General features: G+C 41.9%; 1 protein-coding gene across 2 annotated transcripts; it reads right to left on the bottom strand.

Moving 5' to 3' along the window:
- Window positions 1-23,816: 23,816 nt before the first annotated feature.
- On the bottom strand, window positions 23,817-71,487 carry LOC149281361 (dnaJ homolog subfamily B member 12-like). 2 transcript variants are annotated; one of them, XM_089499373.1, is made up of 8 exons: window positions 71,355-71,487; window positions 37,812-37,986; window positions 36,975-37,120; window positions 26,572-26,823; window positions 26,352-26,425; window positions 25,802-25,911; window positions 24,581-24,753; window positions 23,817-23,938 (listed from the first exon to the last, which is right to left on the bottom strand). In XM_089499373.1, exons 1-8 carry the CDS (start codon window positions 71,485-71,487, stop codon window positions 23,817-23,819), a joined length of 1,185 nt encoding a protein of 394 aa, XP_089355499.1. The 2 variants fall into 2 exon arrangements, with proteins under 2 accessions (XP_089355499.1, XP_089355500.1); XM_089499374.1 differs by having other exon boundaries at window positions 26,644-26,823.
- Between the last annotated feature and the right edge of the window lie 602 nt (window positions 71,488-72,089).

Genomic DNA, 72,089 nt, shown 5'->3' with positions numbered 1-72,089 from the left:
AAGCAGAGAAGTGTGAATTTGAAAAATCTTGCACCACCTTCTTGGGTTATGTCATTTCTGAAGGTCATCTGGAGATGGACCCCAATAAGCTGGCCGCAGTTACTCAATGGCCTTTTCCTGCTGATCTTAAAGGGATCCAGAGATTCATTGGGTTCGCCAACTACTACCGGCGATTTATCAGAAACTTCTCCCAAATCGTTGCGCCCATCACCGCCCTTACTAAGAAAGGCTCTAATCCCCGGAAATGGTCTCCAGAAGCCCTCGCAGCTTTCCATCGTCTCAAAGCCGCATTTGCGTCTGCTCCTATCCTGAAACGTCCGGATCCTACTAAACCATTTATCTTAGAAGTGGATGCTTCTGAACTAGGTGTTGGGGCTGTCAGAGACACCCATCTTCCAATAAGATCCACCCCTGCGCCTTTTTCTCCAGACGTTTCACTCCTGCAGAACGCAATTACGACATCGGCAACAGGGAACTGTTAGCCATCAAATTGGCATTCGAAGAATGGCGTCACCTCTTGGAAGGCTCCGAAACTCCGATCCTGGTCTACACCGATCATAAGAACCTCACTTATCTCGAGAACGCAAAACGCCTTAATCCTAGACAAGCTCAGTGGGCATTATTCTTCACTCGATTTAACTTCCGAATCACGTACCGTCCTGGGTCAAAAAATATAAAGGCCGATGCCCTTTCTCGACAATTTGAGGACTCAGGTGCAGAGACCACCTATGATCCCATCATCCCCGGGAATCTCGTTATTGGCACCATCAGCACCGATCTTACCCAACGGATTGCCAGCTCTCAATATCCAAGACCCATTTCTCTCCAAGTTCCTAGCCAACGTCTGTTTGTCCAGCCTCGATTTATTAAACCATTGCTCGCCCGGTTCCATGCTTCTCCCGTGACAGGTCATCGTGGAATTCGCAACACCCTGTTCCTTCTTCGACGGACTTATTGGTGGCCCAACATGCGCCAAGACATCAAAGACTTCATCCGGGCATGCTCCGTATGTGCTCTCTACAAAGTTCCACGTTCCAAGAAGTCTGGGTTGTTGTGCCCCCTGCCTATTCCTGACAGACCGTGGAGCCACATAGCTATGGACTTTATTACAGACTTACCTAAATCCCAGGGCAATACCGCAATTTTAGTGGTAGTCGATTTATTTTCCAAAATGGCTCACTTTACCGTGTTGCCCAAGTTACCCTCCGCCAGAGAACTCTCCAACGTTTTTCTACGGGATATTGTTCGACTCCACGGCGTGCCGCAAAGAATTATCTCTGACCGTGGTCCTCAATTTATATCTCGTTTCTGGAGGAGCTTATGCACTCATCTCGGCATAGCTACGCACCTCTCCTCTGCGTATCATCCTCAATCCAATGGTCAAACCGAAAGAACCAACCAGGTGCTCAAACACTACCTTCGTTCCTATGTCTCCGAAGATCACTCCAATTGGTCCCAGTTGCTTCATTTGGCCGAATTCTCATATAACAATTCATTTCATGAATCCCTACAGAATTCTCCGTTCTTTGTCTCATATGGATTTAACCCTTCCATGTGGCCCTCTGCTCAGACACGTGCTTTGGCACGAGACATTGTCACTAGATGGCAGACTACTCGACGACTTCTCGCGGCTGCCAAACGGAGACAACAGAAGGCAGCTAATCTGCATCGCTCTCCTGCTCCATGTCTCCAGCCTGGTGATAAAGTATGGCTTTCTACCAAGAATTTACATTTACGCCAGAATTCCAGAACTCTAGGTCCCAAATACGTAGGCCCCTACACGGTTCGCTCTAGGATCAATGCAGTATCGTACAAGCTGGACCTACCTGTGTCCATGAAGATATCTGATTCTTTTCATGTCTCCCAGCTTAAGCCGGCGGTTACTAATAGATTCTCGGATCTGTTTTGTATTCCCAAGGCCGTGGCGATTCAGAGCCAGGAGGAGTATGCGGTTCGTCGGATCCTTGATTCTCGCATTCGGAGGGGTCAGTTACAACATCTTATTGATTGTAAAGGTTATGGTCCAGAGGAGAGATCCTGGGAACCTGTCTCCAATATCCATGCCCCGGCCAGTATTCGTGACTTTCATTTACGCTGGCCTTCCAAACCGGGTCCTGGGCGCTCGGAGCGCGCCCTTGTGGCGGGGGATGGTGTAACAGCTAACAACTTACCTGCAGCTGCTACAGCCGTAGCAGCCTCCTGCAGACACTGCCGGACGAGATCCTCACGCATGCGCACACCACTCCTAAGATAGCCGGACATTTCCTCTGTTTATTTATGCTATAGTTTGAGGCGGGGTTATCTGCCTGGGGCTATTTGAGGGCTCCTTAGCTGTCCACTCACTGCCTGTCAAAGAGTTTCATGCTTTGTTTCTCTGGGCTCAGTTGTGGTTTTGTGTTTGCTCCAAGTTCTGACTTCGGCTTCGTCTCTCGGCTATCCTGACTTCTCCAATCCTTGACCTCGGCTTCGTCTCACGTTTATCCGAACTTCTCCAGTACCATTTCGCCTGCCTCTGATCCTCGGCTACTGATCCTGACTATCCCCGGCTGTTACACACCCTTTTGTTTAATCGGCCTTTGATCAGATATGCTATTTTCTCAGATCCTCACCAAGTGTTTCTTCAGATTTCATGATAGCTTTTAGCACCTTTGGCAGAAGCCAATGTACCTTGGAAGCTTGAGAAGAAATATGTTTTGATATTGTTTGATGTAATTTAGGCATAACAGTGCTATATATACTGTATATGTACTGTGTATATATATATATATATATATATATATATATATATATATATATATATATATATGCTATATATTAGCAAAAACAATATTATATTGGAAACTAAGTTTATTTAACGTATTTTTAGACAGTATTCTCATTCTAATACATGTGACAGAGACCCATACTCCGACTGTGTAGCTCCCCTGTAGAGTTCTTCCTTGGGGCTGAAAGCTCAATTGCTCAAGGGACTATCCCCTTTATGATCACCCAAGCACTAGTCGAGACTTAGTGTAGAGTGCTAGAACTAGGTTTAATGAAAACTACACGGATATTTATACACAGATGTAATCAGATAAGGATTATAATCCCATCAATTTCCTCCATACAGTTCTATGGCCAGCAATGCCCACCCGACAAAGAGTCACTATTTCAGGGTGATCCCGAAGAAGAGGCTCCTCTAAACCACTAAATACAAATATCTACGTACGCTAAGCTAAATACTAGTGCCGCGAATTAGAGGACTGCATCGGGATGCGGGTCCCGTGGGATTAAGAAAACAGTCCCACACAAGGCTCTACTGTGAACCCCACATCAAAGTATCACAACATATATTACTTATATTATTATATTGATTTTTAATGAGACATCTGGGGATTGAACCTAAAAGATGCATGCATGCGCTTGTTGCTGTTAAAGTCATGAATGGATGTAGATGGCCGAAGTGTGTCTAACTTGTGGCAAGAAGGGCGCTGGCATCACCCATTTTCACATTCCCTGATCCTCTAGTTATAGAGGATGAGCTAAGCTGACTCATCAACATCACCTCCACCATCTTCCTATTTGAATTGAAATGATTTTTATGATTTACCTTTTCATCTTGCATGTTCCATAGGCTACCATGCTGATCTATTTTGTGCACCAGCACCCTTTTCCTTCTGTCCCATGAACAGAGCTCTCTCTTACTTGAGAGTATATTCAACAATGGCTAACTTTGCAATATATGAAAATACGATGGAGAACTTACCAGTGTTGTCCTTTATAATAAATAGTAAAGTCATTTAGCCGAGACCATAACTCTCCTGTAAACCCTCCTTTAAGTTTATGAACTTCAAAGGAGTAATTGCTCTACAAGGAAGACCCTGTGGGACAGGTTAATCAATGCAATTGAAATGCTTGTTCATTTTTCACACTGCATACCCAGTACACACCCCATGTATACACCACAGGTTCACACACTCTGATTATGGCCAGCTGACAATGACCCAAAGTTGTGCTCTCATGGCTAAACCCTTGATACCAACCGAGTCAGCAAAAGCCTGGAATCTGTTCAGTATATCGAGTCAGGCTGACTGGTAGCAAATGTGTTTTTTTAATACGATTCTTTTGTATATTCTTTTTTATAGCTGCAGCTAGAATAACTTTTACAAGCAACACTAGATGAGTATTCTCGTCTCTGCTGATGATATAAAATGAAATGTAATTTGTTTTTTTAAAGACACTTTTTTTTAGATTCACACCTCATATGGATTTTTGGCTAACTTCAATTTGAATTGTGTGTCTTGTATATTTCCATATACCCAGAATCCCATATACTGTAACTAAGTTTGAATCCCATGCTGTCTATTTTCCAAAAAATCAAGGCTGACCCATGAAAGCCAGGACTGTTGCTAGATATGGGGAAGACTGGATCATATGTTTATGATTGTGTATTGATGTGTAAACATGGTTTTCTGGCTAAATTTATTCCCTGAACCTGTGATGTCAGTGAAGGGGCAGGAGCAAAATGTTTCAGCAATGTATGCCATTGGAAGTGTAAAATTAGTTGGTTTTCTTGAGTCAGTTGAGTTGTGAAGCAACTGTGAAGCACTTAGATTTACTACCACTTTTTGTAAATCATAGTTTGCAATGTATTATTTGTGGCTTTCAGTGTGTAGAAATAATGAGGGGAAAAGGACACAATGAAAAAAAAGTTAACAATTGTGTGCTCTTTCTGATCTTGAAATTTCACTTAATCTGGTCAGGCACACAAAGTAGATAACATCAACACTCAACAAGTGTATGAAAGGATTAGTTTGGACTCAAGAGTGGCTGAGTGTGAAGATGTAGGTATAAATTTGGAAGGAGAAAAGCAGCAGATGAACTAAATACGTAAGATTGAGGTCAGTTGGTAACGCAGTATCCTCCTACTCCAGCAGTCACTAGTCTCATTCCCTGTGTCTCATAGCTGCAAAGTAATGCAAATAAAAATACTGTATTTATTTTTTACTTCAGCGATCCATGTGTTTTTTTCTGCTGGCCCTCTTTAATAATAATAATAATAATTCAAACCTAATTTTCTTTAATGCTTAACTATATTACTGTATGTAGCAGTATATTTAATGCTTAGAGATGTTTTTTTTTTTTTTTTTTCCATCAGACTACACCTTTAACAGAGATACTAGGGGACAAAAACAACACCTACATATTATACAAACAATAATAATAGTAATATAAACAAATTATGTTGCGTTTAATACATGACAGAAAATATATTTGAAACTGGTTGAGCAGTTTCTAACCAAGACCCTGTCAAAGATTAGGTCATTCTAGAATGCCTCCTTCGTAGACTAATCCGTTGAATGAGAACCTCACAAAAAAGTTTAAACCACATAAAACAGAAAACATTACAATATTTTTTAAGACAGCAGTGTAATTTTTATGTGTATGTGTTCTAGAGCTAGCACACAAACTAACTCGTTATCACAGTGCCTTGTAAACAACATACTACCTCACTCAGAGGCACCCCCTGACTCACAAAAGTCTTCAGGGGCAAGGACACATTAGATAAAGAGGACTTTATTAGCATTACCATAAAGAATCAGCTCAATGTGGTGTTTTAGCAGAGAAAATCACCCAACACATCACATGTCTATCTCCAGTCGCAATCTACAGGTCTGCAGACGAAAGACATTGTCTTTAATGCTAAACTACATTACTATATACCAGGGGCGGCCCGCTTGAGATCGGCAGCCAGGATCACAAGCCCTGCCGCTTACTTGTGGGAGGGTCCATTCTCTGCTCCAGTCCTGCCTCCTCTGTGGGGAGAACGAGGGAGGCCGCACCCCCTGCTGAAGTCTGTGAGCGGCATCGAGAGCTGTAGTAGGTAAGGAGGGTGTTTGAATGAGTATGCCTGTGAGGGAATGAATGTGTGATGGATAGCATGGATGTGTAAGTGCTGGAACCTAGGCATGATGGGACTGTGATTGCTATTAGCAATCACACTCCTATCATGCTAAGTCAGCCAGTACATGCTGAAACCTGGCTAGCTGTCCCCCTTGTGTATTGATGCTGCCAGCAGTATGGGGTCTGCACTTACAGCCACCCTGTACCAGCATGTACTGGCTGACTTGGCATGATAGGAATGTGATTGCTAACAGCAATCACAGTCCCATCATCATGTTCCAGCATTTACTGGTTGCCTGGGTATAAAAAGAGTGTGTTTGCTGTTAGCAATCACACTCCTATCATGCCAAGTCAGCCAGTACATGCTGAAACCTGGCTAGCTGCCCCCCTTGTGTATTGATGCTGCCAGCAGTATGGGGTCTGCACTTACAGCCACCCTGTACCAGCATGTACTGGCTGACTTGGCATGATAGGAGTGTGATTGCTAACAGCAATCACAGTCCCATCATGCCTAGGTTCCAGCATTTACTGGTTGCCTGGGTATAAAGAGAGTGTGTTTGCTGTTAGCAATCCCACTCCTGTCATGCCAAGTCATATTGTTGATTTTTTTTTGTCCAATTGTGGTGTGTTACTTTTAATAAAAGTGTGGTTACACACTAAAATTGGACAAAAATTACTGGTACAATGCCCAGCCAACCAGTACATGCTGGAATCTGGGTATGCCTGAGATTGCTGTTAACAATCATAATATATAATTTTTTTTGTACAATTTTGGTGTGTAACTTACTTTTAATAAAAGAATGGGGGGGGACATTTTCAGTTTTGGCTAAGTGAACCCTGAATTTCCGGTTTTGGTCCAAAATTTTCATTTCGGTGTATCCCTAAAATAAATAGAACTATTTTATTTTTACTTATCCAGAATCCTGAATTTGTAGACAGAAAACTTTCTAGGCCCAGAAATCAGTGAGAGGAAACGTAAACGTTTTGTGTCATTTACTTTATTTTAATCTGCATATTTTATTAAAGGCCATATTTTCACGCAGTGAAAAATGAGTGCGTCCCTCGCACGTATACAATTCTGATGAAGTGGCCCACTGCAGAAAAAACCTGGACTCCCCTGCTATATACAGTAGTATATAGTATTTGTCATTACGTTAAATGGTTAATGTTTGTTAATGCCTCTTATACCCACTAATAAAGCTACGGCCATTTGTATCCAATTTAAAAACTGTGTCTGTGGTTTCTTTAATTTCAATAGATTTTTAAATTGGATACAAATGGCCGTAGCTTTATTAGTGGGTATAAGAGGGTTAAGGGTTAATATGTACATGCAATGGACAATGGATATTTTAAAAAAAATGAATTTTTATAGATGTTATTGTATTTGTTCATATAAATACTTATACAAGTATGAAATCTGGCTTTTAACATATTGTTGACCACATTATAGTAATTACATTTATTTTTAGACTTGCCTTCATTGGTTTTCGCAACCAACATTTATCTGCTAATAGTTGACTATTATCTAGTTTTAGGCTTGTTTTAATACAATAAGATTCTTCCATTTTCACCTTTCCATGGCCCCTTGTACTTGTGTTTTCATGTGTTTCTCCTCTTGGTGGTGTGTACCCTCCCCCTCGGTGTTTGCTTAGTGGAACTGGTTTTGGCTGCCTCTGCCGCACAAAGGCTGCTGCCAAAGCTGGGGTCTGTATGGTGATTGTTGGAAGAAAACATAGCCATTGCAGGGCTGTTATCAATCACCTGGAAACTTGCAGAGTGTGCAGTTATATGATCTCTAAGCTATTCCAAGTAGTGGGAAACTTCATATCGGGAGTGAAAAAAGATGTCTGTCACGTGCTTATGGACTATTCCGTACTTTTGTATCTCAACTATAAACCACTTTTTCTAGCGATGGAGGTGTGTTTCTGGTAGTTTCAATAAAGTTTAAACGACATGTATAATTTGTTAACATTAAAGAAATTAGAATTTCTTGGGCAGAATTGCCTAAGCTATTCCATGCATATCTCCCAACAGTCCCGAATTTCCCTGGACAGTCCATTTTTTCCAATTCAAATTTGGGTCTGTCCCGACATAAAAATACCCCCCATGGCAGTGTTGCATTTTTAACTGTGTATGTCTAAAACACACACAGCCTTAACACTTGTAAATGAGCTCCAAACTACCCCGGTACTATCTGTACTGCGTAGCCTAAAGCTCAATGCTGCAGGTTCACAAACAGTAAGTGGCCTCTGACCCTTTGTCCTGGGATCCAGAAGAGAAATGTTGAGTATGTCCATGTAATCAGTATACAACATTATATGGGAAGTATTGTGTTGTTTGTTTAAAACCGTTCCAGTTTTTGTATAATATAATATACCGTATTTGCTCGATTATAAGACAAGGTTTTTTTAGAGCAAATGCTCTGAAAAATACCCCTCGTCTTCTAATCGGGGTCGTCTTATAATCAGACCTCAAATAGAGGTCTGACTATGAGACTAAGATCCAGATCCCCCGCACCGCTGCAGGGGACCTGGATCCTCCTGTCTCCCCCCCCCACACACACACACTTACCGGTGCTTCCTGCTGTATACCGGGGCAGCAGTCTTCCTTCTGTCTCCCCCCCATCCTACCCCACACATTGCGCCCATTGCGCAGACTTTCCCCGAGTGTCAGAGATCAGAGTTCCCCGCACCGGTGCGGCACCGGCACCGGTGCGGGGAACTCTGATCTCTGACAGCTGGGGAAAGTCTGCGCAATGGACGCAGACAACCCCCGCTGCTAGCCACACCTCCTTCCGGCTGCAGCGTAAGTTGTCTACGCGGATCGCGTGGACGTCAACCCGCTGCCCCGGTATACAGCAGGAAATTGGAAGCACCGGTAAGTGTGTGGGGTGGGATGGGGGGAGACAGAAGGAAGACTGCTGCCCCGGTATACAGCAGGAAATTGGAAGCCCCGGTAAATGTGTGGGGGAGAGTGTTAAATGGGGGCATAGGGCATTTCTGGAGGCAGAGTGCTCTATGAAATGCCTTTTAACCCCCTGAACGCCACTCTGCCTCCTGAAATGCCTTATACCTCCCTATATGCCACTCTGCCCCATAATATGCCTTTTAACCCCTAAATGCCAGAGTGGCATATAGGGGTATAAGGCATTTCTGGAGGCAGAGTGGCACATAGGAGGTTAAAAGGCATATCATGGGGCACAGTGGCATATAGAGGGTTAAAAGGCATATCATGGGCCACAGTGCCATATTGGAGTGGCAAGCCTTGAGGCAGATGTGCGTAACTGGGGGGCAGGTTGGAAAATACAAGGAAATAAAAACAAAAAAATATTTTTCTCAATCATAGCTTTTATTAAAAAATGTAATAGTTTACATGAATTAACATTTACTGGTAAAACTTTTTTCCTATAGGGTCGTCTTATATTCAGGCTTTTTCTTTTTTTTCCTAAATTAATATTCAGATTTTGGGGGGTCGTCTTATAATCGAGCAAATACGGTATTCAGAAAACTGCATTTAACTATTTGTATGTGTTGTGGCTCTTGTTTCTTGTTCCATCAAGTTCAACCTATATACACTCAGTGAAGGACAGTATCAATTTCTTTAATTTAGAATAATACTAAGTAGCTCTCCTAGAGCAGTGTGTTAGTTACAGTATTTTTAGAATGAATCATCCTATTCGAATCCCATATTCCCTTTACAGAGCAAAACCAGAAACAGTAATTGATAGACCCTCAAGATACACACATATGCATTTGCCCTTGTTCAAGCTTGTCTTACACACATCCTAACAGGTACACACTTACTTGTCCTTTCACAGACATACTTGCTTCAACACACAAACTTTCTTTTAGATCAACACTTTCAAAACACTCTCTTCCTCCCTCTCGCTTGCTTTCTTTGTTCTTTTTCTCTCTCTCGCTCTCTCTCTCTCTGTTCCTTTTTCGTTTCACTCCCTTCTTTTCCCTGTTTTCTTTCTCTCACTCCATTCCTTTTTACTGTCTTACTCTCTTCCTTTTATTTCTTTATCTCTTCCTTCTCTCTCACTCTGTTTCTTTTCACTCTATCTCTCCTCCTTATTTATCTCTTCTCTTTGTCACCATACTTGCTTTAACCCCTTGTGTTCCTATGGTCGGAGCATGAGGCCTGTTCCAATAGCTGTCTGTTCCCGCAGTCCCATGAGATTCAAAGCTGAGCGGATCAATGAATTAGATGGTTGTAAGAACACAGTTTTGGGCTACTTGCAAGGAGATCTGGCACTGCACCTTCAACAAGAGATGGTTCAGTCTCCCTCACTCCATGTATGGACACCTTGTGGTCCCCTGGCCATAAACATCCAAAATACATCTCTTGGTCTGCAGAGTTTAATGTAACAAAATAAAAAACAAGTTTTCTTCAGTGCTAAACTTCAGTACTTTATGCAGCACTCTCTTTGATAATCAAATAAAAATATTTCTTCAGTGTTATTTCTAATTTAACAAATAAAAATGGTTTAAAATAGGGTATGAAAAAAGGCATGGATTGGTTTGGGTTCAAAAAAGCAGGGACACTGTAGATGTGGTCTGCATAATCTTAATCTTTTGAGTTTCACTAGTGTGTACAACACCTGCAGAACTAATTGGCATCCCACTGGGAGTCTCATTTGAGAGTTAACAGTCATTGTTCATTGATATTTACTTTGCGAAACTGAATAATACAAAAAAAAAGAGGTATCTTCTACATTTCTGTATAAAATGCTAGAAATCTCATGAGTTCATTTGGTGAGGTGTAAATATCAGCGTCCAGTTCTTTTAATCCCTTAGTCTCACTTAAATATGTTTTGCAATACCAGAGATCCGAACAAAAACAGATCTGCATTTAATGCTTCCTGTATAATCCCACCCAAGCTCTATTCAATTTACATTGTTTGTGTTTCTATCAGGAATGAATGACACAACTGAAAACAACAGAGCCCCACGCTCCACCGCTCTGCTTGGCTTGTTTAATGGGGATGCTTGGTTTTGCGGGCCTATTTCAGCATAAAATTAATTATATGGCCGTCAGCATCAGGTGACAATGACAGTGTTGTAACTGCAGTTGCAAGAAAAAGTATGTGAACCCTTTGGAATTACCCGGATTTCTGCATATGTCGGTTATTATATTTGATCTGTTCTTCTAACACAACATTAGACAGACACAGTCAGGTTCACACAAACAATTATACATGTTCATGTCTTAATTAAACATATTGTGTAAACATTCACAGTGGAAGGGAGAATAGGCATGTAGACGTTTTGGATTTAATAACTGGTTGGACCTGGTAGCAATAACTGGTAGCAATAACCTTAATCAAATGTTTCCTGTAGTTGTGGCTATGACCTGAACAACAGTCAGGAGAAACTTTGGACCATTCTCCCTTACAAAACTTCTCAGCAATATTCTTGGGACGTCTGATCAGAATCAATTTCTTTAAAAAAAACCCAAAACTTTTAATTAATTTAACTAAGGTACAGTTCACTCCAAATTATTCTATTTTTGCTTATTTTTCACTTTTTAATGTTTCAGATCATCAAATGAACCTCTATCATAAGAAAAACTTAGGTAACTAACTGAGTAGTGCAGTATGCCAACGGAAGAGCTCAGTAACGTCTGTACCTTCAAAGTAAAATACACTGTTGAAAAACTGAGCACTGAAGGTATAAATCAAATAAATAATGTATGGAAATCCTAAATTGCAGGTTTAGATCACAGGTTGCGCAACCAAGAGGCCAGTCCTGGCACCCAAATTGCACTCAAAGGATTTGTAGACTGTCACAGATATAGGGCTTCAGAGACAATTTTGTGGTTTCCTTTATTATTTCATATATTCATAGTGTTTTCTTTATGTAAATTTAGATAAGAGACTTATAAAAGATAAGAGCATGATATTATGTCCAATACATTCCCTGTTGTTTTATTGCCCTGTTTCCCAATTCTTCCTGCTTTTTCACCTGACCAGGTCCTAGCTGCAATTTCCTGGATCTGTTTGGCGACTGGGCTCTGTTGAACTTTGAGCAAGGTCTCTATGGCTACCTGTTGCCCAACCCGAGCACCCTTTTGGGGATATGTTGGACTCACAATGGGGTACAGGTTGGGCTGGTTCCACAGAGGGAGCTCATTCGGGAGCTCATTCGGGAGCTCATTCGGGAGCTCTGGTTTTCCCTCATATCTGAAGACCAAGGTTTCGTAGCCGCAGCCATCGCCATGGAACTCTGGAATGGCTACATTTTGGACCGCACCTGGGTAACTTCTGTTGCTGTCCCTTGGAGACGGGCCGTTGGATCAGGGTGCTCAGACACCCTGGGACTTAGAGCTATCCATCTGTACCTGGGATTGTACCTCCGGGAACATCCCAAAATCAGTGACTTTGTGTTGTTTGAGTATTGCTGGCTATAGTGGCCAGAATCATCAAGATTATGATGTATGTATATAAGTTGGTATATAAAACTCCCTGTTTTACCTCAACACTAGTACAGTCTGGTGCATGGGGTAGAATGCAAAGACATCTATTCTTTAACCCTTCGTATGCTGGATCTTTGGTTCCTGTCCTGGGCTTAAGGAGCAACTTCTGACAGTGTTTGCATCAGTGACCACATCAGCCATGTTTTCCAGAACATACATACATACATACATGCTCACAAACCTCTTTACCCCCTACCTCCTTCTTTACTCACCCCTTTGCTCGACAGCATTCTGCAGATCATCTTGGCTGGTTGCATGCTTTCTGAACAGCCTCACGTTTAACTGCAAGGTCACTTTACCCCATAGATACACTTGAAGCTGCTCCTGCCTCCCCAACCAGCACATAGCCCCTGATGAATAGTCTTGGACTAAAGTATGCCCCGCACTCATACTTTAGTTTAGTCATAGCCAGGCCTTGCGTTAAATAGTTCTCTTGTTACCGTTTGTAATATTAAGTGCCGGGAGGCCTCCGCAGTGACTTCTGGACAGGGCCGGCCCAATACATTGCGCTGCCAGGGTTCAAGCATGAAAAGTTGCCCCCACAAAAACCAAAACCCACGCTCATACTCTCTCACACTCTCACTCACGTAACGTCTTCCTGCCGACTGCTGTCTACTTTCTCACAGCTCCGGCTCTTCTCTTGCCTCTACTTGTTCTTCTGTCTTCTTCTTTCCTCCTCATGCACTCTCATATATACCTAGACATACAAACACATACTTACATACCCAGATGTACACTCTAGCATACCCAAACAAAGACATAATCACACGCTAACATACCCAGACACACACTAGCATACCCAAAGACACATGTTTAGACTCTAACATACCCAGACACACACATTATCTAACATACCCAATGACAAATGTTTTGCACTCTAATATAGCTAGGCATACACCCTCCTTCTGACCCTACCATGACATTGAGAGGTCCTCTCCCCCGTGACTTGGGGGGCACCTGGAGGCTGTATTTCCCATTATAAACGGTAGACCCCCTAACATTACATACTTCCAGCAGGCAACAGTGGACACTTAATTGCTGTGCAATATCTGGTTCCTTTGCTTGGATTTATGTTTAAGTCACCCTGTACCTGATTAGGGGTACAGGGTGGCAAAAAGTGAGAGAGCCAGAACTCTCTAGATCCCAGTTTCCCCTTTCCTCCTGCCTGTCTGACCAATATTATTGTTTGGAGGCTCTTCTATGGGAACAGGACTACCAGGGTAAGTGCCTCCCAACCAGCAAGGACTTGTACTGGTTCCAGCTGGACGCACGAATGCCATTCCTGGGAGAGCAATGGGTGTCCAAGTTGAACGGGCTGGTCCAAACAGAGATGATGTGGGATGACTGATACAGAGCGTTACGATGGTATGCAGCCCAGGTGTGGTCGTGGCTGGAGGGTACAGAGCCCACGCAGTCTCCATAAAAATCCAAACTTTGGCAGTACAGCAAAGAAGTGGATTGAGCACATCCGGGATCTCAGAGAGTTGGGCCTCCCCGCTGCACTTGGACTGAGAGGTGATCTAGACTTTTTATTGGCGCAGGAATGGGAACTGGAGAAGGCATATAAAAAAAAACTGCTCGACCAGGTTCAACAGTATGCCCCCAAGTGACGGGCCCGGGTTAATCAGTGCTGTCTGTAGCAGTTGTCATGACCATCCAGGGTTAAAATGTACTGATATATTGGTTATTGGTGATTTATGTTTTTTCCCTATACGTGGTGTTTATTTGTGTGTACTTTGTTCTCCCTTATGTCCTACCCTATCCATGTGCCACATGCCATGCCCCCGGACTTTTGACCCTTGTAACAAGGTGCAGGGTGTTGTTGCAGATGGCGTACACATTCCCCCTCAATTTTGCAGGGTTTTGTATGATATATAGCCCCAGAAGGAGTATGAGTTGCGCCAGATTATAATACGTTTCTATATGGGCCCCTGGGGTGGAGCATACTGAGAGTAGGGCAGGCTCCACCCCGCAGTTTACATACACCTGGACTGACACAGGATCCAGGCCAGGAGTTTAAGATGACTCCAATGCATTGGTCAGCTGCAAGTAATTAGCTGCACTTACTGCAATAAAGCCTTACCTGTTGGACAGAGGGGGAGAGAGAGTTTTGTTTGGAAGCAGCAGGGCTTGCTATGTACAAAAGAGACCATCAAAAAGGTTGGTGAGATTACATTCTGTTTAGTTTAGACCCTGATAAGTGAGGGACTTCTATGTTAGTAAGTGCTCAGACGAGCTAGGCTTTTGTTTGTTTATAGGGAATTTGTGTTCTGTATAATCCTGTTAATATCTGCATATGTGAATTACAAATAAATTGTGGTTTATTACCTCACCGAGACTGTGGCTTTAATACCCTAGAGGACTGTGCTGTTTGCAAAGACTTGGTGCCCTGTGTGGGTGCAGGGTCACACCCTGTATAGCCTAGACATCATCCGCCCAACCACAGCACGGTTGCATGGAGATACCCCAGGGGTGGTTCGGGGAAGAAGCCTCCTACAGATCCCCGGCCGCTGGGGCTGCCAGGAGAGCGGAGATCAGCCGGCATGCACGCGATAACCATGCCGGCTGATCTCCGCTCTCCTGGCAGCCCCAGCGGCCGGGGATCTGTAGGAGGCTTCTTCCCCGAACCACCCCTCTCTCGCGGTCCGTCACTGGGAAACTTTGAACTGCTGCCGCTCTGGGAAGAAGTGGACGTAATTTATGGTCTTCCTCACACCTAACCTGTATATAAGCCTGTGTGTCTCGTCTAATGCTTCAGGGACCCGCTATATCACCTATTTTCCTTTTCAGGACAATCTCTACGAGCTGAAGTGCTATATTTGGGAGGACACCGGGCCAGTTCCTGAACGTTGCGTCGTTGGTATTGTCTAGCGCTGGTAGCGGTTAACCCTTTCGGTCCCGGCAGGAAGCATCGCAGAACCGACGTCCGTGCCCGTCACACCCAGTGAACATGGATTTTATTGATTATTCATCCGAGGATGTTGACCTGCGAGGGGTGGATGGGACTGCGGTCTCCACCATTGAATCACAGGGCTACTGGGAAGCTGGGAGCAATCGGGAGATGTGGCAGCCGGCCCCTCTTTCCAGCAGCAGCAGGAGCACCAGGAAGGGAATACAGCTGGCCCATCTCCCCTGCGGCAGCTCACCAGAACGGGAGTGGAGGAACCTGTCCTCCCTCCGCAGTGGCAGGCCGACCCAGAAGATTCCCTAGCCCTAGCTAAAGCGCTGGCAACAGGGCAGAGCATCGCTGGCCTCTGCCCAGCACCTGCCAAAGCTGCAGGGATTCAGGGAGATACAGCATCCGGTCCATCTCCCCAGTGGCAGAACCCAATTCCGGGACCAGAGGAACCTGACCTCCCTCCCCAGCGGCAGTTACAACCAGGGAGAGGATGACAAGTCCAGGACCTGTGGGGACATCTGCTCAACTAAAGCAGGCACACATCAGCTTGAGGACTTGTGCCTGGTTAGTCTCTTCTTTAGAGGGTAGAAATGTCACAGAAGCCTCCGTGACTTGTATTTCCCATTATAGACGGTGGACCCCTGGATTGCATTACATACTTCCAGCAGGCAACAGTGGACCCCAATTGCAATATCTGGTTGTTTTGCTTGGATTTATGTTTAAGTCACCCTGTACCTGATTAGGGTTTACAGGATGGCAACACTGAGAGAGCCAGAGCTCCCTAGGTCCCAGTTTCCCCCTTTCTCCTGCCTGCCTGACCAATATTATTGGTTCTGATGGCAGGGTTGTGTAAATTGGTGTGGTTTTCTGTTATAACTAATTTGCATATGAACTGCATATTGCGTTTTACATATGGTGTGATGCATGCTGGTCGTAACCTATTGAAAGGCTCTTGGAGGCTGGTAGTGATTATTGAAGAAACAAAGTTAGTTCCTGTGTTACCTCAATACGAGTTCCGTCTTGTTGTTGGGATAAGCCTCGGTGCTGCCCTTGTCAGGGCGGTAAAGCATTGTATTGCTATACTTCTGTATACTACAGTGCTACCGAGGTTCCCGAAGAGCTATGTTTCTTGCTGTCTTCAACGCTATTCCTGCCTGTCGGGGTACAGGTCATTCCCATCACAATCCACACATTAATTCATACTTTCACTCATTTAGACAATTCACCCACACATTAATCCGTTAACTTTCTCACTCTTTATTTATTTCAATATTCTTACTACCCTCTTCCTCACTAGCTACACCCTCTACTCCCCTCTTACTATCTACCCTCCCCCTTCTCATTATCTACCATCTTCCCCCTTTGTAGCTCACTTGCCTTATAGAGGTTCTGCGGTGGGAGCGTGAGGCCTCGTGGAGGCGAGTGAGGGGCACTGAGCAGTTGCTGAAAACATATTCATGAGTGACCGCTTGGCGCCCCTTGGCTTGGACGCCGTTTTAATTGGGACCCAGATGGAGGCTGCCTGGGACTTAAATTTAAAGACCTGGAGTGCTGACTATCTTTTGAAAGTGCTTTATATGGAAACTGCTGGTTACTAGCACCAGGCTTGGGGAAATTTGGAATGGTGTGCAATGGACTTTGTGAGTAAATATATATTTTTATATACACCGTCACTTATGCATAGATAGATAGATATCTATTATTATATAATATCTCACATACACACTGATTCACATATACTATAATATATTAGTTATTAAGAAGCCTTGGAAACCATGTTGATTTCAGATTTAATAGTATACATACAATCATTACAGACATGAGTAGATATAGAATGTTAACCCCTCTAATACCAGGCATGAGTAGATTCAGAGAATTGACTCCTCTATTACCAGACATTACACACACAGTCACACAAACAAACACTGTGACACACACACATCTGTTGCTGGTTGCAGCTTACTGTGATTAGTGTGAAGGAGGGACTCAGCCTATCAGGAGAGGCCTCTGAACTCTCAGGCAATCAGAAGAGTTGAGAAGTCTTTCCTGATTGGCTGAGACCTCCTTCACTCAGGCTCCTCATTCCGGGGTAATGCAAGACACTAAAATACCCACTAGCTTACCCAGACACACACTAACGTACCCAAAGACACATGTTAACACACTAACATACCCAGATGGACACACTAACTAACATAGCTGTGACGGCCCAAGGTTAATAAGCTATTGTTTGATTTCTGTATGTCTCAATATATGTGTGATTATTGCTGTGCTTTTTATTCCCCTCATGTGCTGCCCTGTCCATATTCCACATGCCCTGCCCACGGACTTAAACCCTGTATAGCCTGGACACCATCAACCCCACCGGTGCGCCCCTTTCATGGAGCTAACCCACGGGGGATGAGGTACGGACCAGGGGTGATTTGGAGAGGGAGGCTCCTACAGATCCCCAGTCGCTGGGGCCGCCAGGAGAGCGGTGATCTTGCCGTCCGTCCTGGGGAAACTTTGAACTATTGCCACTTGGGGTCCCTTTGGCCGATCGCGTCGCTTTTTGCCCAAGACCCCCAAGCTATCCATCGGTACCCCGGGATCAACGCCACTCCTTCAGGATCACCTCGAGAACGACGGCTAAATTTATCCGAACATTGCAGGGGTTGGTGGCCTAAGTGGGGCGCCGGAATGTCTGGGCTGAGCGGGAACATGTGGACATGATTTATGGTTTGTTTCTCACCTAACCTATTCCGTTTTGTGTGTGTGTGTGTGTATATATATATATACATACATACACAATGTATATGTTTTATGGCACAGGGGGCTGTACCTTTTTAGTGTTTGCAGCGCTTTTTTTCACAATATATTTTGTTTGCACCAATTATATATATTATATATATTTTAGCGCCTGATCATCACTTTGATAATAACCTATATAAAATGTGTTTTCCAAATAAAGAATTCCTGTTTCATCTCAATACGAGTCACTCATTACAATACCTGGGGACACACACTAACATATCTAGATCTTCCTCACCTTTTGTGGGTTTTCTGGGCCTAGGTAAGAGTGAAGCATCCTCAACTGGGACCTATCACTGGCGAATTAGGCGGATGCCCTTTTCTACCATAGATATCACTGTCATCTATCCATTTTTTGAGCCTCACAGGGAAACCTCATCTATATTGTATGGACTTTTACAATGTCAGAGGAGACAGGTCTGAGTATATCTAAAGATTTTTTCATACTGCTTTGTCGTTGACCCACCTTTTAGTGTTTTTGCCCCCTTTTGTGTAATGGTCCCAGTTGCTACTCTTCTGTATTAACCCCTTAAGGACAATGGGCGGTCCCTAAACCCATTGAAAACAATGCATCACACACATATTAATTCATTATTCAAACATTCATTCACTTATTCATATATTCATTTCCTCATTGACATATACTCATTCATTTCCTCAATCACGCATACTCGTTTATACCACCTTCCCCACCCCCTTACTTGAACTGCAGATCACTCGCATCCCTCTGCGTTCTTCTCTTGTACTCCACGGAAAGCAGGAACGGAGTGGAGTCATGGGACATCACGTAAAGTCACTTGACTCTGCTGGTTTCCTGCTTGTCCTGGGTGGAACAAGAGACGCGGCTCGCACAGTGAGCAATGCACAGGTAAGTGGCAGGTCACCTGTGGAAGTGATCGCGGGGGTTGCAACACCTGCGATCACGCTTAATGTGGGCTTTTGTCCCGCATTAAAGACTACCATGGCGGTCGTGCGGCCACATGGGCCAGCCGTTTTATTAACGTTTAGGGCAATTGCCCCCAGGGCCAGCCCGCCCCATGAAGCCTAGGATCTTCCTATGCTGCTGAAACACAATTCGTGTTCACTGTTTTACGTATGGCAGGCTTGTCAACAGAGATATTAGCATGTTCCACAGAATTCTGTAAATCTGTAGCTTTTCTTAACATTTTTGTCTTGCCTGCTCTTAGGGAGAGTAGTAACCGTGCTGAACTGTCTCTAATTATAGATAATTTCTCTTAGCATGGACTAATGAACATTAAGATACTTTTGTAAACTTTTCCAGCTTTATGAAGGTTAACAATTCTTAGTCTTAAGTTTTCATAGATCTCTGAGCAATGCAAGATGGCACTTCCTCTACAGTAGGCAGGTGGTAGAAAAAGGGCTTTCCTTGGGCACCTACACATCATTTCTAACTCCAACCATACCATGCCCTGGGGCATTCCATTTGGCTTGAGCACAACCTTGCACTTCACTTCTATGAGCACAATGCTTCTAGGTAAATCGGGACACTAGTAATTATAGCTCAGCAGTGTGGCAGTTATGCAGTCACCACTTTCGTGTAAAAAGATTTGTTGTTTTGTCTCTGTATCATAGGTGGGCGCCTATTTTGCCTATAGGTGGCGCCGGCCCTGTCTACACAGCAATTAATTACGGGGAAACGTGTCACAAAGCAAAAACTTTTTTTTTAGGTCATATACTAAGCATCAGCTGATTCCACTCATTTGAAAACCTTGACAACTTTTTAGCAAAAAACATAAGCAATCTACAAAACCGCTGAGATAATAGCCTATAACTTAACGTAACATAGCTTGGTAAACGGGGACTAGCACTTAGGAAAATTGTGTACTTGCAAATGTATTTGCATCGTGGTTTCGTTTTTCTTCTTAAGACACCCTGCACAATACATTGTTATGTCACCCCCAAAAAGATAAAATTGCACACTATGAACAGAGAGCAGAGTATAGCACAGGTGCACAGATGTGCAAGATCAGTTTTATCCTAGAAACATAAAAACATAGAATTTGACGGTAGAGTAGAACCATTCGGCCAATCTAGTCTGTCCTGTTTTGCTGATTTACAGATGCTTAATTTTAAATTCCCTCGCTGTATTAACTCTACCACATTGTTCTTTAAAATAAAATTGCTTACATTGTATCTAAACCTGTGACTTTGTTTTATATTATGACCTATTGTTCTAAAAAATTTTTTCCTTTAAAATACACTTCCTTGCTTTTGTTAAATTCCTTTAAGTATTTAAATGTTTCTATCACATCTATCTTTCGCCTCTCCTCTAAGCTATAAATATCACTGATAATTGTAATCCTACAAACTTATTTTAGTAGCCCGGAGCTCTCTCCAACATGACAATGTACTTCTGAAAATGAGGTATACAGAACTGTACACAAGACTCTAGGTGAGGTCTTGACCAGAGATCTGTAAAGTGGCGCAACCATCTCCTTCTGCTACTAATGCCTACCTATACAACCCAGCACGCAACATGCTTTTTCTGATGCTTTATTGCATTGCCTGCTAACTTTTATATCTTTAGAACTAATTAGCCCCAATACCTCTATTCTATTATCACTGACAGAACAACGCCCTCAATGCTATAAACCGCAGCTGCCACATTCTCAACCATTCTTCTAAATTACCGTATATTCCGGCGTATGACGACTTTTTAACCCGATAAAATCTTCTCAAAAGTCGGGTGTCGTCTTATACGCCGGGTACTAAAACTTACCGAGCCGGAGATTCCCCACTAATCTCTAGGGGAGGGGCGAACAGAGAAGCCGCCTCCCCTGGGCCGGTCTTCAGGGCCGCGCCGAGGTGGGTGCAAGATCGTGATCTCCCCAACTAGCCCTGATCAGCAGGCCTGGTTGGGGAGATCACGACTTCCCTCTACCTAGCCCAACATTAGGGAGCTTGAGGTCTGGCACTTCAGAGCTCTGCTATACTGCTCCCTAACCACTACGCGCCGGCAATTGATGCCGAGCACGGGGATGATGTCTTGTCCCGGCGCTCTGCATCAATTGCCGACGCGTAGTGATGATGGAGCAGTAAAGCAGAGGTCTGAAATGACAGACCTCGCGCTCCCACAACTGGATGGAAGAAAGAAGATGAGATGGGGAGAACGGGGTGTGTGTGCAGTGTATGTGTATATATGTTGGTGTGAGATGGTCAGTGTATGTGTATGGTCAGGTGTGTGTGTAAGAGCAGTGTAGGTATTTGTTTGTTTGTAATCTGGTGTGTGTGTCTGTATATATATAATGTGTATGTATGTGTGTAAAGGCAGGGGTGTGTGGTGAGGGCAGTGTATAAATGTGTATATATGTGTATGTGTGTAAGGGCAGTGTATATATGTATGTGTGTGCGTGTGTAAGGGCAGTGTATGTATGTATGTATGTATGTATATGTCTGTGTAACAACCAGCCAATCACCGGTAAGGTACATCGCTTGCCGTGATTGGCTGGTTGTGGTATACTGAGTAGAGGGGTAGTCTTATACGGCGAGCATAGCCCAAACTCTATATTTTAACTGGAAAAGTTGGGGGCCGTCTTATACGCCGGAATATACGGTACTTAAATCACTTGCAATATAAATTGTTCCACTGCTAATGTCTACCCTGTTGCAAACCTTTATCTACAAAAAAAGAAAACTTTTTGTGACAGGGTGACCTGTAACCTGACTGGTACTCCTACAAAACTGTGCTTCCTTCTGAGGAGACACCAGTGGTTAACCCCTTCAGTGCCAGAGAGAACCAGCATCGTAGAGAAGAACCCTTCTATGCAACACTGGTCCTCTCCGGCGCCAAAGTGGTTAACCTCTCGTGTCTCCGCAGAAGGAAGCACAGTTTCAAAACTTTTTTCTATGCTCATGAACTTTAACTTGCTAACTAAAGTCTGTAGAATCTGAGATGTTTTTTGCAGTTTCTCTGTCTGACCTTGAGGTGAATTTGCAGGGACATCCGCTCCTTGGAAGATTGGCAATTGTCTTGAATGTTTTAAACTTTTTAATAGTCTCACTGTAGAACGATGGACTTTAAGATGTTTGAAAATCGCCTTATGACCCTTCCCAGATTGATGGGCAACAACAATTGCTTCTCTAAGATCACTGCTGATGCCTTGCCTTTCCTCCTTGGCATTGTGTTAACACATACTACAGAAGGACCAACGCCAGTGCAGGAAGAGCTTAGCTGCATGTTAAACAGTTTAATGCATAGTTAAACCAATGAGATTTCTTCAGTCTCATTACACATTGAATTATTAATTACAGAGGGGCAACTCAGGCCTTCTTGCTGAGCCTTCATAAAGAATAGTGACGTCAACTCCTCACCATTGTCCCTTTTGCATGAACCCCAGTTAGTAGTATATATTACCTGGAAATGCTGCCTGTTTTTCACATATATGACCCTAGACAAGCCCTGAGATAAGGTGTGCCTTAGTGCACACAATCCTTGCTGAGTTGGCAAGTGAGTCCCCCATTCTATATACTTTTTTTTTTTTTTTTTTTTTTAGACAACCCCCCCCCCACAAAAAAAACCAACTATATATTAGTCAACCATAACAGGGACACAAAAATACCGATTTAAAACCAGTAAAATGTTTTAAAATGAAACTTTTTTAATGTTGGTCCATTTCACAAAGGATGGCACTTATTTAATTTTCCATGTCTTGCCTTTCTACAGTAAAACAAATTAGTTCAAACTTTAGTTTTTTTTTTTTATTATCTAGCACGTAAGATTTAAGTTGTGCCAGTACTTTTTCGTATTGCCTTCTACGTAGCTTTTTCTCCCCCATTTTCAAACCACTCATTAACACCAACTAAGAATCGAGCCCCTAATATCCACTGCCACCTCAGAATATCCTTCCGACATGGCCAGTTACTCTTAACAGTAATGAGTCCTTTTAGAATGCCAATAAGAACACCATACCATTTTTGTTGGCTTCAGTGGAAAGAACACACATTTAAAATGTCTCTAGATTTATTAAATATATTCCATCAGATGCAATTATTTTAAATATGAAAGACCCAGGTCTTGGTCACTTGCCAATACACAGAAGATTTCACACAACCGTTTTAATTATCAGGGCAGAACACTGGCTAAGAGATGTAATCCAATGCCTGCATAATTATTTTGCTTTAAAAGTACAATATATATACAGCTATAAATTAATTCTAAATAGATTTCTTTTTTTCTTACTATAATGTTTTCCTTTGTTCTAAAAGTCTTCTGATTTCAGTACAGTTTAAAGTAGTAAATCAGGCCTCTGTCCCGTGGCAAATCCAGACTTGTGATAAAGAGTATTTTTCCTGGCAAACTTTCATGACAATTGTGTTACATCCTATATACAGAAGGGTTATAATGAAGGTACCAGTGCATGGGCAGCAGAAGAAATTCTGTAAAGGAAAAAAAAATCAGCTTTTCAATCCGGTCCTAACATTGAACTAAGCCAAATAACGTCAGAGGTGTTGTGCGTTGACATTTCTAAACGTTTTTTTTTTTAATGTATATATATCCATTGTTTTAGCGGTCAATGAGCTGAAAGTCCATCCGGTGAAGAAGTAAAGGTGGTTTCCTTTAGCTCGTCCTCCTGGTTTGTTACGAACTGCCAAAAGATTTCAGCTACTTCAAAAATCTGCAAAACAGATTTTAACAGAAGATAGGTTTAGATTAATACAGTTTAATAGTTATCATCCAAAAGTTACATGTGGAAGCTCATAAACCATATGCAAATCTGTGTTTTTACCTGTGCTTTCTAAGCAAGGACTAGCCATGCATTGAGGCTTGAACTTCACTCAGTCGATTACAGCTTGGAGTGCCCATCCTCTGTGCTCTCTGGTACAGGTCAGAGTCCCCAAAGTAACGAGCTCGGTACAGCAATCCTTCTTCTGTTAAAAGAAAAAGCAAAATACTTTATAAAGTAAATTAGAACTGTATATAATGCAAACGGAGTACATGACTTAACAACCAAACAAGAACACAGTATAGGGGCAGGGAAGAAACGCAGAAGTACAGCTCTATATTTAAATAAACCGATCCGGTTGTGGATCAAATTTAGCCTTCATAAACATCACATGTCCTACATTTCACGACACAAGATGTGAAAATATTCCAAAATGATCAATGACTTCATTTGAGCGCCCCCCCCCCATCTCCAGTCCTTCAATAAAATCCCTCAAGGCTCAATTCTTCAGGGAAGACTATTGCCAAGTTAACTTCCATCATCCCACAAACCTCACATATGCCCTGGTCCAATGTTTGAATCTCCCACCATACCCTCTTCGGTCTTTACATATGTTTAGCTACGTTATTCATTTAATCAGTCTATACATTGAAATACAGTTGTGTGCCTGATTTCCACCCTCTTCTGTGTTGTAAGCTCATATGAGCAGGGCACTGCATTCCTCACTTTTTATTTCTGTAAGTCCCAATTGTTGTGTGGTACACAAAATTATGCCCCTTTGACAGATTGAAAGTACTGCATAACATAATGGTGCAATACAAGTCAATAAATAAAATAATGTACTCACTCTGTTGCTTTTCTTTCCAGCAGTTATTCCTAAGGTTTGCTATGAAGTCTTCTTCTACACTCCTCTCTACGCTTCTCAAATTTGACCCAGTGTACTCCTCATCAAAACTATCTGATACAAAGTAAGGGACCTTCAACTGCTCAGTTGCCCTCCTGTTTATGTGACCAACAGACCTGTAGATAAAAATACACAGATAATTTTAGAGGACTTTTTTATGTTACATGTGAGCATAAAAAATGCCCTTGTGTGAGGTTGTGTGTTTCAAGTGACTTAACCTGTAACTACAAACCTCAGTGTCACTATAATCACTGCTGAAACGAGACAGATATCATACAGGAATCAATTTGTTTTCGGGTAATTGGCTATGGAGTGTGTAGCAACCTTGACTTCCTTTGGTCCAATCTTGTGACAGACTGCACCCCAATATGTAAATTAATGACAGAAAGACATCTGTTGTGCATAATTGGCTGCATAACAACGAAACAAGTGGGGAGAAACATCCCTAGATATATATACCAGGGATAATCAAGGTGTATCCCTTATACTGGCACATGGCATACCATATAATCATGTAGCTAACTTGAAAATCAAATTATTAAGATTACTTAAGTGCAAGTTGCATTCATTTTAATACACATCCTACTCCTGTGTCCGACATAGATGACAAGTGTATTGTAGTGAAGAGTCACATTTCCAAATGCACAATTGTCCCTTTGTTTGGTGTTTACAGTGTGCTAGTAATGGCTGTAAAATAAAAGTAATCCCTATATGGCGTATATGTGGTATTGCATTTTAACAAACATTAAAATCACTGCTCCAAAATAAACAAAAAGTTAAATTAGGCATTCTGTATAAAGACAGAACTTACCCAGCAAAGTATTAAAGAGTAACAAACATCTGAAAAGGCTAAAACGTTGTTCTATTAAAAATGTAATCTAACCGGTTTTTTTTGTTTTTTAATACTTTTTGTGTCTGTTAAGGCACTGTAGATGAGGCAATATATCACTGAATGTTCAGATTTCACATTTTGTTTAAAGCAGTGCAACATAGTATAATTTTATCTAGCTCTTGCAACTTGTGTGACATCTGTACAAGAATAAGCAGCTAAAGATTTTGTAGAATTGTTTTGCAAAATGTATACAGTTCTCCAAGCTGACGGAAATTAATTCTAGTTCCATACTGTATATCAACAAAAATTTTATTTACAATAAGAGTACTTACGGTCGATGGCTCAGGCTGTAAGGTGGATTGGACACCATCATTTGACTGAGGGCAGAGACTATGATGAGGATTAGAATGGGCATCAGCTGAACAAACATTCCAAAGCTACCCTAAAGAGACAAGCAAAATACACATGGTTGACACAAAAAGAAAGTAATGATTTACTTCAAGGGTCTGACATGCTCACATCTCCAGAGATTGTGTGCCCACATATTCTTTTTTTGTTTCTAATGCCAATTTAATTTTTGATGCAGGGCGGCCGTTGAGTTAGCTAACCACTAAACTAAGCTAGTTCAAACTTGTCCATTCAAGTTGAGTTGGTGCAGTTCAATTGCACTGAACAGCTATTGGGTCAATCATTGAGTTGGTCAGCCAAATTGTCAAGTTGGCAGCCACAATGGATTTCTGGCCTAACTTGCTTTTAAGCCTGGCTTTGAAGACAGACTGACTTTTTAATGAGATGTTTCTTTCATAAGTTTGTTCATTGCCAGACCTACTTAAAATTGTAAACTAAATCTCAACAACAAAAAAAATTAAATATTTTACTGACCTCTGCTTGATGATCTCGCCTGTCTTGCCTCTGTGCAAAACGCATCCGTCCGTTACTGTATACATGAACATTACCTGCAAGTATTAAGGATCAAAATGAGTTAACTGGAAGCTGCCTTCCATATCACATAAATGGTCAGAATATCCAGCACCATAGTGTGTCACGGTAATGGTGATAAAAACTACATAAATATGCATAACATAATATAAAGGAATTTTACTTGAAAGGCTGGCGGAATACACAAGTGCCCTATAGTTTTGCATTTTGATTACATGTTTACATAGGTACTTACTAGAAGGGAATCCACCACCAAAGAACATGTTGAAGAGGTCTTCAGGAGAAATGTCTGCTTCAAACCCTCGGTGGAAATCGGAGTGCCCATGTCTTGAGGCACTAACCTTTTCTTCTCCGAACTGGTCATACTGCCTCCTTTTCTCTGCGTTGCTTAACACTGCATAGGCGTTCCCAATGGCTATATAGGAATTACAGACAAAGTTAGAAACTAAAAAACAAAAACAAAAAAGTCTACAATTATATAGCAACTAAACACACTATCATGCTTTAAGCAATAGAGGAAGAGAGCACCATTCTAGTGGCCGACTGACTGTACTGGCGTGAACAGACTCCTGTCCGCAGCATGCAACAAGCCAATGCCGGAGCGGACTGGGGGAAAGTATATAGCGTGCTTGGGGATGTATTCTGTGGGGTAACAGGGCAAAAGCATTCAGGAGCATTTTCTATACTTTGTAATTGTAAGGGGTGCACCTCAAAGTTTTAAAGGGACCATGTGACACCACATCTGTTTGTCCCATATGTTATTTTGGCCCCATTCTAGTTTTCATGTATTGCACCTCCATCCCTGTGTTGTACCACCTGTTTTACCAAAGGGCTATATTCACCAACATTCCCAAAAATGAAGGGCTCACAAGACCCTGTGTGTCTCTTGTGCTGGTCGGATTCCAACCCCCCCATGCTTGGCGCCTAACCAGGACCTAGCCACCAATTCATGAAACGGAGCGGCGGCTAGGAACTGTATGACTGTTGACAATGGGAACTACGACGCTACGCGCACCCATTGTCCCACCACGTCGCTTTTTTAGGTTAAACTACATTTGGGAACCCTGGTTTTATTACCAATCTTTAATACTGATGTTTACCCAGCCATGGCTATGGAACCTTGGCCTGGCTACTCCTCAAACTATACTTGGGGATGTTTCCGACGTTGGATGACGTCGCTTTTTCGAACACAATATGCTCTGACCCTGAGCTCTGCATTGGTGCCCCTGGATTGATGCCCCTCCCTCGGGGTCACCCCCAAATAATGACTCTTAGTTGGGTGGGCATTTCTGGCCACAGAACTGTATGGAGGCCCCCGGCTGTATGGTGGTTGACCAGATTATGTCTGTGCTGTTCACAATAAATCCAGTTCTGTTTGCATTCTACACTAAGTCTCAGGTAGTGCTTGGGTGAATATGAAGGGTAACTCCTTGAGCAACTGAGCTTTCAGGGGAAAGGAAGATCTCTGCGACGGAGCTACTCAGTCCGAGTACTGCTCTCTGTCACAGACCACACAGCTAGCATATGCCTTAAAGTGCATATGATGGGTAGACTATCCCTTTTAGCGCAATCCTACTGAATAGCGATTCTAAATAAATAAATGCAACTTTCTAGCACATGAGGTCTATTACAGGACACAGATTCATTCATAGATAGGTACTACTATTTTACATTTAACAGAACATATTATTGTTCCTAGCTTTAAAATCACTTAGAAAAGGTTTTAGCGATGCCAAATTCACCACCTATGAATGCATTTATCAGCTGCAGTAGACTTAGGTCTGGAATGTATTTTACGACTACATGATAAAACACAAATAAAAATGAGTTAGTGAGCACAAAGCAAGAAACAGTTAATCCTTTAAGCTCTCACTTGCAGCATTTTGGTCAACCTTGGACCCTCTGAACCTTTAGCCACAACACAGATTATAGTAAATCATACGTGGAACGAACAAAAGGAGCTTCAGTGCGCTGGACTGTAACCTGGTTTTGTAGTGTATGCTATCTGTAATGCATGTGCTAATACTGCATACATTACTGTACATCTCTACAGTGTCTTGTGATATGCAGTCTGTAATATATTCCAGGAGTCTCAAACTATGCAGACTATTATTCTCAGGAATCCCGAGACTTGGCAACCAACGAGAAGGCAGCACAATTTGCCATTTTCTACACTGTACAGTAAGCACTAAACATCATTTGTTTATAACCATATTAAAGATTAAAGTGGTCTGTGTTTTTAAATTATGCATCTGCTGCTATACAAATAAGATGCTATCGAGAAAAAGAAAAAGCTAAACCCTTCCCCACCCCAAGCCACCAATAATAAGTGGCTCTGTTTATTTAATCAAACATACTGTGTAGCAGTATACTGTGTAGCAGCCTGACCATACTGTATTAATCTGTTCTCTTAAAGGGAGTGCTCCTAATCTCAGTTTGTTACCTGTATAAAAGATACCTGTGAACAGAAGCAATCAATCAGATTCCAAACTCTCCACCATGGCCAAGACCAGAGCTGTCCAAGGATGTCAGTGACAAGATTGTAGACCTACACAAGGCTGGAATGGACTACAAGACCATCGCCAAGCAGCTCGGTGAGAAGGTGACAACAGTTGGTGCGATTATTCACAAATGGAAGAAACACAAAATAACTGTCAATTTCCCTCGGTCTGGGGCTCTATGCAAGATCTCACCTTGTGGCGTTTCAATGATAATGAGAACTGTGAGGAATCAGCCCAGAACAACACGTGAAGATCTTGTTAATGATCTCAAGGCAGCTGGGGCATAGTCACCAAGAAAACAATTGGCAGCAACCTATGCCGTGAAGGGCTGAAATCCTGCAGCGCCCGCAAGGACCCCCTGCTCAAGAAAGCACATGTACAGGCCTGTCTGAAGTTAGGCAATGAACATCTGAATGATTCAGAAGAGAACTGGGTGAAAGTGCTGTGGCCAGATGAGACCAAAATCGAGCTATTTGGCATCAACTCAACTCGCTGTGTTTGGAGGAGGAGGAATGCTGCCTATTACCCCAAGAACACCATCCCCACTGTCAAACATGGAGGTGGAAACATTATGCTTTGGAGGTGTTTTTCTGCTAAGGGGACAGGACAACTTCACCGCATCAAAGGGACGATGGATGGGGCCACTGTCAAATCTTAGGTGAAAACCTCCTTCCCTCAGCCAGGGCATCGAAAATGGGTATTCCAGCATGACAATAACCCAAAACACACGGCCAAGGAAACAAATGAGTGGCTCAAGAAGAAGCAAATTAGGGTCCTGGAGTGGCCTAGCCGGTCTCCAGACCTTAATACCATAGAAAATCGGTGGAGGGAGCTGAAGGTTCGAGTTTCCAAACATCAGCCGCAAATCCTTAATGCCTTAGAGAGGATCTGCAAAGATGAGTGGGACAAAATCCCTCCCGACATGTGTGCAAACATGGTGGCCAACTACAAGAAACGTCTGACAGGGTTTTGCCACTAAGTACTATGTCAGATTTTGCAAAGGGGTTAAATACTTATTTTACGGAGTAAAATGCAAATCAATTTGTAACTTACTTGAAATGCGTTATTCTGGATTTTTTTGTTATTCTCTCACTGTTACAATAAACCTACCATTAAAATTATACACTTATGTCTTTGTCAGTGGGCAAAGGTACAATGTCAGCAGGGGATCAAATAACATTTCCTTCACTGTATGCTTTGTTTTGTCGTTGATGAAATAAACAATTTTTGTTCTTTAAGAGTGTGTTTTGGTATTAAGTTATTTCAGGATCTGAGCTAGTTTATGGATTTAAAATATTCCCATAACCTACCAAGTACACCTAAAAGCCATCAGTCAAAACTGCAGGTTTGGCCCAGGAGGCACCAGGGCTGTCTATTTGCTAAAGAGGGAGTTTGCAGGAGATTTATTTATTTTTAATTTTCCTTATTGATTAACCGATGTATTATAAAAGGCCCTTCTTGCAAGTAAAATTTGTCCCCTCATAATGTACCTAATTTGTGAACAGACTCATTCATATAACTTGGGGAAAAACAAATTAATTAATTTGCATTTCCTAGATGCTGCATGGCTTTAAATGGATTTAAATCTAATGTAACTTGTAAGAGCGCAGTCCTCTGCTACTGCATCAGTATGTATTTTGCTCATATTTTTGTCGATTTTGTATTTCCCCTCCATTACAGTGGATAATATGCGGACACTTTAAATACAACGTATTCATGTTTTAGGCCAACAGGTATTAGTGGTTTAATTTATCACACATTAAATAATGTTTAATTATTAACATGGCTACAAAGACAATAAAAAAGTGGGGTTTAGCCTGTTAAAAAAGTACTTGAGCTTGAGTACTTAAGCATGCTTGGCAGATATGTACCTGGTACACTGCATTGTATTATAGGGTCTCTTATTACGTCAATACAAGCAAAAAATTAACTCAAACTTCCTGAGCCGTGTACACACTTTCTTAAAATCCGTATTAATTAGGTCAATGGGACATAGAAAAAAGTGCTTAGGGCAAAGATAATCAGTGTTATACAGCGCAGAATTGCTTCACCTTGTTTCCAGTCCTTATTATCTTTAAAATCCCTCAGTAAACAGACCTAATTCAGGCAAGGAGAACATTATGTACTTGCTACTGGTCACTAAAGTGTGTGTTTGCGGTAAAGACCTGGTATGTTCTGGATGTTTGTAGAATGGTTTAAATAGTGCATGACAGAAATAATGAGATTCAGAACACGAGTTGGGTATAAATAAGAATGTATACATACTATGCAAACAAATACATGAAAAGAAGAAACCTATTCAACGCAAGAAAAGAATATTCTTTTGTTTAGGGCTGAAACAACTAATCGAGAATGAAAATCGTTGTCAACGATTTTCATTATCGATTCATCGAATCGATTTTTATCGATTATAAAAAGAGGTTTTTTTCAGAGCAAATGCTCTGAAAAACTCCTCTCCTTATATAATCCGACCTCAAACAGAGATCAGATTATAATACTAGAATCCAGATCCCCCGCAACGCTGCAGGGGACCTGGATTCCCCTCACTGTCGGCCGGTTTCTCACTTCCGTCTCTCTCCCCCCTCCCACACACCCCTCTGACTCCTCCCCCCTTCCATACATCACTCTGCCTCTCTCCCGACTCCGTTACTGACAGGCACTTTCACTGCAGCTTCATAGAAGCCTCATGCTGAGGCTTCTATGAAGCTGCAGTAAAAGTTCCTGTCAGTAACGGAGCCGGGTAGAGAGGCAGAGCAGTGTATGGGAGGGGGGAGGAGTCAGAGGGGTGTATGGGAGCCACCTGCCACTCTGCCTGTCTACCCGGCTCCCTGGTGTCTTGTGAACCTCCGTTGCTGACAGGAGGCAGAGTGGAGTATGGGAGGGGGGAGGAGGCAGAGTGGAGTATGGGAGGGGGGAGGAGGCAGAGTGGTGTATGGGAGAGGGGAGGAGCCAGAGTGGTGTATGGGAGGGGGGAGGAGGCAGAGTGGAGCATGGGAGAGGGGAGGAACCAGAGTGGTGTATAGGAGGGGAGGAGCCAGAGTGGTGTATGGGAGGGGAGGAGCCAGAGTGGAGTATGGGAGGGGGAGGAGCCAGAGTTGAGTATGGGAGGGGGAGGACCAGAGTGGTGTATGGGTGAGTTATAGTGGTGTATGGGGGGTATTATGAATTTCAGGGCATATAGGGGGTATCAGGCATATCGATATTAGGCATATCAGGGGGGCATAAAACATATCTGGGGGTAAAAGGCATATCAGGGGGCTCAGTGGCATATAGGGGTATAAGGCATATCGATATTAGGCATATCAGGGGGACATAAAACATATCTGGGGGTAAAAGTTATATCAGGGGGCACAGTGGAATCTGGCATAAGGCATATATGGGGGCAGAGTGGCAAGCTGGGGGTCAGATGTGCATAACCGGGGGCAGTTTGGTAAATAAAAAAAATTTAAACAAGGCTTTCTTCTCATAGTTTTTATTAAATTTGAAAAATAGTTAACATATGAATTAATATTTACTAATAACTTTGTATTAAAACCTAGTTTGAGAAACACTGTGTTTGGGTTCTTGTAGCTTTTATTATTATGTCAGTAAAATAAGAAGGTGAATAGAGAGAGGCCATTGCAATAAAGAGATGAAAGTGTAAATTGTACGTTTTTTTATTACATTATTTTAAATTGGAAAAAAAAATGCATTTTTTTTATCCGATTAATCGATTCATCGAAAAAATAATCGGCCAACTAATCGATTATTAAAATAATCGTTAGTTGCAGCCCTACTTTTGTTTGTTTTGAAATTGAACACGCTATGACAAGGAATTTAACCCCTTGATGACAATTGCCGGTCCGGGCACGTCACGGAAATTCAAGTCGATATCGACAAATGACGTGCCACGACCTCGAGGCATTCAGCAACGTCATTATCGGCACAAAGGGGCCATCTCTGGCCCCTCCCCAGGGCGTCAACATCCGCCATACTTTGTATGTATGTAAAAGCGTTTAGGAGGCGATCAACGATCGCCTCCTAAGCTTAAATGGTGTCGCTGGAATGCCTCGATCAGGAGGCATCCAGCGACACCAAACACTTACCTGGGGATGGCAGCCGCAGCTGCCGGTGATCTTCGCCATCAGCAACATGGCGGCGGCCCGGGAAAAAAAAACAAAGACTAAAAAGTTTGCTAGACGGTCTCCTGACCCTCTAGAGAACTCTGGCTCCACTTGCAGGTTGAATATAGGTACTGCATTCAACCATGCAAGTCAATGGAGCTCAGCTTTCTAATCACAGTGTGATTAGAAAAAATAAATTAAAAATAAAATTAATAATAATTAGAAAAAAAAATAGTAAAAAAACAGTAAAATGTAAAAATAATTTCCCACTGATGTCACTATCAGGGGAACTTTCAAGTTGAAAAAAAATGTTAAAAAAATTTAAAAAAAGGCAAAAAAAAATATATATATAAAAAATATATTTTTGTGAGCAAGTCCTAAAATTAGCATATTAGCTTAAAACAATTCTCGCATGGAAAGAGTTAAAATACTGGCATATTAAAAGCCCATGGGGTGTCTACTTTTAAAAAATGTATGATTTGATGGGGTAAATTGAATGGGCCAGGTTCAACAACGTCCCAATTAAGACGGGGGGAAGGATGGCCACACATCTAATTTCCAATTAGAAAAATGCACACGTACCAAATGTGGCCTTTTAGTTCCCCCCAAAAATGACAAACCCATGCATGTGGGGTATCACTGTACTCAAGAGATGTTGCTGAACACATATTGGGGTGTCGTGTGACAGCGGCATATACCAGGAGCTGTAAATTCATACATAAAGTAGGTGTGTGTGGGAAAAATATACACACAAAAATACTACTGCAAACTTTGAAAAAATGCTGGTGGTAAAATGTGTGCATGCAAAGAGTTTAAATACCAGCATTTAAAATACCCTATGGTGTCTAGTTTTATAAAATATAAAAAATATATGGTTTTGTTGGGCACACTGAAATGACCCGGCTCAAAGATGTACCAAATAGGGCATGGGCAGTGGATCCCCAAATGCCAAAGTTCAACATTGAAAAATGTGCATGCCCCAAATGTGGCCCTTTTGCCCCCGAACAGCCAGGCAAAATCATTCATGTTGGGTATCACTGCGCTCAGGAGATGTTGCTGAACACATATTGGGGTGTTTTGTGATAGTGACATATACGAGAAATTTTTAATTCATACCTGAAGTAAAATGTGTGTGACAAAACAAATGCAAAAAAATGACTACCACAAAGTTTGACAAAGACTGGTGGTAGATATGGTGCATGGAAAGAGTTAAAATACTAGCATTTGAAATACCCTGGAGTGTCTAGTTTTCAAAAATATATGGCTTTATTGGGCACACTGAAATGGCCCAGCTCAAAGATGTACCAAATAGGGCATGGGCAGTGGATCCCCAAATGCCAAAGTTCAACATTGAAAAATGTGCATGCCCCAAATGTGGCACTTTTGCCCCCAAACAGCCAGGCAAAATCATTCATGTGAGGTATCGCTGTACTCAGGAGATGTTGCTAAACACATATTGGGGTGTTTTATGATAGTGACATATACCAGAACCTGTTTATTTATACCGGAAGTAAAATGTGTGTGAAAAACAAATGCAAAAAAATTACTACCATAAAGTTTGACAAAGGCTGATGGTAGAATAAGTGCTTGGAAAGGGTTAAAATACTAGCATTTGGAATACCCTGGGCTGTCTAGTTTTCAAAAATATATGATTTGATGGGGTAAATTGCATTGGCCGGGTTCAAAGATACACGAAATGGCACATGGGGGGAAGAATTACCAGATTTGGAAAAAATGGCTTTGAAATAGCAAAACGCTACCTGTACTTATTGCTCCATAACATGCAGAAAAAAGCAAAAAAACATAAAAACATTGGGTATTTCTAAACTCAGGACAAATAGTAGAATCTATTTAGCAGGTTTTTTTTATTACCTTTTATAGATGAGTAAAAGATTTTTCAACTAAAAGTTAGAAACAGTCATTTTTTTCTAAATTTTTCACCATATTTTATACTTTTTTTAATAGTAAATAATATGATACAATCAAAACAATGTCATCTAAAGAAAGCCCTTCTTGTCCTGAAAAAAACAATATCTAATGTGTGTGGGTTCAGTAAACGGGAAAGAAGAAAATTACCGCTAAACACGAGCAGCGCAGAAATGTTAAAACGCCCATTGTCACGAAGGGTACAAAAAGTAAAATCAGCCTTTGTCACGAAGGGGTTAAAAAAAACAGGCAGAGTTTGCTTAGAACAAACATATGTATACATACACACACACACATATATATATATATATATATATATATATATATATATATATATACATACACACACACACACAATGGTTTTCTTAGTTATGGGCACACTGAATGCCAGTTATGTTGGCAAGACAAGCATCAATGATAGACTTTGTACAGGTGTGTAGCATTTCCAGGAGTGTACAGAATTATATATTTATATGCAGCCGTCATCAATACATGAAATGGGACATATTGGCATTGTCCAAACCAACGCATAATTCTCATAGTAAGCAGAATACCTTACATGTCATCGGAAGAACAATTACAATTAGGCAATTAATTATTTTAAGGCACACATCTTCTAGTAGTTTTACATAACAGCTATTGTTTGAGTGCTAGTCATCACTTATAACGCATCAAGGTGTTTCTGGTTTTCTTAGAACCCAATGAGCCTTAAATTAAACGTTATAATATTCTGGCAGTCTCTTCATGTCTGTATCATATATTAATTTCACAAAAACCCTTTTGTTTAATGTTGGTAACTACAATGTATGTATCTTGTGACACAAGCATGACATCGCTGCCTGCTATGTAGGCCCTTTACACAAGCGCTTTAATTGATACCTCCTGATACTCAACTGAAGTCTTATCGCTCGATCCAGTTGGTTATTAATTGTCAAGCTATGGATTATTTTATCTCCTGTATGTCTAGAATGCAGCACCAGGCAGGAAAGGTTAACCAGTCCATTGGAATATAAATGTGCTAGGGAAAGTGCATCCACAAAGCAGAGAAAATCGTTATTATTAACTAATAATGTGTAATTCTGCAGTATACTTTACTGAAGTACAAATCGTATTTATATCATATCTCACACAAGACGTTCAACTCAGTGGCAAACTTTTGACAGGTTACATATGCACATGCCAGAAGATTTGCAAGCAACATTTTTAATTTGTTATAGGTGAATAGGCAGCAAACAGGCAGCATAGCTTCACAGACTGGATCCAATATCTTTTTTTACCTACATCTAAGCAATGCATCCTCTGATGAAGACATATGTCTTTTAAAAGCATGCGGACATTAATTTTGTTATTATAATCAGTAAACTGAAGTGCATTATTAGCAGAGCCTGCATTACAGGTTCTGGAAATCTGTTTATAATAGCTGTCTGTGTGCAGAGTTTATTATGTGTATTTGTCATAATTATGATGCTCTGTGTGTTTGTCATACTTTAGTTATCGGGAGGAGTGCTTCAAAATTATAGCAATTGAAGCCCCCTTCAGACTACTCACCAGTTACAAGGCTATTTAGACCAAAAGCACATATCCCAGTCCTGTACGGTTGTGTAGGCAACAAATGTGTGCATGTGGCCACCAATAGACACACATTCTTAAATGAAATTACCGTGGCACTTTAGGAATTATAGGCTGCTGTCTAATCCCAGAACCATACAAAATGATACATATGTACAGCGCTGTGGAATATGATGGCGCTATATAAACCAATAAATAACATAATTAAGGTTTGGTGCATGTGAACAGATGCCCGGGTGTTTTTATCTGTTCTAATAGCAATATACTTTAAACTAGAAGTACTATTTGGGGGCATGGAGGTAAAAAAATAAGTCACAAAACCAAAATGTGCTGATGTAATGAGACAAGTCACTGAATAAAGCACCATTTTGAAATATAGACATTTAAAGACAATTGTGTAATGTAAAGCAATCCATGACAAGCTCACTACATTCTATACAGTATGGCCTAACTTTATAAGCTCTTACCTTTAAAAGCCTCCGTAGCTCCAGGGGCACGGTTCTTATCTGGGTGAAATTTCAGTGCTAGCTTTCGGTAAGATTTCTTCAGATCCTCTTCTGTAGCATCTCTGGTCACGCCCAAAATTTCATAGTAGTCTTTACATTGTTTTATTCTGGGGAGAAAAAAAAGCGAATGCATAAATATTAGGGGGATCTATTAAAAGACACAGTTCAAACATTTTATATCATAAAACTGAAAATAGCTGAATATTATCGGTCTTTGTGTTGAAACATTTTCCTTTACAGGAAACGGCTGATTAAGTGGCTGGTTGAATTTCTTAGTTATTGAATGACCGATTTAAGAGGTCTGTTAATGTGTTATCGGACATATGAAATGGCAAGGAGTCGATAACATGCAACAGTGGAACCTTGTTAAACCATGTATACAGAAGCAGTTGTTCAGACAGATTTCATTACGCTTAATATTTGCGTGTGGAACAGCACCATCATGTGGCAACGTTACATTACATGCGCAATAGCATAAAGTGTTCAGAGTGACATACCCAGATACATATCAAAATTACAAAAATGTACGTTATATATCTAAAATTCTGGTATGCTGTGCAAGAACTATGGAATTGATGCATTAAATAAATCTGCTGAGTCTTTGTGTGATTTGAAGTGTCATTGGAAAGTTACATGGCAGCAACATGAGGAAGCACATCAAACTCCAACATGGTGTATCCACAACGCACTCCATCATGCTTTCCTATTGAACACTCGTGGTTTTGCCACAGGGATCTAGAAAGCAGGACTTTGATGACTAGGGTGTAGGGGAGGTTGGCATCTGTGCCTATAACTCACTTTTTTACTGCCTCTAGCTGGTCTGGCGTATAGTTCTTGCCAGTATCACCCCCAGCCTCCCCGTTGGCAGAAGTAGAGTCACTTGCATTCTTCCGTCGACGAGGACTTGAAGGTTCTGTGCTGTCGGACTGGGTGCTGTTAGGGTGGCTGTTTTTTGTGAGGGATTCTAGGAGCTCTACCAAAGGAATGAACAATATTTGTGTTAATGTGTACTCTTTGATTTAAATAAATCACAGTATTAAAGGCACATTTATCAATATATGCAAAGACACAGCTGAAAATACACCTATGGTGTGTTACATTTGGAAAACAGAGAAATTATATTTTGCCATTCACAAAGATCACGTAGACTGGAACTTATGTTCTTGGTGGCAAGTGTGAGTTATCCTTTAATCACAATTGTTTTTTAAAAAAAAACTAGCATAAGAAAAAATGCATTTTCCAATGCTCTAGTTTTTTTCATAATGTAATGTTTTCAGGCAGCTGCACATTAGTAATTTGTGCGTTTGTAGCTGTATTTTCTTAGCCCAGTCAGCTAAACACCCTGCCTCCTTATAAACAGAATGGTTGAATATTAATCACCAAGCTAGAGATTGGGACCAATTAATGTATATGGAGGGAAAATAACTTCATTAGCACACCTCCCCAGGGTTAGCCCCCACATTAAGAATTTTAACAAAAAATCAAGTGAAATTTAAAATTTTTTTATTTTTTTTTTAATTGTATTGTCCATAAATATTTTGTGATCTAAATGCTTCTTTTCATGGGTAACATATTTCTTTGTAACGTTTCCAGGATTTCTCCAACTTCCCATGATTTAACATATTCTTTATGCTTTAATCTTTCCACATACACACACACAAATGTCATTATAAATGGTTACACCATATACTGGAGAGAAAAAAAAGAAATCATAATTTTAACAATATCATAGATAGGTCAGAAACTCCCACTAAGATGAGATATTTGTAATGGCTTCTTGGGATTTTGCAGTACAGGGTTATGCAGCCGTCCATAGAAGTTCCTTGAATTATTTATGCTTAAAAGCACATAGCAATTAAACTCAGGGATTCTGCAACACCCAGGACTATACTTGGAACACATTCTACCTTAAACAGCCTCCTTTTACCCCACTGCTGCCAAGAATAATGTGCGGTGTTCTGGGACAAGCTACTTTTCAGAGAAAAACGAGTGAATGTCACAACCGAGACTATCCCAACTGAATCTGTTGGTAAAAACAATTACAATAAACCAGTGAATGTTATTCAGGAGTATTCACCACATTATCTCTCCCTTATTAATAAACTTGAAGGCCAAGAAGTTCAGGACAAGGAAGTTGATTAAATAATTCTGGTCCTGGCACATATCTCATCTTTCATAAGGGGGTTTATTAACTAAAGCAGGGCTTGACAAATGTGATGTGAATCTAGGCGCCGGCTAAAAAGCTAGGAGCCAGGATTTTTTTTTAAACGAACTGTTTGTCAGGAGTGATCTGATCATCATCATCATCATCATCATCATCATCATCAGCCCACTTACTAAACTCACCGCATTTGACCAGGAAGCACCCTGGACTTTCAGGTCAGTGCTGTTTTTGGTTTGGTTTTTTTTTTTTTGATAATTTTTTTTTTGGAGCACAGCATTGACTGATATTTAGTCCCCACAAGCTTGTTAACAAATGTTAACCCCTGCAATGCCACAAATGTGTCATACACAATTGTGGCATTGAAGGGGTTAACGCTGCACTGTCTCTCTCATGCAGCGATCAGGGAGCAGGGGGGTGTTGTGTCAGGTCCCCACACTCATGTGGACACCGAAGAACCCTCTCCCCCTGTCTCTGGCAGCTGGGACACAGACGGTAGACCGGCGTCTGGTGGGAGGAGTCTTTGATCACTCCTGTAGGAGTGATCAAAGGGCTTGTGGGGGCTGGTTTTTGCTGTTGCTGATCTGCCTGGGCTTCCAGGTAGACCAGAACCCCGTACAAAACGGGTATTAACTCCTAAAAAGCCGCAGTCACACCAACTTGTGTAGTGCATACATGGACTTGCTACCTGGTAGAGATGGTATGGCCAATTTCAGTATGAGAGGGGTTAATTTGATTGTACAGGCATGTGGTGCCAAAAAGGTCTTGTAAGATAAATTTGTCCTTTGAAGCACGGACTCCAACCAGAGCCTTCTACAAGGTGTGAAATCCTACAGTGGAGTGACCACTAGCAGTCAGGAAAACCATCTCATATCCAGGTCATATCCAACACATATCAATAATACCTAATATATTCATTACCATACCTCCTTGTGTGCATACCTAGAACGGGGAAAGCGCACCCTACAAAAAGAGTACAAACATGGCGGCACAACATAAACGGTTTGGAAGGAATTGTGAAGTCTATGATGTTCAGTCATAAGTAGCAAGTGTGACATATCTATGGACTTCACAATTTACAAGAAATTCATAAACGCATGAATTATTACTGTGGGGAGCACAGGAGGGACGATAAAATGAAAATAAGTTATTTGGACTGATATGTTTCCACCACACAAGGGGTACACCTTCCCTCCGCTTATACCACCTCTGGGCCGGCTTGGAAACTCGAGATGAACTGGGAAAGAGTATAAAGTTAATGAGAAAAGATTGGTCAGTGTGCTTACTAGGGGCCAAGATCTAATTTTGAGTAAGTCGCCATCTTTCCTTGCCGGAGCCCTACGGACAGAAAAACTGTTACTTTACCATTCAAGTGAGTAGTTAGGTTTTCTGTAATTTTCTCCTTTTTATTTTATCTGTTGGTGTAAATAATCTGTTTATCATCTTTTTTGTATGCACTGTGATTTTTTGTTCATAATAAATATTCCTTTATTAAGTTCTGCCTTTGTCTGGTAAAGACTCACGTTACCTGATTAGACCATTTTATTAGTAATTTTAAATCACGTAATTATTGTGTTAAAAACGGAAATTTTTACTTACCGTAAATTCCTTTTTCCTTAATACAGTGGCAGTATGAGTGGGTAATGTCCTTTACTTAGGGACAAGTAGAATCTAAAGAGATGAAATGGTTAAATGCCCCGGAGGCCCTCCTCCTTACCCATAAAACCAGAGCTGACTGTAGGAAAATCAGTAACAAGACACACACAGAAAATGCTTGCCAAAAAATAAATTTATTCCACCACAACTGGGGAGGGAAACCTGTACTGCCACTGTATTAAGGAAAAAGGAATTTACGGTAAGTAAAAATTTCCGTTTTTCCTGGCATACAGTGGCAGTACGAGTGGGATGTAGCAAGATCCCAGGAAATTGGGAGGGAAAAGCACATTAGGAGACCACCGCCTGGAGCACCTTACGCGTAAAATCCGCCGCAGAGGAGGAGAAGACATCTAGCCGATAATGTTGAATGAAGGTGGAGAACGAGAACCAGGTAGCAGCCTTACAAATGTCTTCAGGTGAAGCCGCAGCCTTTTCTGCCCAGGAGGCAGCCATGACCCTTGAGGAATGGGCCCTGATGGGCCATTGCAGAGTGAGGTCATTGGACTGGTAGGCCAGACGGATGGTGTCCACAATCCATCTGGAAATGGAAGATTTTGAAGCCGCTCTCCCGGCTGAACGCCCGAAAAAATGTACAAACAGATGGTCCGAAGTACGGATGGAGGAAGTACGTGCAATATAAATCTCCAAAGCCCTTTTGACGTCTATAAGTGCCATGCAGATTCCTCTGGAGAGGAAGGACACGGAAAAAAGGATGGAAGAACTAAGGGCTGATTGACACTCGACTTGGAGATGACCTTAGGGAGAAATGAGGGTTTGACATGTAGAACAACTTTATCCCTATGAAAAAGGGTGAAATCCGGAGAGGAGGACAGAGCTTGGATTTCTCCTACTCTCCTGGCTGAGGTGATAGCCACCAGAAAAACCGTCTTTAGCGAGAGAAGTTTCATGGACACATTTTCCAAAGGTTCGAAGGGCGCTGAACATAGAGCCTGTAGCACAATGGTAAGATCCCATAATGGAAAATGAGACCTCCGAGGAGGACGTCGGATAGTGGCAGCTTTAAAGAAACGCATAATTAGCAGGTGAGAGGCCAGATCAGAAAGAAAAAAATGAATCTGCCCTTTAAGGGTGGAGACACTAAGGCCCAAAGCCAGACCCTCCTGTAAAAACTGGATGATTGAGTTGATGGACGGAGGAAAAATTGAAAGATTCCTGGCGGAGCACCACAGGAGGAACTTGGTCCACACCCGGAAATAAATTCTGGACGTCGAACTTCTCACTGATGTTAACAGAAAATCAGAGGTATACTTGTCAAGACCCTGGTTATGCAAAATCAGCCTTGCAACAGCCAGGCTGTCAGTCTGAACACTTGAAGGAGTTCCGGGCGAAGGTCGGTGTTCTCCAATAATTGAGCTGAAATCGGCAGTTCCCAATAGGTCAAGGTCAACTGTTTGAGGAGGACAAACCAACTCCTGTTGGGCCAGTAAGGAAGAATGGCCAAGACCCTGGCCTTGTCGTAGCGAATTTTCTGCAGGATGCGAGGAATCAAAGCCACCGGAGGGAAGATGTAGGCCAACCGGAAATTCCACACCATGGAAATACCGTCCAGAAAACGAGGCGAGTCCCACCTGTTGAAGGACGCAAACACCGGAACCTTGCGGTTTCGTCGAGTCGCCATCAAATCCACTTCCGGGAGACCGAAACATGTCACCAAGGTGCAGAAGGTTCGTGAGGTCAAAGACCATTCTGTCTGAGACAACCTTGCCCTGCTTAGATCGTCCGCGATTAGATTGTAGTGGCCTCTGATATGAGTCGCCAAAATATCTTCCAAATAATGTTGGGACCACTCCATAATTACCGCACAAAGGATCTGAAGACTCCGTATCCGCGTCCCACCTTGTTTGTTGACATAGGCGACGGCCGCGGCGTCGTCCGATTGCATCTTTACCGCCTGCCCCTCTATAGGGCCGGAAGACCAGGAGGGCCTGAAGAACTGCCTTCAGCTCCCGGTAATTTGACGAGCGGACAGCATCTACCGGAGCCCAATTTCCCCTTCGAAAAAGGGAACCCATATGGGCTCCCCATCCCAGACCGGAAGCATCCGTGGTAATGACTATCCAACTCCTGGGTTGGAAAGAGAGACCTCTGGAGAGATGGGTCGACTGTTTCCACCAATTTAGTTGAGATAGGACCTGCCCAGCGATTGTGAAGGAAGTGTCCAGGTCCTCTTCTTGCTTGAACCAATTTGAGAGAATCTGCCACTGTAAGGGACGAAGCTGAGACCTTGCCCAAGGTACCGCCGGGATGGAAGCCGTGAGCAGACCCAGGACGCTCATCTCTTTTCTGACAGAGCAAGTTGGACACCTTTGAAGAGCAGCAACCTCTTGTTTTATCTTTATTAGCTTGGGGTGCGGAAGAAAAATGCAAAGGGACATCGAGTCCACCAAAAACCCCAGGAATAGAATCCTGGTGGAAGGAATAAGGTAAGATTTTTTCTTGTTTATCAACCAGCTGTGTTTTTCCAAAAAACTCACTGTTGGGGATAGGTCTAACAACAACTTTGGCCGGGATCCCGCCATGATCAGCCAGTCGACTAGATAAGGGATGATGGCGATATTCTGTTCCCTGAGGTGAGCCGTCAAAGGACAAAGAATCTTTGTAAAAACTCTTGGAGCTGATGACAGACCGAATGGAAGGGCCTTGAATTGAAAATGATGCACTCTCTGGTTGATCCGCAGAGCAAATCTGAGAATCTTCCTGGATGCCTCGGCTATAGGAACATGAAGATATGCGTCTTTTAGGTCTAGGGTGACCATAAAATCTCCTTTTTTTAGAACCTGTGTGACCGAGGTGATGCTTTCCATACGAAAACGTTGATAGGGGGTACAGCAATTGACGTTCTTTAGGTCCAGAACCGGACGAAGGGAACCGTCTGGCTTGGGAACCAGAAATAACCGGGAATAGACTCCTTGGAATTTCTGGAGAACAGGGACCCTTTCTATAAATCCCTTTTCCAACAGTGTCATGCTTTCTGAATAAAGTGCCAAATTCTTTGTTACCGAGGGATAAGATGAAATCAGGAACTGGCGGAGCGGAGGACAAATGAATTTTATCCTGTAACCCTCTGAAATAATCTGTCGAATCTACGGATTTTGCGTGCTCTGTTCCCAGGAGAGTCTGAAGTGCTGCAGGCGCCCTCCTACTTTGTCAGAATTTCCTCTTGTCCTGTTTTTTCGTCGGTCTTGGAATTTCTTATCTCCAAAGGAGCCACGAAAATTCTGAGATCTAGAGGATTGGTGAAAAGGCCTCGGGTTTCTATATGGATATCTACGATTCCACCTTGGTCTTCTATCCTGTGGCAAGGCTCTTTTAGTGTCTGAAATCTGCTTGATCAGATCCTCCAAAGGAGCCCCCAAACAATTTATTCTTTTCCAAAGGTAAGTCACAAAGCGCGGCTTTGGAAGCGGAATCAGCCGTCCAGGACCGTAACCAAAGGGCCCTGCGTGACACAGATGACAACGCCATGTTCTTAGCTGAGAGCTTCAAAGATTCATGAGCCGAATCCACAAAAAAAAACTGTTAGAAAGTTTCAAGTTCTTTAAAAGTCCGGCATGTCTGCTGCTGGTGAGGCGGAGAGCAGAGAGAGGTCTTCCCTCCGTAACGGTTCGCGTTACGGAGGAGGTATGTTGGTCTTCCTTTATGCACAAGGAAGTGGGAGCATGCGCGGTTTGGTGGAACGCATTTCCAGGTGTCCGATTCGGTTCCACCAAACCGCGCATGCTCCAACTTCCTTGTGCATAAAGGAAGACCAACAGACCTCTCTCTGCTCACCACCCGGGGAGCAATCGGAGGCTTAACAAACCCCCAGGCAGCAACCCGTGCGCCTCACCAGCAGCAGACATGCCGGACTCCCTGTCCGGACCGAAGATTCCACTGTCCGGCCCTGAAAGGGACAAGAAAAAAACTGATTTTCCTACGGTCAGCTCTGGTTTTATGGGTGAGGAGAAGGGGCTCCGGGGCATTTAACCATTTCATCTCTTTAGATTCTACTTGTCCCTAAGAAAAGGACATTACCCACTCGTACTGCCACTGCATGCCAGGAAAATATTCTGTGGGTTTTTAGTCTGATTCGCTTGGGGTACCAAGGCACCCCACTTCTAAATTGTCTTGGTGGTGGCAGCGTTATTTTGATATTTGTTATATCATTATAGTTAATTACGGGTGGTATTAAGGGTGGATATTTGTATTTTTATTACTATATCCGGTCTAGGGCAGACAGATAGTGAATTTTAACCCTTTTACCACCAGAACCAAGTCACGCGCATGCTTGGAGTAGAGTGCGTTCGTGACAGCCGCGATCTCATGGAGCGTTCAGGCAGCAGGGGGATGTTGTATCAACACACAACCCCCTTCCCTGAAGCTGTCTGTGGCAGCTGAAAACACAATTGCTGGTTTGCCGGCAATCGTGTTTTCAGCCTACAGAATCACTCCATAGGAGGCTCGGGGGTGGCTGTGCTGGTCTGCCTAGACACCACGATTGTGGCGACGTGGGGGCATTTTTTGGGGATGTAACAGGCTGACAAACACCTAGGCGCCAGGACAAATTTCCCAGTCATCATGGCGCCTGGGATTTGTCGAGCCCTTATATAAGGCATATGTGGGGAGGGCAGTGTGGAATGTCTAGGGGTATGTGGCATATGTGGGAAGCCTGGGCTCAAGTGTGCATAACTGGGGGGGACAGGTTGGAAAATAAATTTTTTCAAAGTTTTTTTTATTCTGCTGTTTGTTTTTAACATCCTGTTTGTTAAATTATTTTAAATAAATGAAAAATTTACATGAAATTTTTTTTATCCGTTTAATCGAAAAAAATATCGGCCAACTAATCAATTTTGAAAATAGTTAGTTGCAGCCCTAGTTGCTTCGTTTATGTCTAATATTGTACTAATGCATTTAGCAACTTTAATGAACAATGAATTAATTTTTCTCCAGTTTAATGTGTTTATCAATACATTGCAATGTAATATCTATCAATTATAAACTAACAGAAAATTGTATTAATCAGCTTATTAAATGGATTGTTTTGACAAATTTATCAATTCTTTATTAAATGGATCATTGATATATATTTTCCAAATATTTAATGTATTTATCAATACTTTATTTAAAAAAAAAAATTCTATTTACAGAAATTACAAATATTTTATTTAAAGGGAACATATGATGGTGGGGCATCGCTTTAGAAAGAAGAGGGGGATCAGAAAAAAAAAAAAAGTATTGAAGGGGAAAAAAAACAGGCTCCTTCATTTTTTGGGCTGGGTTTTAGAGTCAAAACAAATTTTGTAAAACCCCAGTTTATTAAATAAAGGCAGAGCTACCAGGAGGGAGAGTTGTAAGTTTCAGCTTCATTATACATGGTGAAGGGCCAAGCTCTGTGAGCTTCGGTTATGTTAATTGTTCAGTTAGGCATGGATAATGAATAGTTAAATCAGTTTTCTATAATCTCCTCAAGCTTTGCTTGATGCATTTTGCAAGAGAATCTTTTCAGTGCTGACCCTTCATAAGAAATGTGAAGTGAAACCAGAACTCTCATCCAAACTCTGCTTTTAATGAATATGCCACTTTACAACAGGTCACTGGTTCTTGACTTCTCTAAGTTCTGGCAAGAGACCACGACACAATTCACAAGACAAAATAGGTACGTTTTAGTTAAGTAACTTAAATGGGAGCAGTGGCGTCGCTACAGGGGGGCAAGGGGGGGCAATTGCCCCCCCTAGGTTAATCCTTGCCCCCCCTGTTGCCCCCCTGCCGAAATTGGAATAAAGTCGCAATGCGACTTTAAATCCCGTCTTTTTTTTTTTTTTTTTTTTTTTATGTGGAGGAGAGAGAGGGTGCGGCCCGCGTAAGATCGGCAGCCAGGGCAACCGATCTTACTTGGGCCGCACCTCGAGCCCTGCTACTTACCTGTGGGAGGGTCTTCTGTACTGCATAGAGGAAGCGGAAGCTAGCAGAGAAGGCAGAGGGAGGCCGCGCCCCCTGCTGAAGTCTGTCAGCGGCATCGAGGAGCTGCAGTGCAGGTAAGGGGGGGGGAGGGTGTTTGAATGGGTATGGGTGATTGAGGGAATGAATCTGTGAATGATATGAATGAATGTGTGTGTGATAGAATGGATGTGTAAGTGCTGGAACCTTGGCATGATGGAACTGTGATTGCTGTTAGCAATCACACTCCTATCATGCCAAGTCAGCCAGTACATGCTGAAACCTAGCTAGCTGCCCCCCTTTGAGTATTGATGCTGCCAGCAGTATGGGGTCTGCACATCACTTACAGCCACCCTGTACCAGCATGTACTGGCTGACTTGGCATGATAGGAGTGTGATTGCTAACAGCAATCACAGTCCCATCATGCCTAGGTTCCAGCATTTACTGGTTGGATGTGTAAGTGCTGGAACCTAGGCATGATAAGACTTTGATTGCTGTTAGCAATCACACTCCTATCATGCCAAGTCAGCCAGTACATGCTGAAACCTAGCTAGCTGTCCCCTTGTGTATTGATGCTGCCAGCAGTATGGGGTCTGCACATCACTTACAGCCACCCTGTACCAGCATGTAGTGGCTGACTTGGCATGATAGGAGTGTGATTGCTGTGTGGGCAGTGTGGACGCAACTTGTGATCTATGCCTGTAATTTAGGGGGTTTTAAATATACCTTTTAATGCCGTGTTTTTATGTGAATTCCAGTTGATCTATGCCTGCAAAGCTGGGTTTTTGCGTTATTCTGTAGAGCCATATCTATATATTTCCATACATTATTTATGTATACCTGCAAATACAGGGTTTGTATGTCTTATTCAGTTGATTAATACCTGCAATGCTGTTTCCATGTATTTATTTGATCTATACCTGCAAATACAGGATTTGTATGTCTGATTCTGTTTATTTGATATATACCTTCAGTGCTGAGATCACAAGTGAATATCAGTTGATCTATACATGTAAAGCTTGGTTTGTGTGTTAATGTGTTGATCTATACCTGCTATCGGCAACTGGGGCTAATATTAATATATATATGGGCAGCAGAGGCATCAATACACAAGGGGCAAAAACACTAAGGGGGGTATAAACGACAATGCAGTGTGAAAAATCCATCCTGATGTAGACGTCTGTGACGTAGATTGTGTCCTGCTGTTTGTGTGTTTTTGGTTATCAGTGTAGCAGAGCCTGTCCTCGGGTGTGTGTGTATAGGTGTTGGTGTGGCAGAGCCTGTCCTGGTGTGTGTTTGGGTGTTGGTGTGGCAGAGCCTGTCCTGGTGTGTGTGTTCAGTTGTCAGTGTGGCAGAGCCTGTCCTAGGGTGTGTGTTTGGATGTGGGTGTGGCAGAGCCTGTCCTGATGTGTGTGGGTGTCTGTGTCGCAGAGCCTGTCCTGGTGTGTGTGTCTGAGTGTTGGTGTGACAGAGCCTGTGTTGGTGTGTGTGTCTGAGTGTTGGTGTGACAGAGCCTGTCCTGGTGTCTGTGTTTGGGTGTCAGTATGGTAGAGCCTGTCCTGGTGTGTGTGTCTGGTTGTCGGTGTGACAGAGCCTGTGTTGGTGTGTGTGTTTGGTCATCTGTTTCCTGGCACTTAACTTACAGTAGGAATTATTTAATTTATATTTATCCAGAGATAAATTGCCCTTCTGAAGTTGTAGTGACTTCAGGGGACAAAACATTCAAGGCCCTGAAATCATTTAGTGGAAAAGTTATTTATTGTGTTATAATATTTATTTCAAGGTCGCACTCAATTGTGGCTTCAGGCTTCCCATGTTGAATGATCAAGTATTATTTTAGCCCAATAACAAAAGTATAATTCCATAGCACATTACTTTTGGAAATTATGAATGCCCCCCCAGTTTGACTGTGGTATCTTGTGTGCCCCCCCTATATATTGTTTCTAGAGTCGCCACTGAGTCGGACAAACACACATTGCATTTGTTATAAAACATTTTGACACTTATCCTCATGTGTGATGCACGCTTTTTTATTTTATTTTATTTTAATTAATGAAACTGGATTGAGTGTGAAAGTGATCACAGCGGTTTCTATCCTTATTTTATGTGGAGGTGCAACCAAACATAAAGCTGGGCTGCAGATATACTATTGTTGCCCCTCCACATGGGTCCCAGATGAAAGACATCATCTGATCATCCTGTGTAAATATTATTCTTATTGCACTTGATATTAAGTATAACATAAATAAGCACACCTGTTCATGTTTCTGCTTTATTTGTTTCTGTTTCACTTGACATTCAACAATTTTGCTGCTTAAAGGCAAGCAAATATCCAGGGATCAAACTAATGCTACAGCAAACATGGCACTATATACATATATTCCCTAAAAGTTGGATTGTTGTTGTTAGGCTAGGTTCCACTTGGGTTTTTGTCCTGCGTTTTTTTCTTGATGAAAAACGCCAAGAAAACTGCCACTGCATTTACCTGCGTTTTGGTGTTTTTTCTGGCGTTTTAGCCTTCCTGTGGAATTTGCTTTTTTTGACCTTAGGCAGTTTTTCCAGCCTTTACAGGTTAGAATTTTCACCCAGCTAAAAGGGATTAGGATAAATGGCAAGTATCTGCCCTCTCCTGGTGTCATTTCTTGGTAGAGTTCTACTTAAACTCGCCCCCACGGACCCTTTTGTCTCTTTTCTGTGGTTTGTAAGGCTTGCTTTATTCCGAATGTCTGCTCTTCTAGGAAGATTGGCCCCAAATGATGGTGCAAATTGTTTGCTGTTGCTTTTGGCACGCAGGATCCAGTCGCGTATGTTTGTTTGTAATGGCATGTTTGTTCCAAATGGTGTAAAATTCAATATGAACTTTGTTTTGTGTGAAGCTGTTTGTTTCCAGCCTATTTCACGTAGGACACACAGATACTGGGTCCATCCTCTGCATTGTAACTGTGGAAAAAAACGCCATAAAAAACGCCAAGGCAAAACCCACATGGCTTTTTCATGGCGTTTTTTCTCTCCCATAGACTTCTATTGGAGAAAAACGCCAAGATTTCCTTGCAAAAAACACCAGAGTGTCAACATGCTGCGATTTTGAAAAACGCCAAAGAGGACTGAAAAAACGCCAAACAGAAAAACGCCAAGTGGATATGGCATTGTGCGATTTCCTATTGAAGAACAGCTAACATCTGGCTGCTGCGTTTTTTCACTAAAAAAACACCGTGTGGCTGAATTGGCGTTTTTAGCAAAAAAAAAAAACAAGTGGAAACCTAGCCTTAGTCTCACTCCATATGCAGTCCTTTACATTATGTTACAAAATGAACTACCACAATGGCGTTCATCAGCAGTTTGTGTTTTTTTACTTTTTGGGATTCCGGTTGAAAAATATAACTCAAAGAAATGTAATATAACTGAGAAAAAAAATATATGCAGTGATATTTTGTCATAGTGCATTCTATTACTACCCAGCAATAAAAAAAAATAAAAAAAATCTTCAGCCATACATTTATCAAGAGCACTTAATTGAGATTATTCAAGTAGCAAACATACATTTACACGCCAGGCAAACTGATGCTGCGCAGAACACAAACATCCACAACTTAACCAAGTGCATAAAAATCACATTTTGGTACTGTCAAGAGGGTGCTTGAGAATCTGAAAAAAGTCTAGCAAAGAATCTTTGACTTGGTCCATGGTGCATCATTTATAGGGCTCCCTGGATAAAGGAGCAGCCTGGTGCTACTGCTTTTACGGTGAGATACATGATTATTAATCAATTAATTAATGTGCTATAATAATGCACAAAATCAAAATACCATATGTGCTCGAATATAAGACGACAACCCAATATCTGAATACTAATTTAGGAAAAAAAAGAAAGAGCCTTAATATAAGAGTACTGTATAGGAAAAAAAAAAGGTGTTACTAGTAAATGTTAATTCATGTAAACTATTTTTTTCTATTTAATAAAAGCTATGATTGAGAAAAATTATTTTTTTGGCTTTTATTTGTCAACCTGCCCCCCAGTCCCAGGCTTGCCACTTGCCCCAGAAATGCCTTATACCCTCCTATATGCCACTGTGCCCTGTGCTATGTCTTTTAACCCCCTATATGCCACTCTGCCTCCAGAAATACCTTGTACCCCTAAATGCTAGAGTGGCATATAGGGGTATAAGGTATTTCTGGAGGCAGAGTGACAAATAGGGGTTAAAAGGCATATCACAGGTGGGAGTCCCGGCAGCAGCGGAGGTTACCAGACAGAAGGATCCAGGTTCCCTGCAGCGCTGCGGTGGATCTGGAACTGGATCTTAGTCCTCATAGACCTCCATTTGCTCTGGAAAAACACTGTGTCTTATAATCGAGCAAATACGGTAAATCTCCACAACTAAATTCACCTGCTTTCCCTATAGATAGTGGCTAAAGCTCAATTGTTTCACATTCATGGGTGTAGATGACATCAAAGGGTTTTAGGAATGCTTTGGCAGCGGTATTAAGAAGTAAAAGCCTGTCATTTATTGTTTTCCTTATAGCCAGACAGACTCCTCTAAAGATAAGCATGAATCCAGTCGCTATCGCATTATACTGATATCTTGTTGTAACGTTTGTCATTTTTTAAAAACACAATCAATTACAAAACTTTATATTATGTGTTAATAAAGTCAGTTTTGGGAAGGTAGCTGTAGACATGATGCATTAATAAAGGAAATGTAACTCGGCTAACACACCAGCCTGCATTGTCCGCTTATTCTTTGTTATTTTCGCCCTTTATAATGCTTAATGAAGTTGTTGTGTCAAAATGGTGACTCCCCTGCAGCAACCTCTCAATAGTCATTAAACCCCTGCGTATGAAGAAATTGGGATTTTTGTTGTTGTTGTAGTAACACTAGGGAGTTGGGTGGGTTTGGTTGAGCTAGAAAGGCTGATCTGATGCAGACATATGGGAAGATTCCTTGAGTTTTGTCCCTTTAACTAATCGTTATGTATGGTATATTCACTGGTGTTAGACTGTCATAATATATAGTTATTTCATGGATTTGAAATATGCAATTCTGCATATTTAGTGAAACAAATATGTTGCCATTATTACTCATTATGTTGGGTGTATTTGCATAATCAGTTTTTGTCTCTAAGGTTGCTGTTCTGCAATGGCGGCCTCCTCATCTTCCTCTTCAGCTGGAGGAGTGAGTGGAAGCTCTGTCACTGGATCTGGCTTCAGTGTTTCTGATCTGGCTCCTCCACGGAAAGCTCTTTTCACTTGTCCCAAGGCAGCTGGGGAGATGCTGGAGGGTAAGGACTGCTGGTAGTTTAAAAAACACACCTAATGGAAACAGATACATATTCTACTATGTTTTGTTATGTAATTATGGGGATATGTGTGTGTGTATATATATATATTTCACATGCACACACACACTCACTGGCCACTTTATTAGGTACACCTTGCTACCTAATAACATGGACATGATGGCATCACACAGTTGCTGCAGATTTGTCGGCTGCACATCCATGATGCAAATCTCCTGTTCCACCACATCCCAAAGGTGCTCTATTGGAATGAGATCTGGTGACTGTGGAGGCCATTGGAGTACAGTGAACTCATTGTCATGTTCAAAAACCAGTTTGAGATTATTTGAGCTTTGTAACATGGTGCATTATCCTGCTGAAAGTAGCCATCAGAAGATGGGTACACTGTGGTCATAAAGGGATGGACATGGTCAGCAACAATACTTAGGTAGGCTGTTGCCTTTAAATGATGCTCAGTTGGTACTAAGGGGCTCGATTGGTAGTAAGGGGCCCAAAGTGGGCCAAGAAAATGTCCCCCACACCATTACACCACCACCCGCCTGAACTGTTGATACAAGGCAGGATAGATCCATGCTTTCATGTTGTTTATGCCAAAAGTCTGACCCTGCCACCTGAATGTCGCAGCTGGAATCGAGACTCATCAGACCAGGCAACGTTCTTCCATTGTCCAATTTTGGTGAGTCTGTGCAAATTGTAGCCTTAGTTTCCTGTCCTTAGCTGACAGGAGTGGCACCTGGTGTGGTTTTCTGCTTCAAGGTTCTACGTGTTGTGCGTTCAGAGATGGTATTCTGCATACTGTTGCCTTTCTGTCATCAAACCAGTTTGCCCATTCTCCTCTGACATCAACGAGGCATTTTCATCCACACAACTGCGGTTCAGTGGATATTTTATCTTTTTGCGCTGTTCTCTGTAAACCCTAGAGATGGTTGTGCGTGAAAATCCCAGTAGATCAGGACTTTCTGTAATACTCAGACCAGCCTGTCTGGCACCAACAACCATGCAACTTCAAAGTCACTTAAATCCCCTTTCTTACCCATTCTGATGTTTGGTTTGAACTTCAGCAAGTTGTCTTGACCACGTCTACATGCCTAAATGCATTGAGTTGCTGCCAAGTGATTGGCTGATTAGCTTGTGTTGGCAAGCAATTGAATAGGTGTACCTACTATATCTCAATACACCCTATGAAATAGAAATGGTATAAGAAAGCCCCTACAAAACATGCTTCTACAACTCCTCCTGTAGGAATGGTAGTTCCATTTTTCTCAGTATCTGTCTTTAGATACTGTCGGTTTTAGTATTTGAGAAACTGCTGGATTTATAAATGAATCTTATGTAATACATAACAAACAGGAGTTACTTTAGATAATAATTTTAAACAGTAGGTCTACTTCTGTACAACTAGAGGGCAGTAATAACATTGCCCCATCTATGTCAGCTCTTCGTTACCAGGTATAGTGCGATACATTTTTTTTTCTTTGTTGGTCTTCGGGAATCAGCATCTAAATCATGTCCCCCCATTAATTTTGCTTACTCCTGTAGGGTTTTAACTTTTTTGTATCACTAAACTAACAAAAAGAGAAATTCCACCAGCCCCTACCAACCTAAAACAGTGGAAGCACAATTTCATTTTGTTAGTTACAAGTTAAATTAAAGAGAGATTGTGGTTAAAACTATTTATTTTTCACGGATCGGTACTAATAAAGAAGGAGTTGCCAGCTAGATTTCTGAAATGAATATCATCAATATCTAGGCCTAGCCAGGTCCTTCAATTGCTGGTTCCACGTTGATTCATCTCCTATAGTCAGTGGCGTCGCTACAGGGGGGCAAGGGGGGGCAATTGCCCCCCCTAGGTTAATCCTTGCCCCCCCTGTTGCCCCCCTGCCGAAATTGGAATAAAGTCGCAATGCGACTTTAAATCCCGTCTTTTTTTTTTTTTTTTTTTTTTATGTGGAGGAGAGAGAGGGTGCGGCCCGCGTAAGATCGGCAGCCAGGGCAACCGATCTTACTTGGGCCGCACCTCGAGCCCTGCTACTTACCTGTGGGAGGGTCTTCTGTACTGCATAGAGGAAGCGGAAGCTAGCAGAGAAGGCAGAGGGAGGCCGCGCCCCCTGCTGAAGTCTGTCAGCGGCATCGAGGAGCTGCAGTGCAGGTAAGGGGGGGGAGGGTGTTTGAATGGGTATGGGTGATTGAGGGAATGAATCTGTGAATGATATGAATGAATGTGTGTGTGATAGAATGGATGTGTAAGTGCTGGAACCTTGGCATGATGGAACTGTGATTGCTGTTAGCAATCACACTCCTATCATGCCAAGTCAGCCAGTACATGCTGAAACCTAGCTAGCTGCCCCCCTTTGAGTATTGATGCTGCCAGCAGTATGGGGTCTGCACATCACTTACAGCCACCCTGTACCAGCATGTACTGGCTGACTTGGCATGATAGGAGTGTGATTGCTAACAGCAATCACAGTCCCATCATGCCTAGGTTCCAGCATTTACTGGTTGGATGTGTAAGTGCTGGAACCTAGGCATGATAAGACTTTGATTGCTGTTAGCAATCACACTCCTATCATGCCAAGTCAGCCAGTACATGCTGAAACCTAGCTAGCTGTCCCCTTGTGTATTGATGCTGCCAGCAGTATGGGGTCTGCACATCACTTACAGCCACCCTGTACCAGCATGTAGTGGCTGACTTGGCATGATAGGAGTGTGATTGCTGTGTGGGCAGTGTGGACGCAACTTGTGATCTATGCCTGTAATTTAGGGGGTTTTAAATATACCTTTTAATGCCGTGTTTTTATGTGAATTCCAGTTGATCTATGCCTGCAAAGCTGGGTTTTTGCGTTATTCTGTAGAGCCATATCTATATATTTCCATACATTATTTATGTATACCTGCAAATACAGGGTTTGTATGTCTTATTCAGTTGATTAATACCTGCAATGCTGTTTCCATGTATTTATTTGATCTATACCTGCAAATACAGGATTTGTATGTCTGATTCTGTTTATTTGATATATACCTTCAGTGCTGAGATCACAAGTGAATATCAGTTGATCTATACATGTAAAGCTTGGTTTGTGTGTTAATGTGTTGATCTATACCTGCTATCGGCAACTGGGGCTAATATTAATATATATATGGGCAGCAGAGGCATCAATACACAAGGGGCAAAAACACTAAGGGGGGTATAAACGACAATGCAGTGTGAAAAATCCATCCTGATGTAGACGTCTGTGACGTAGATTGTGTCCTGCTGTTTGTGTGTTTTTGGTTATCAGTGTAGCAGAGCCTGTCCTCGGGTGTGTGTGTATAGGTGTTGGTGTGGCAGAGCCTGTCCTGGTGTGTGTTTGGGTGTTGGTGTGGCAGAGCCTGTCCTGGTGTGTGTGTTCAGTTGTCAGTGTGGCAGAGCCTGTCCTAGGGTGTGTGTTTGGATGTGGGTGTGGCAGAGCCTGTCCTGATGTGTGTGGGTGTCTGTGTCGCAGAGCCTGTCCTGGTGTGTGTGTCTGAGTGTTGGTGTGACAGAGCCTGTGTTGGTGTGTGTGTCTGAGTGTTGGTGTGACAGAGCCTGTCCTGGTGTCTGTGTTTGGGTGTCAGTATGGTAGAGCCTGTCCTGGTGTGTGTGTCTGGTTGTCGGTGTGACAGAGCCTGTGTTGGTGTGTGTGTTTGGTCATCTGTTTCCTGGCACTTAACTTACAGTAGGAATTATTTAATTTATATTTATCCAGAGATAAATTGCCCTTCTGAAGTTGTAGTGACTTCAGGGGACAAAACATTCAAGGCCCTGAAATCATTTAGTGGAAAAGTTATTTATTGTGTTATAATATTTATTTCAAGGTCGCACTCAATTGTGGCTTCAGGCTTCCCATGTTGAATGATCAAGTATTATTTTAGCCCAATAACAAAAGTATAATTCCATAGCACATTACTTTTGGAAATTATGAATGCCCCCCCAGTTTGACTGTGGTATCTTGTGTGCCCCCCCTATATATTGTTTCTAGAGTCGCCACTGAATGGGAGCACCCACGATATATTACTATAATTTTATTATTACTGGGTGTAACAAACACAGTATATTACACCTTTGAGTTATTTACAATGTCATTGAAAGGTCAATGTTTTTGCAGCAATCATCAATAATATTTACAAGAAAACAAGAGGGGGTTGCTCATAGTTAGTTGGTGAAATCAGCCTTGTGTGTTGTAGAAAACAGTAACTGAGCCAGTATGTTACTAGATAAGAGATGCAACACTCTTTAGAACATTAGCTTTATAAACGATTACAGCACTTATAGTGTAAAAGTAGAGGGTCAGAGGCTTTACAGTAAGAAAATCTAAACATGTATTGTATGGGCATGGCTCTCCTAATTCTAAAACAAACCCAAGGATTGCTAAAGGTTTGAGTCCCTACAGCAGGAAGGAAAAGGGCACACTGGATGGGCTGATTTTTTTTTATCGGTCATCCAATTCTATGCTTCTACGACCATTATGAAGCAATTCATCGGCCAGAGTAACAACATTGTTCTAGACTACATCAAGGTAATGTCAGCTTCACCAAGTGTAGTCAGATCCTGTCACATGGTTGATTTGCACTGGAATGAATGGACATACTATAGTCATAACTACTACCTAATACAAAACAAGTTTATAATGAGATAGAATTATTATTACCCCACTAATTAACTATAAAGTAACAAACATAATATGAGTCACAGTCTGGGAAAGGTGAAGGGAGTTGTTAATCTCAGAGCAATTATCTGCCATTGTTTTTTTTTTTGTTTACCTAAGATTTGTTACCAATCAAACATTTGGGAGTGTGGTCAGCTTTAGTAATTAAGTATTTTGAAGAATAGTCTGCTAACAAAGTTAGGAAGGGTACTTCCTAGGGAAAAAACCCCAAAGATATGTAAAATAAACTACTGACCATTGAGCTCATTCGAACAGCAATGCAGATGAAGTCTAATTTACCTTTTTCCTGCATAGACTTCTACGACCGAGAGAGTCCTCTGGGTGATTAAGGCAAGCAGCGGTATTGTTTATTACTAAGCTGCATGATAAAGGAGTATGTTTGTCTAGTAGAGCTAGAACACATACTCAACCATGTACACATTTGGTGGTATTTCTCCTTTAAGAGATTAATAGCGCAAGAAAAAATTAATAAGGATTAGAAAATATTAAACATATTAAATCGCTAAATGTATGGGATCCACATACAGACATAATCTTACAAAAACTTCTTACCTGATTTGTATACATTAAACTTTAAGGACAAGGCTATTTTCTTTTTTTGTGCCTATCGTGCCCAAGGCTGTTTATACATTCTTTGCAGTGCTTTGCAGCTGTAACTTCATTCTCTCGTTTATGGTACTCACATAAGATAGATATTGTTTTTTATTCCCAGAAAGAGAAGAGTTTCCATTTACCATTTGTTTTATCATATCTAATTTATTATAAAAAAAACCTGCATCTTTATTTGAAAAGTCTTTCACTCGTCCATAAAAGCCAATGAAAATTAAAAAATCCAAATCTGGTAATATCACCCCCCTGTCCTATTTGGGTCATCTTTGGAGCTGACCGGTTCAACTCTTTCCATGCACTAATTCTACCACCAGCCTTTGTGAAAGTTTGTAGTAGATATTGTTTTGTGTTTATCTTTTTAACATACATTGTACTTCAGGTATATGTCGCAGCAACCCCCTGAGGCTTAGGACACATGGGGTATGTTTGAGTTTAGGAGGGGGCACTGGTGAATTCCAGGGGAGAATCCTTGCCTGTCTGGCCATTGCCCTCTTATGTCGTAGGGTGAACGAGAAACTGTCTGGTCTTCCTTAACCAGACTCCCATGAAATACCTGGCTGTGGGGGGGCTCTACAAGCCAGGAAATGCTTGTTGCGTCTGACCGGGACCCAACAGCATATTCTTGGAACTGTACGGGAGCTAGGAACCACGGTGAATCCCGCTGACAATTAGAAGTGTGTTGCTACGGACAACTGTTGTCCCACCACGTCACTCTTTTGAGGTTACATTAAGCCTTTGGTGGGCAACACTCTGTGATGGTTGGGGAGAGGGAGCTCATTTGGAAACCCTGGTTTTATTACCAATCTTTAGGACTGGGGTTTACCCAGCCATGGTTATGTAACTCTGGCCCGGCTACCACGTGGGCTATTCCCGGGGAAGTCTCATCAAATCGCTATTTCGACCATAACATCCTTGGACCCAGAACTTTCCATTGGTACCCTAGGATTGACGCCACTCCCTCAGGATCATCCTGAAATAGTGTCTCTGTCGGGTGGGCATTGCTGGCCGTAGAACTGTATGACAGGCTGTCGGGGTAGTTAATGGGATTATACCCCTAATCCTGGTATGTTTTGTGTAGAAAATCTGTTCTGTCTTCAATAAACTCACTTCAGATTGTAACCTACACTAAGTCTCAACTAGTGCTTGGGGGAATATGAAGGGTTAATGCTTTGAGCAATTAAGCTTTCAGCGGCAAGGAAGATCTCTATGGCGGAGATTCTGATTCCTGGTATCCTGACCTCTGCTTGGTTTACTGGGCCCATATCCCCTTTGGGACATTTTGGAAGCCCCCCCACTGTAAATTACAACATAAGTGCAACAGTGGAAGAAAACACCATATTTAGTTCACCAACAAGGCCTCACATGCATGGTTCATGCATTTTTGGAAGAAGCCATGAGGCCATAACTGGAACATGCGCACTTGGGACATTTTGGAAGCCCCCCCAATTTAAATTACCCCATAAAAGTATATGTTTATGAACCGTAGACAAGTCAAGGTGCTCAACTGGGGTAATTTTGACAGTTTTCAGGCTTGTTAGTGACAAGTTTAGGCCACTGACATTGACCAGTGAGACCAATCAATAATCAGTGACTTAAAATGTCACCGACAAGTGATCAGGTAATAATTATGTATTTTTTCCCCATAATTACTCTAGATGACCCCTCTCTCTTTCTAAGGGTCATCCAGGGGCTGCCATAATGATCAGATCACTCTTATTGGCCAGGAGTGATCTGATCATCAGGCGACTTACTAAACTCACAGCATTTGACCTGGAAGGGCCCTGGACTTTCAGGTCAGTGCTGTTTTTTTTTTTTTTTTTTTTTTTTAACTCTTTCAATACTGATGCTCCATTGGAGCACAGCATTGACTGATATTTAGTCCCCACAAGCTTGTGGGGACCAATGTTAACCCCTGCAATGCCGCAATTGTGTCATACACATTGCGGCATTGAAGGCGTTAACGCTGCACTGTCGCTCTCAGGGAGCGATCACGCAGCAGGGGAGGGTTGGGGCTGGTCTCCACACTCATGTGGAGATGGAAGAACCCTCTCCCCTATCCCTGAAGCTGCTTCTGACAGCTGGACGCGATCGCTGGTCTATAGACCAGCCATTGCAGGGAGTAGTCTTTTTGATGACTCCTGTAGGCTTCCATGCCTACAGGAGTCATCAAAGGGCTTGTGGGGGCTCGTTTTTGCTGTTCTGCCTGCTTCCAGGCAGACCACCAGCAGCAGAGCCCCGTACAAAACGGGAATTAACCCCTTCAATGCCACAATCTCATGGAGCCATCAGGGGGATGTTGTGTCAGGTGTGGGGGACCCAATCAACACTCAACCCCCTTTCCTGAAGCTGCCTGTGGCAGCTGAAAACGCAATTGCAGGTTGTTCTGCAATCGCGTTTTCAGCCTACAGCATCACTTCGTGGGAGTGATCACAGGCTCGGGGGCAGGCTTGGAGTGGCTGTGCTGTGGACAGCAGCAGCAGCGTCCCCGCGATCACCACGATTGTGGTGATGTGGGAGCGGTTTTGTCCCGGTCTGGTGGTGACATATGACCAGGAAGTACCAGGTACATCCCGGACCGGAAGGGGTTAATAGGACAATTACGGCACTGTTCTCAGCGGGCTCCGGTGCCGTGAAGCTAGTGTCACTAGACCAGCTCCTGAGCCCTGTTCCGCTAGTATCGGCTAGCGCTAGAAGCCGTTAACCATTTCAATCCCGGCAGGAAGCATCACAGAACTAACAGACGTACCCAGCCGGGGTACAAGGGTTACCTGTTACACTATCCATTAGTGTATTACTGCTGTTGCTGTTTGTTTTCCACCATGTATAACCTAGTCTGGATCTCTTCCAAAGCACTAAGGTGCTGCTGTAAGGCGAGTCCAGAAAGTGGAAAATACAACGTCGAATTCCAACTCAAGCTGTAAATAACTCCTACAATAGTCAAGATGGCATTTGTTAAGGTACCAAAGTACAGAAGCTGGAATAAACTTCTTGATGTTGTAAAATAGAGTAAACTGCAGCGTATCAGTTGGGGAAAGGAGACTTCAAATTAAAATTTGCTTCATTAATTTTATGGCTATCGGGTGATTAAACCTTTGCAGTGTTTAGCCATTCTGCCTCTAAGCTTACTGGACATTAAACCTGCTGACTAAAGGAAGACGTTTGTAATCTCTTTAATAGACAAACGTGTATGTTAATCATTTGAGATCTGCTTATTATTCAGGAGGTTTAGGAAATAAGGCAAGCAAGGATGTTAATCAGAATATACTCCACAAATCAGTGGATGTGTACAACCATCTCTCTCACTCCCCCTCCCGTCCTGTAACAGAAAAGCTGGGAAAAAAAAAACGGTTAGTGATTTAAAAATAATATTAAATAAATCATTAAAATAATAATATAAATAATACTAAAAAAAATGATAATGTGAGCTGTGATGTTACTGTGACATCACTGGCATGTTCAGGAGGTCCCTAGGAGGACCTCTTACCATTACTGTGTAAAAAAAATATAAAAAATGTATAAAAATGAAAAAAAAAAAAAAAAAATTTAAACAAAATATATAAAAAAAGAAAAAAAAATTCTTAAAAAAACCTTACATCCCATTGCCCTAGCATAACATCTAGCCAGTATAACCCTCCTGCCCCCGTTCACAACCCCCAAACCCGTTAAGCCATAGGCATAACAATTATACAAAATTGTACACCTAATAGTATGCTCCCTGGTGCTGGGAAAGTCTGGAAAATCTATATAAATTAGGTATTTCTGAAATCAGGACACCTGAATTGATAAACTTGGAGGGGATTTTCCATCACTTTACCTAAATTTTTTCTAATCGCTAGTTTTTACTAAATTTCTCATTCTAAATTTTCAGCTAATCATCCAACTATGGTATCAAACGAAAGCTCTATCTCTCCTTGAAAAAAGAATATATAGTTTCCATGGGTACACTATTCACAGGAACAGAGAATCATCGCTAAACCGACATACCCCAAAAATGGCAAAATTGCTCTGGGCTTTGAGGTACCAAAAACCCCTGGGATTAAAGGGGTTAAAGGAATTTGGCAGGTGGGTTGTTCAAAACATCTTGGAGAACCACAGTTCCTCTGTGGATTTGGCAGCCCCAGTTGCTTCTCTCTCTTCGTGTAATCCCAGACAGACTCAAATATGAGATTGGGGCTCCGTGGAGCTCATACTGTGCATTCCACGCTGAAGATAGTTCTTGATGACTTTGGCTGTCGCTGTCATGCTGCAGATGCCTCCCTGATGGTATCTGCCTATACATCAAAGCATTGAGGAGACCGTTAATTCTAACCAAATCTCCACCATGCTTCGCTGTTGTCTCATTCTTGTGCCGCTCTCCAGTCCTAAAGCAAATAAACTGTGTTCTGCTTCAGACAGACCTTGCTGATGGAGTATAACTACATTGTTGCTGTGCCCAGTCTTGCCATGGTATAGGACTTGACATTAAACTTTCCAGCGACCTCACCTTGTTAAGGAGTTTGGCTGTTTTTAAACCTACATATTAAATTGATGATCAGTAGTACCTTTTTGGTAGAATTGTTAAGTCATACACCAAACTATATGCCTGTATTTGTGCAAATGTACCAAGAAGAATTGATGCTGGTTTGAAGGCAAAGGGTGGTCACACCAAATATGGATTTAATTTACATTTTTCTTCTGCTCATTCTCTTTGCATTTGATTAAATGATAAAAATAACTAACCTTGTCTATTTTTGAAAGCATTACTTCACAGAACTTTTTCACACTTGTCTTGAAAGAGCAAAATGCAATAAAATCCTACTGTGTTTTTACAATTATGTCTCATCTACCAGCAAATTATTCAAACCAGATGACCGCTTTAACCAGAGCATTAAAATGGAAAACGCTGGTCAAAAATTATCAGCTGTATTTTTTCAAAGGCATTCTCAGTTGAAAGCAAATCTTTTCACCTTATCTTGCAAGACATTTTTCTTAAGAGTGTAAGAGTGTCCCTGCAGAATTTAATGTGCCTCTGCTACAGTAACTCTTGCTTCAAATATGGTGATAAAGAAAAAAAGACCATTTAAAATAACTATAGCTGTATCATTACTTCTCTATCCAAGACCAACAAATGCCCCTTTGAAATAATAATAATAATAATAATACCAATTATCAGACATAGTCTGGTCTTGCATACTCTCTTGTAACAGGGGCATTGTGAACCAAGCTAAAGACTAAAGCACAATGCTTTACAGGGATTTCTGCAGGGTGATGCAACAGCAGGCAATGGATACTTCGCAAACAAACAATTACAGTGCAGTGCCTTACCTTAATACCGTATTGGCTCAAATAAAGGCTGCAACCGATTATAGGGTTCATAATTAATAATGCACCTTACTTATAGATATGCCCCACTGCCAGCAGCGGAGGTTATCTACGCGCATTGCGCAAACGTTCACCGGCTGCCGGAGAGGATGATCCAGCGCTGCGGGGAACTAGACTTGTGCATTCGTATTCGGGCGAACATAAAAATGAACATGACGGCGGCAAAACGTATGAAGACACACAACACGAAGAATCTTCGTCTACTAATCTCCCTGGTCCCTTCCCCATCTAGCCTACCTTATCTATGCCTGCAGGGCCTACGCCGAAAGGTGGCCCCTGCAGGTGACCAATAAAGTCGCTTGCATGGCCCTTTAACTCCTGATGGCGAACCTAAGGATTTCCGCTCCCGCGGTTAACCCCTGCGATACTGCGTAGATAATGGATCGGAAATCCGTAGGTTCGCCGTCAGGAGTTAAAGGGCCGCGCAAGCGACTTTATTGGTCGTTCATACGGATTTTTAACTCTTGGAGCGGGGAGACCAGTGATCTCTCCAGGCCAAGTTGCGGCACCAGGGTTTTAAAAGTCTGAAGGAGCAACTCTATTGGTCGCCAGCAGGAGGCTTGTCTCCAATCAACCAATAAATTACAAGCGACCAATAGAGTTGCTCGTACAAACATTTAAAATCCTGGCGCCAAAGCTGCTGTGTAGTCCTTACCGCATTAACCCCTTCTACAAAAAACACACGCCTGGAACTGCATGTGCCGGGCGTCGGGTGGTACGAATTGCACATCCATGCGCTAAACCCCGATTATAGGCCGCACCTCCACTTTAGTGTGTGTGGGGGGGGGTGTGGGGCCTATATTCGGAATAACGTAAATTAAAGCTTTAATAAAGTAACACAAAATCAAATCAATATACATACAAGAATTATTTTGTCCTAAAAACTCAAGTCTTACAACTACCGTATTTGCTCGATTATAAGACGACCCTGATTATAAGACGACCCCCCAAATCTTAATATTAATTTAGGAAAAAAAGAAAAAGCCTGAATATAAGACGACCCTATAGGAAAAAAGTTTTACCAGTAAATGTTAATTCATTTAACCCCTTAACGACAATTGCCGGTCCTGGCACGACACGGAAAAGCATGTGCTTTACGACAATTGACGTGCCAGGACCGGCACGTCTTTAAACGGGTGCAGAAAGCGATCTACTATCGCTTTCTGCACCCAAAAAGCGTTGCTGAATGCCTCGACCTCGAGGCATTCAGCAACGCCGCGATCGGCACGAAGGGGCCATCTCTGGCCCCTCCACGGGGCGTCAACATCCGCCATACTTTGTATGGCGGCGGACGCCCGTTTTAAAAGCGTTTAGGAGGCGATCGACGATCGCCTCCTAAACTTAAATGGTGTCGCTGGAATGCCTCGATCAGGAGGCATCCAGCGACACCAAACACTAACCTTTTGATGGGCTGTGACCGCTCCGGAGAGCGGTCACAGCCGCAGCTGCCGGCAATCTTCGCCATCAAGGAAGATGGCCGCCGTCCTGTAACAGGAACCACAAATTTTAAAAGTTCGCTAGACGGTCCAGACCATCTAGAGAACTTTGGCTCCACTTGCAGGTTGAATACAGGTACTGCATTCACCATGCAAGTCAATGGAGCCCAGCTTTCTAATCACAGTGTGATTAGTAAAAATAAATTAAAAAATAAAATAAAATTAATAATAATTAGAAAAAAAATAGTAAAAAAACAGTAAAATGTAAAAATCATTTCCCACTGATGTCACTATCAGGGGAACCTCCAAGTTGAAAAAAAATGTTAAATTTTTTTAAAAAAATAATAATAAAAAAAATATATATATAAAAAATATATTTTTGTGAGCAAGTCCTAAAATTAGCATATTAGCTTAAAACAATTCTCGCATGGAAAGAGTTAAAATACTGGCATATTAAATGCCCATGGGGTGTCTACTTTTAAAAAATGTATGATTTGATGGGGTAAATTGAATGGGCCAGGTTCAACAACGTCCCAATTAACACGGGGGGAAGGATGGCCACACATCTAATTTCCAATTAGAAAAATGCACACGTACCAAATGTGGCCTTTTAGTTCCCCCAAAAAATGACACACCATTGCATGTGGGGTATCACTGCACTCAGGAGATGTTGCTGAACACATTATGGGGTGTCGTGTGACAGCGGCATATACCAGGAGCTGTAAATTCATACATAAAATAGGTGTGTGTGGGAAAAATACACACACAAAAATATTACTGCAAACTTTGAAAAAATGCTGGTGGTAAAATATGTGCATGCAAAGAGTTAAAATACCAGCATTTAAAATACCCTGTGGTGTCTAGTTTTGAAAAATATATGGTTTTGTTGGGCACACTGAAATGGCCTGGCTCAAAGATGTACCAAATAGGGCATGGGCAGTGGATCCCAAATGCCAAAGTTCAACATTGAAAAAAGCGCATGCCCCAAATGTGGCCCTTTTGCCCCAAAACAGCCAGGCAAAATCATTCATGTGAGGTATCGCTGTACTCAGGAGATGTTGCTGAACACATATTGGGGTGTTTTGTGATAGTGACATATACGAGAACATTTTAATTCATACCTGAATTAAAATGTGTGTGGAAAACCAAATGCAAAAAAATGACTACCACAAAGTTTGACAAAGACTGGTGGTAGATATGGTGCATGGAAAGAGTTAAAATACTAGCATTTGAAATACCCTGGGGTGTCTAGTTTTCAAAAATATATGGGTTTATTGGGCACACTGAAATGGCCCGGCTCAAAGATGTACCAAATAGGGCATGGGCAGTGGATCCCCAAATGCCAAAGTTCAACATTGAAAATGCGCATGCCCCAAATGTGGCCCTTTTGCCCCCAAACAGCCAGGCAAAATCATTCATGTGGGGTATCGCTGCACTCAGGAGATGTTGCTGAACACATATTGGGGTGTTTTGTGATAGTGACATAAACTAGAACATTTTAATTCATACCTGAAGTAAAATGTGTATGACAAAACAAATGCAAAAAAATGACTACCATAAAGTTTGACAAAGACTGGTGGTAGATATGGTGCATGGAAAGAGTTAAAATACTAGCATTTGGAATACCCTGGGCTGTCTAGTTTTCAAAAATATATGACTTGATGGGGTAAATTGCATTGGCCGGGTTCAAAGATACCCGAAATGGCACATGGGGGGAAGAATTACCAGATTTGGAAAAAATGGCTTTGAAATAGCAAAACGCTACCTGTACTTATTGCCCCATAATGGGTAGAAAAAAGCAAAAAAACATAAAAACATTGGGTATTTCTAAACTCAGGACAAATAGTAGAATCTATTTAGCAGGTTTTTTCATTACCTTTTATAGATGAGTAAAAGATTTTTCAACTAAAAGTTAGAAACAGTCATTTTTTTCTAAATTTTTCACCATATTTTATAATTTTTTTAATAGTAAATAATTTGATACAATCAAAACAATGTCATCTAAAGAAAGCCCTTCTTGTCCTGAAAAAAACAATATCTAATGTGTGTGGGTTCAGTAAACGGGAAAGAAGAAAATTACAGCTAAACACAAGCAGCGCAGAAATGTTAAAAAGGCCATTGTCACAAAGGGTACAAAAAGTAAAATCAGCCTTTGTCTCGAAGGGGTTAAACACTTTTTTTAATAAAAGCTATGCTTGAGAAAAATATTTTGGTTTTATTTCCTTCTATTTTCCAACCTGTCCCCCAGTTATGCACATCTGCCCCAGAAGTGCCTTATACCCCCTATATGCCACTGTGCCCCATGATATGCCTTTTAACCCTCTAAATGCCACAGTGCCCCATAATATGCCTTTTAACCCTATATGCCACTGTGCCCCATGATATGCCTTTTAACCCTATATGCCACTCTGGCACTTAGAGGGTTAAAAGGCATATTATGGGGAAGAGTGGCATATAGGGAGGTTTAAGGCATTTCAGGAGGCAGAGTGGCATTAAAGGGGTTAAAAGGCATTTCACAGAGCACTCTGCCTCCAGAAATGCCTCAAACCCACATTTAACACTCCCCCTCCCTCCTCCAAACTTACCGGTGCTTCTGAGTTGGGGGGGGCGCATAACACAGGAGGGTCCAGGTCCCCTGCATCTGAGCCCCAGGTGCTTAGTCCGGGCAGCATGTAGAGCTCCACGCGAATCGCGTAGAGCTCTAAGCACCGGGGACTCAGAAGCACCGGTACGTTGGAGGGGGCATAACACAGGAGGATGCAGGTCCCCTGCATCCTCCTGTGTTATGCCCCCCCCAACTTACCGGTGCTTCTGAGTCCCCGGTGCTTAGTCCGGGCAGTGTTTAGAGCTCTACGCGATTGTATCGTGTAGAGCGTAGAGCTCTACACGATACAATCGCGTAGAGCTCTACACGCAGCCCGGACTAAGCACCGGGGACTCAGATGCACCGGTAAATTGGGGGGGGGATTAACACAGGAGGATCCAGGTCCTCTGCATCGCTGCGGGGGATCTGGATCTTAGTCTCATAATCAGACCTATTTGAGGTCTGATTATAAGACGACCCTGATTATAAGACGAGGGGTATTTTTCAGAGCATTTGCTCTGGAAAAAACCTCGTCTTATAATCGAGCAAATACGGTATTTATTTCAATTGGGGTACCACAAATAATCACTTAAGCAGTACACGCTCGGCAAACTAAGCTACCAATTTACATGAAACCCAGTAAAATCCTAAAATGACTAGTGAATTGTATTCTAAACATTGGAGTTACAGGTAGGCAGGTTTACACAAGAGTTCCATGAGGTCTAACGACACCTGATATGGGCAAAGGACAGCACCATTGAACTTAAAGTGAACACTTCCCTTTCAGCTAACAAATGCATATTAAAGTATTTTCTAAGTACAATTATCTGTTCCTTCAAAAAATTCCGGTCAAAAAATTAGGTAAATACAACCTCAGATGAACAACACATGGCATATTACACCGTGTCATGATTTATTCAACAAAAATAAAGCCAAAATGGAGAAGCCATATGAAAATGTATATCATAATTTGAAAAACATTGGCCAAAACATCAGATGACAGTCTATTCCTCCGTCCTAACAGTAAAGAACCCTTCGTAAGACTAAAGGAGTGCCCCTCCTTCTGGGTTTTATAGGCTAAAACATAAATCTTATATGTTGAGTCTCTCAGGCAGCGCTTGTTTTCAACGTCAACCCATGTCTGCATAGGAATGTATAGTCACCAAGCTTTTCTGACAGATCCAATTGTACTATTGAGGACTTATGTGTACATCCTGAAAGCATGCACTGCTGGAAACATAAGAGTTGTGGACAGCTGCTCTACAAAGACATGTACCCATAACCAAGATGGGGCTCACATGTAAATAGAAATCTGTAGTATATATTGCAGAAATTAAACCATAAAAAGCTGAACCATATGGGTGACTTTAAGGTCAATGAACTGGCAGTGGTTTTATATACAGGCTTGAAGATTGTCTACTTCGATGCTTCAAATTATGCAGTTTGGCTCCTTAACCCCTTAGTTCCCCTATAGACGTACCGGGACGTCCAAAAAACGCCCACAAAGAAACCCCTATGGACGTCCCGGTACGTCCAGCCCTTCGTGCAGCGTCAGGGACACATCCCTGCCGCTGCACGGGAGACCAGGCTGTCGTTTGACAGCCTGGACTCCCCACTGACAGCAGAAGCCGGCTTTCTGCTGTCCGATCGCCCGTAACAGCTTTCGGCATGAAAGCCGGTAAGCTGTTACCGGTAAACTGCCCGATCGCGCGATCGCGCAGTTGCAATCGCGCGATCGGGCATTCCCTTCCGGGTTACGTCACTGCTGACACAGAGACGCTGCGATCTCTATGCAGGTCTGTGAGGACCTGCATAGAGATCACAGTGTGATCTCTGCAGGGGGATCGCGGGGAGGGGAGTGAGAAACCATCTCTCTCACTCCCCCTCCCGTCCTGAAAGAGAAAAGCAGAAAAAAAAAACCCATTAGTCCATTTAAAAATAATATTAAATAAATCATTAAAATAATAATATAAATAATACTAAAAAAAATTATAATATGAGCTGTGATGTCACTGTGACATCACTGGTATGTTCAGGAGGTCCCTAGGAGGACCTCTAACCATTACTGTTTAAAAAAAAATATATAAAAAATAAAGAAAATGTAAAAAAAAATTAAAATTAAAAAAAAATATATAAAAAAAGATAATAAAAAAAATTCTTAAAAAAACCTTACATCCCATTGCCCTAGCATAACATCTAGCCAGTATAACCCTCCTGCCCCCGTTCACAACCCCCAAACCCGTTAAGCCATAGGCATAAAAATTATACAAAATTGTACACCTAATAGAACGCTCCCTGGTGCTGGGAAAGTCTGGAAAATCTATATAAATTAGGTATTTATGAAATCAGGACACCTGAATTGATAAACTTGGAGGGGATTTTCCATCACTTTACCTAATTTTGTGAGGATTCAGAGGGAAAATGTAAAAAAAATTAGTTTATTTTTCTAATCTTCGCTAGTTTTTACTAAATTTCTCATTCTAAATTTTCAGCTAAAAACCCAACTATGGTATCAAACGAAAGCTCTATCTCTCCTTGAAAAAACAATATATAGTTTACATGGGTACACTATTCACAGGAACAGAGAATCATCGCTAAACCGACATACCCCAAAAATGGCAAAATTGCTCTGGGCTTTGAGGTACCAAAAACCCCTGGGATTGAAGGGGTTAAGCCAAGGATTCTGCTTATAGTTCTTAAATGATACCACCTTCTTGTTTAATACATACGCACCACTTTTCCATTTTCTTAGTCTTGCTGACCGGTTTAATGTGATGGTCTGCTGCCTTCACTAAAACCCATGTGAAATATTAATATGTATAGAGCTGTTGCAAGCACACAATAGGTGTGATGCAAAAAACTGGACATAAAGGTTTGTATACTATAAACTGATCACCCAGCCATTATACATTATACACTACACAATGATCGCACAATGAAAAACCTGTATGATTCCTGCTGTCATGCAAGAGATCAAACGTCATGGCACATAGGAGATGCAGCTGAATATATTTTTGTGGCTCTCTCTGCAGTTGCACAGTTGCATTTAATCGGTGGGTGAATAAAGCAACAAAAATTTACTTTATCGCTCTCTTTGCCAGGGATTGTTGACCAAACGGCCGCATGATAAGTCGTCTTCTCTTTGTGGGTATATTTAGAGCGGGTGGGCTGCTAAACGATCCTAAATGAGACAGACTTCTGAAAATAATAATTTCAAGTTTGGAACAGGGAAGAGGCATGCTCCATTTTGTGCCACTTCCAAAAAACATTAACAAAAAAAACAAAACAAAATTTCAAATTCAAGGCACTTACATTATTATATTTTGTGGTATTTCGGTCAACTAAACTGGTTTGGGGACAGTTAAATATTAGAAAAAAAATGTGAAAAAACTATTTAAATGTATTACTCATACTACGTTTTGGACTATACATTACAAATGGCATCAAAAGAAAGCTCTAGCTGTCCTTTAAAACAAAACAAGATATGTGTATGGGTGCAGAAAAAAAGATCAAAAAGGAGAATAATGGTTAAGGAAGCATAGCGTTAAAATGCTGAAACAGGTTTTTGAGCACTTCAGTAAAAAGGGGGTTAATTAAGCCATGTTTTTCAAGCAAGGAATGCTAAATATTTACTCGCGATATATTTTATTGCTTTCCATTCACAGATCTAGTTTTTTTGTGGCACATGTCGCAATCACAAATAATACTTTTCCAAACTTTCGGGATCGCAACACCTTTTACTTATAATCTCCAATGTGCTCTATAGCGCACAAAGTACTTTTGTCTAGTAATTCTTAGACAAAATCGAAATATATAGCAAACACCATTCACAACAACCATATATACCCAACAACTGCTACAAACAGATTATTTGTATTATTTTGGCCTTTTATAAGCTACTGTACACAAGCATCTCAATCTTGAGTGATTTACTTTTAGCTTTAGGAATAAAGGGGTATGTTGGTTTTATAGCGGCTGTTCGCGGCCTACTTTACAACACATAGGAAAATACGTGATTTTGCTAACCCTTGATATTTTAGTCTTTTTTTTTTTTTTTTGCTCCATACAACACATGCGCCCACTGCATCATGGGAAACGTAGTCCATTATGTGCTTCGTCCACTATAATCCCTCGCTAACCAATAGATTGCCAATAATGAATAACATTCATAGTAGAGAAATGCCCCAATATACACCAAGGTACAACAAGCCATTTAACCCATGAGCAATTTAGCCAACAAAGCAAGAATATATTGAACTACAATCCTAGCATGCAATGGGTGGCGGCCATATTAACCGCACAGCGGAAGCGCCATGTAGTTTCGAAAATATATGTCAATGCAGTTCTATCATGTTCCAGTCTTCGAGTCCCCAGGCGTCCCCCAATAATGCTAACGTGTGGATTTTGTCGCGCGAGTGGAGATCATAATTTACTGTCATAATAAGGGCAAAAAGGTGGAAACGGTTTTATACGGCAAATAAAGGACTACAAATTCCAGCATGCAATGCGTGTGAAGAAAGCTTCGCGCGTGCCCAATTAACGCATACGATAGACTACCCAAGCACAAGCCATCCCCCACCCGCCTTCAACCTCCGGTCCCGGTTCTCCGCTCTTACCTCGGGCCTCAACCGTGGGGAAAAGTTTCTGGGCTTTCTCTAGGAAGCGGATGGCCTTTTCGGTGTTCTGGTTGTTGATGGCACCCAGGGCGATGGCAATGCAGCGCTCCGCTTCGTCCCGGTTTGATTCCATTGCGGAATCGCTGCTAACAGGGGCTAGTGGGCGGCGCTCTCAATACGCATCATCACAATTCTGTCGCTATTTGATGTCATCACACAGACCGTCCTCAGGATGGTTACCGTGGACCAATCACTGGAGAGCAAATCATTGAATGCATAGATTTTATTTGGGGGTTTGAGGTGTTAATATGCTCAAGAACTGCTGTATATTTCCCAACATTTCAAATGTCCAGATTGTTATAAAAGGGGCATGTTTTTTATTTGTCATCTGCTGAGAGCTGGGTGTAATCTTAGAGTAATAAAAATTACTCATAAAGGTGAAATGAAAGTGTTTATTCATGCACTCAGCATCCCGTATAACAAATGGTTTTTGGCATTTTTACCATATGCGCATTTAATTAAGTTTTTGCTTTTCTGTGTTTGATCTACCCGCGCAAATAATATATCCCCTTTCTCCCCCCCAAAAATAGGGCTTTTATTTAAAAACTATAGAAACATGGTGAGGGCCGGCCCAAGACATAATGCCACTTGGGGCGCCTGGAGCAATTGCCCCACTCTGCTCCATGGTAGGGCTGGCCCTGAACATGGTAGTAAGTAAATATATATATAAATATA

The sequence above is a fragment of the Sceloporus occidentalis genome, unplaced genomic scaffold (assembly GCF_023333645.1).
Source record: "Sceloporus occidentalis isolate IW3139 unplaced genomic scaffold, rSceOcc1.0.p SCAF_134, whole genome shotgun sequence".
NCBI lineage: Eukaryota > Metazoa > Chordata > Lepidosauria > Squamata > Phrynosomatidae > Sceloporus > Sceloporus occidentalis.
The sequence above is the reverse complement of the archived record's forward strand: the minus strand, read 5'-3'. Positions and strand labels throughout refer to the sequence as shown.

Bases quoted from the DNA above. Each gene is read 5' to 3' on its own strand.
- LOC149281361 (XM_089499373.1), bottom strand. From the start codon at position 71,487: ATGGAATCAAACCGGGACGAAGCGGAGCGCTGCATTGCCATCGCCCTG. The intron at 37,987-71,354 runs GTAAGAGCGGAG...TTCCTTTGGTAG, and splicing joins CCCCACGGTTGAGGCCCGAG to AGCTCCTAGAATCCCTCACA. The intron at 23,939-24,580 runs GTGAGTACATTA...TTCTTTTAACAG, and splicing joins CTGGAAAGAAAAGCAACAGA to AAGAAGGATTGCTGTACCGA.